This window comes from Papaver somniferum, unplaced genomic scaffold (assembly GCF_003573695.1).
Source record: "Papaver somniferum cultivar HN1 unplaced genomic scaffold, ASM357369v1 unplaced-scaffold_117, whole genome shotgun sequence".
Classification (NCBI taxonomy): Eukaryota; Viridiplantae; Streptophyta; class Magnoliopsida; order Ranunculales; family Papaveraceae; genus Papaver; species Papaver somniferum.
In genome coordinates, this window is record NW_020620714.1 from 6,714,360 (window position 1) to 6,786,448 (window position 72,089).

Here is a 72,089-nt window from a genome sequence, read left to right on the forward strand (position 1 = left end):
TTACTATTATGAATAAGATTTACACGACACTTGTTAGTGTTGTAGAACTATGTTGGACAACACCTAGTTATGTCGTAAAGACATTCTTTCATAACCTTTGGTTTGTGTAGTTGAAAACTTGGAACACAACTCTTATTAGAAGTTGTGTGCATATAACTATTTTGAAAAAAAAAATTATAGCTGAAAACCGAATTGCTGAAAGTATTTCACTTTCACATTAAGCTGCCAGTGTAACAAATTTACATTCATTCAAATTAACCTGTCACTCCAATTTCATTCATTCAAGTTAACCTACCAATCACCTTGTATGAAAGTGTGTTGCGCAACGAAAGAAAAGAAAATGATAGATTTTTTTACATGACCAAAAATATCACATAAATAGTAAAACGCATATGTTGGACTCCCCTGCAAATATGGCAGTAGCATACACATTCCAATATGGTGGTCGGGTTACATTGCTAAATGGAAATGATCCGCTTTTGCTGCGCACTCTCTTCTTGGTAAACCAAACAACGATTATGAGAAACATGGCGGTAGATGATACCATAGAGGCACTGGCTTAGACGTGAAGTGTCATAGACCACTTAACCAAAATCCAATAAGGGAATCGATGGATACCAAGTCATCCACAATTTTCATCATAATTTGCAACTTCTCGATACCATATCCAACTGCGACAAGAAATAGGAGAGAAACATAAGTACATTAAGAGAAAGGTAAGATGTTTTGACAGAATCAGTTATTTGAGAGAAGATACTTGCACATTCCCCATGTGAGGCCTTCCATCTGGATACTCCTCATGGTTTCCTCAAGCTTTGCCATATCTGTCTCGTCATCCCATGGCTGCACATCCAACAAAATTGAAGACTTTCCGGCTGAGAGAAAAAGTTAAAATGACAGTTATATATGGTTCTTAGCAAAACCCACAATACCATACACAGAACTAATCGCATTAGTTTCAAAAGAACAATTTAAGGAGCGCATTCTCACATTCTTTCTTCTTGCAAGAGGCTTTGACAGCTGCTGCACGTTCTTCTGCAGCCTTCTTTTCCTCCTCTGTCTCCTCTCCAAAAAGGTCAACATCAGAATCATCGTCATCATCCTCAGCTGGCTGCAACTCAAAAAAAGAAATTGTGTTATAAAGACTACAATGAACTATCAATAGTTCTTGAGCTCTTAAGTAAGTTCTTGTACTAACTATGATCCAAAAAGTACAAAATCAGGCCTGCATAGCAGCATACACATACTGGTTAGAAAGTGAACGACCTGTAGCAGAAGCCAGAAGCAATAAACAACATACTTCAATGAAGAAACCAATCAAGATAGCTACATAACCAAAATCCAATCCCTACTTGGTCCAAATTTCACAATTACGCTCTGATAACAGAAAGATTAAGAAGCAGGTAATTATTGGATCTTTTTTTGGGATGCTAACGCTCCTTCAAAAGTCGGTTTATTCACTGGGAAGCTTCCGAGAGTAACTTTTCAAAAAAATCATATCAATTGAACAGACAGTCATTGACACTGAAGTCTTTCTATCAACCCCGTCTAATATATCCTAGGCCAGTAAAGAAGTATGCCCTACAATCAACGAAAGCAAGTCATTTATCAATGTCCATTACAATGGTTACTGTAGGATGCCGGACTAGCTATTTTTATTACAGGTCATTAGTTTGTAATGTATTACCAACAAAATGAATGTATGACTTACCATGGGGGGTTTGATCCCAACCCTTTGGAAGAGTTCAGGGTTCATAAGAGGTAGGTCAATACATTCTTTTACTTCTCTAATCTGATCAGATAATCCACCAACAGCCGAGTAGCTCAAGTTTCCAGGATCTTCATGAATCATATTATAAACAACTGGATCAACCTGAGATCAAATCAAATACAATTCATGAAAGATGGCACCAAAGATTGTTATTTTCTTTTTCTGGTACGCTTGAGTACGGGTTTTTGAAACTTTAAAGCCTCTAACAAACCCTTGAAATCAATCGTCTAAGCGCAAGTCCAATTCAACCGACTCTAAAGAAGAAATAGAAACAAAGATGAAGAAAAATCTTACTAGTGTCCATCTCTAAGGCCACCAAACTTCTCTTGACCACCAGTAGTACATAATTGGTCCAACGTTTGTGTGGAAATCCAATGGATAAACTTCAACACCAATTGTAGTTGCAAAATTAACAACAAGAAAAAGATTCTTATCAATAACCAAAATCAAACTATCAATTAACAAAAATCATTATCAACAGCCAAAATCAAACTATAAATTAACAAAAATCACTATCAAAACTACTTCCGTTCGTATTTCTTCTCGAATTCTCAGGTAAGATGTCTTTTAACAAAAGTAGCCTTTCCGGTTCATTCTAAACCAGCTGCATCTAATAAGCAAACCATCCCCATAGCATTTCTGGCTAACAACTGCAACCACCAGCATCAGCTCTGTAATCATTCATACTACCAATACCCAGATGAAAATGATCATTTGTTTCCTTTGTTCGGGTTGGGTGGTTTTGGGCGTGAGCTACTCGCACCGTTTAGACCGTGAGTGTTGCAGACATTTGATGTCCCACCGGCGTGGCCAGACCGCCTCAGCGCCCTTGTTTCCAAGGGGAACACTCTTCGCTCGACCTTTCTCGATGCAGATAGTTCGACTTTCCGTCACGTTTTCAAATCTCCGCACTAATTCACTTTCCCAGTGACACCCCTGCCAAGTACATCCTGCCTTACCGGAGTTGTCCATCCCGGAACATCCGCCCAGGCTTGATCCATCGATCTGCTGATCCGACCCGGCCACCGACGGTATTCGACCAGTCGCTTTCAATTTTTGGGGACTACCTTACCTGCCAGCAAGGGATTGACCGCCCTTGCTTGCAAAATCTATCCCCATACTACCAATACCTATCACCTACAATTATTTCACAGCTGCACTTCCACAACAACATCACCTGCTCAACCACAACGAACCACTTTGCACTTCAACGATTCCATCTCAATTTCTTCTTTTATAGTCCAGCTCAACTCCATCTACCACAATACTACCACAACCAAATCCCTGCAACACCTAAGCCGCTGCACCACCAAACTGCTGCAACAAAACTCTTCCTGTTGAGCTTGGTCTTATTTCATCCCTAACTGAACCCTACATCTTCAACACAAAGCCAAATCCCAAACCCCTTCTACTATGTATTACCACTTCATTGCAGTAGCAACTTCAACAGCATCACTGCAATTCCATCAGCCCTACTATTCCCATTTCAACAGCAAACCCTTGTATTTAACATCAATACCAGCTACAATTTCCTCTTCTTAATCACCATCCACCAGGTTTAACTCCTTTTCCATCTCAACTATTCCTCTTCTATATTTCGAATTCAATTGCATCTCAGTTCTCAATTACCTTCGAGTTAAACCCAATTTCATAAATCGATAATCCCCAAATTTTGCCAAACCCTAGTATTCTCTGTCAGAAATTAGTACTCAATTTTCTCACAAACTCTCAATCTTTTTCTTCTCAGTAAAACCCCTAAGAATTTACAGCAGATAACATCCCTTTTCTCGCTGAAACTCCGTTCAAATCCCACTAGAGACTCAACCAATTCATTCTCGGGTTCATCTTCAACAATTCAACAAAACCCATCAAATATCGAACCATCAACTCCTTTATGTGCACTCAATTTCATCAAAAACCTAACTTATTCTCCTCCAACCCAAACTTGATTTCTAGCAGCAGAAACACAAATTCCACAAATCCAACCCATAATTGCTTATTCTTCCAATTCGTAGAAAACCTTATCTTCGATTCAGTTGTATTCTGCCATCTAAAACAGCAAAATCCCCTTCTTCTTCTTGGTTGCAAGATAGATCCAGATTTAAACCAAAACCCTAATCAACCACCATCAGTGGTTCGAATCAAACTCTCTTTATCTTTTTCTCCCTCGATCTCTTGTTTTCTATCTAGATCTCTTTTTTTTTCTCGAAAAAAAAATATTAAAGCAGCGGTATCTGTGGAGGAGAGGAGAGGAGGGGAGAGGAGAGGAAGAAAGAGAGTTCGAGTGACTAACTGAGAGGGTTCGGTGAATAAACAAATGCTCCGAGAAAAAAAAAAAGTGAATCCTAATGAAAAAGATCGACGGAATATGTTTCGCTTGATCCACTCATACAGATTAAGAAAAGATCTTGACAGTTGAGATTGTATTTTGGATGCTCATACGGATTTAGAACCATGTGTGTTTCTCTTTGTGCTAATACGAACTCATGTATTGGGTTTAATTATGAACTTTTGACACGACAAAAATTCAAAAAATATATTTATAAATTTAGGACATTGTTATCGACATTCTGATATTAAAAAATCCAAAAAATACATAAGAATGAAACGAGAAAATGAAAAATGAATTCGATAATCGGTGAGTTTCTTTGTGCTTTTGTGCTTTCTCTTTATGCTTCTGGTTTGAATTTCGACTAGTTACATAGGTCATGAAGTAATTTCAGGTAGTCATACAGGTCATGAAGTAACTTCAAACTTAGCAGGATACATCATCGAAATCGACAAATATGAAACTCAAGTGTTGATTTGAACTTCGAATGTGGTATAAAGGCATACAAAATATGAACAAAGATGCTCCGGGAGGGCTATGACTTCAAACTTAACATGATACGTCATCGAAATTGATGAATATGAAGCTTAGTGTCGATTCGAACTTCAAATATGGTATAACGACATACAAACTATGAACCAAGAAGCTCTGAGAGGGTTCTAACTTAAAACTTAGCATGATACATCATCAAAATCGATAAATATGAAGCTCAATGTCGATTTGAACTTCAAACTTAGTATAATGGCACATAATCTATGAACCACGAAGCTCTGAGAGGTTTCCGACATCAAACATAGCATGATACATCATCGAAATTGATGAATATGAAGCTTAGTGTCGATTCGAACTTCAAATGTGGTATAACGACATACAACCTATGAACCAAGAAGGTCTGAAAGGGTTTTGACTTCAAACTTAGCATGATACATCATCAAAATCGATAAATATGAAGCTCAATGTTTATTCGAACTTCAAACTTGGTATAATGGCATATAATCTATGAACCGCGAAGCTCTGAGAGGGTTCTGACTTCAAACATAACATGATACATCATCGAAATTGATGAATATGAAGCTTAGTGTCGATTCGAACTTCAAATGTGGTATAACAACATACAAAATATGAACCAAGAATCTCTCAGAGGGTTCTGACTTCAAACTTAGCATGATACATCATCAAAATCGATAAATATGAAGCTCAATATCGATTCGAACTTCAGACTTGGTATAATGGCATATAATCTATGAACCACGAAGCTTGGAGAGGGTTCTGACTTCAAACATAGCATGATACATCATCGAAATTGATGAATATGAAGCTTTGTGTCGATTCGAACTTCAAATGTGTTATAACGACATACAAACTGTGAACCAAGAAGCTCTGAGAGGGTTCTGACTTCGAACTTATCATGATACATCATCACAATCGATAAATATGAAGCTCAATGTCGATTCAAACTTCTAACTTGGTATAATGGCATATAATCTATGAACCAAGAAGCTATGAGAGGATCCTGACTTCAAACATAGCATGATACATCATCAAAATTGATGAATATGAAGCTTAGTATCGATTCGAACTTCAAACGTGGTATAACGACATACAAACTATGAACCAAGAAGCTCTGAGAGGGTTCTAACTTCAAACATAGCATGATACATCATCGAAATCGATAAATATGAAGCTCAGTGTCGATTCAAACTTCAAATGTGGTATAACGACATACAAACTATGAACCAAAAAGCTTTGAGAAGGTTCTGACTTCAAAATTAGAATGATACATCATTGAAATTGATGAATATGAAGCTCACTGTCGATTCAAACTTCAAGTTAGGTATAATGACTTACAAACTATGAACCAAGAAGTCTGAAATTTCACAAAAACGATGAATCCAACCATTTAATGGTAAGATTCCATGGAAATATTTACGAAACCTTAAAAACACATAAAACTTGGTAAGAAAGATGAATCCATCAATTTACAGGTAAGATTCCTTCGGAATATTCTACGAAACCTTAAACAAACCCTATTTTGCATATTGTATGCATACCAGGCTCCGAGATCGAAACCTGGCCGGGAGTGGACTACTACAAGTCAGAAACTTGGTAAGAACGACGAATCCATCCATTTACAGGTAAGATTCCTTCGTAATATTCTATGAAACCTTAAACAACCCTATTTCTGCATATTGTATGCATACCAGGCTCCGAGATCAAAACCTGTCCGCGAGTTGACTACTCTAAATCAGAAACTTGGTAAGAACGATGAATCCATCCATTTAAAGGTAAGGTTCCTTCAAAATATTCTACGAAACCTTAAACAAACCCTATTTCTTCATATAGTACGCAAAACAGGCTCCAAGATCGAAACTTGTCCTCGAGTTGACTACTCTAAGTCGGAAACTTCGTAAGAACGATTAATCCATCTATTTACAGGTCAGATTCATTTGGAGTATTCCCCGAAATCGTAAGAAAACCCTATTATGGCATATTGTATGCATACCCTGGCCCCGAGATCGTAACCTGGACGTGAGTGGACTACTATAATTCGGAAACTTCGTAAGAACGATGAATCCATCCATTTACAGGTAAGATTCATTTGGAGTATTCCCCGAATCCGTAAACAAATCCTATTATGGCATATTGGATGCATACCCTGGCTCTGAGATCGTAACCTGGTCGTGAGGGGACTATTATAAGTCGGAAACTTCGCCAGCCTCTATCAATTGGGACATGGGCACGTAAGAACGATGAATCCATCCATTTATATGTAATATTCCTCCGGAATATTTCCAGAAACCTTAAACAAACCCTATTCTGGCATATTTTATGCATACCCTGGCTCCGAGATCAAAACCTGGCCAGGAGCGGACTACTATATATGTATGACAGTTCGCAAAAACGATGAATCCAACCATTCACGGGAAAGAAAATGCCTCCGAGATCGAAACCTGGTCAGGAGCGGACTACTATAACCCAATCTCAATAGACCTCCGAGATGGAACTTTAGTAAGATTCCATGGGAATATTCTCAATAACTTCGAACTTCCGGGTTCACGATTTTGGTCCTGGAATGTTTTCGGATATTACTACCCAATCTCAATAACCCTAAGTTAGTGATTTAACCCAATATATATATATATATATATATATATATATATATATTGTTGCAGAAGTGAGAAAATTTTTGCAGAACCGGATAACAAAATATTTTTTTGTTGAAGTGAGAAAATTTTGCAGAAATAAGAAAAATTCTGCATAAGTGAGAAAAATTTGTCGTATCCTTACGATGACTTTTATTAAAAGTTGTGGAAGGGGATGTAGAAAAACTTTCATCACAACCATCCATTTCCATCTAAAGTCATCCGTTATTTTATTTTATTTTTCTATTTTCCATATTATTATCGTATCTATTCATTCCTTTTCCATTTCAAACATTTTATTTCCTTCACAGAGCTGCAACTTCATCCCCCTCTGTCGTCTTCACTGAAATCACCACCATCTCCCCCTCCATCGTCTCCAACTCCAACAACTCTGTTAATTAATATCGTCTTCAACTACATCGATCTCGACTTCGTCTTCCATCTAGGAGGATGAGGATCAAATCCCTCATCCTCATTTCTTCCAACGTTCTATAAGTGTTGTTATACATTTTTATTAAAAATAAAATAAAAAGCCAAAACTTGTGAACGGTAAGGATGGTTGATGAGCTAGACTTCCATGCAGTAGATTCATGATCGAATCTCTCCTCTAACCTCATTTTTTCCAACATTCTATATTTTTACTTCAACAACAGTTACAAGTGTTGTTATACGTTTTTATTAAAAAAAGAAAAAAAAAACAAAACTCGTGAACTGTAAGGATGGTTGATGAGCTAGACTTCCATGCAGTAGGTTCATGTTCGAATCTCCCCTCTAACACTATTTTTCATCATCATATTTTGATGTTCTTCAACAACTCTTGTGAAAATTGTGATATGCTTAGTCACTACCTTTATGGAACAGAGTTGTTATAGCTAAATATCGTCACAACTCTTTTGCTTAAGGAGTTGTCGTTTTTTTTCTTAGCGCAACCCCTTGTTTTCTAAGGATTGGCAGTGATGATATACGACAACTCTTTCTTTGAAAACAGTTGTAAAGCATAGGACTTTCTACGATGTTTAGCGAAGAGCTGTAAATCTCCGGTTGTATATGTATATTTTTCCTGTAGGGCTAGGTCTATTTGATTCATTTCCTCAGCTTTTGGGTTGATTTGAAGGAAAAGATGAACATATGTTAAGTCATCTTAAATATATTTGATAAATATTCTTGAATTTTCTTGCATTTAGAGTTCCACCTGGTTCAGACCTTACGGGCCACTCGAAATAATAGATTTGTAAGACAGGAATACTGTTTTGAAGGATTTCAATGATAAGTTTATTAATTTGCATTTGTCATCATGACTTAAAGCTCGCATGGGACTGAGGTGGTGGTGGATATATAATAAACAACTGAAGGATGAGAATCCACAACTGGTATTTCAATTCCTTCTTATTTTATTTAGTCACCAGTAATTACCACATATAGGAGGACATTTCACCTAAATGAGCGTATTCTACTAACTTGAAGCAATAATTTAATGTCGCAGTTCTGCAGTTTCTATGAGCAAATTTTTACTGTAACCCTCATGAATGAGTCATGAAGGAGTGACCGGAGAAGAAGATACAATGAGAGTAATCAAAACTAGCGGTTCCATCAAGAATAAATTAGAAGATTATCTTCTGCAGTTTGATCAAGAACGGGGAAGGCGACTATTCTCTTGAAGAATCTTAATTAGTGACTCTTGAAGAATCTTAATTAGTGATAGTGTCATAGAAGTATTGTTTCACTGGACCTCATAAAAGGATTGCTCCTCGGTTGATTTGCATGTCAAGCGTAAAGCTTAAATCTATTAATTGACCAAAATGATTGCATTGGTTAAATTTATACAATTAAAGCAGTTAATACAGATCGCACATTCGCAATAAGTTGAGTCTTTTGATTTGTAATGTAAACTATACATGAGGTACACGTTATGCTTCCTTTGTTACTTTTTATGGGCATCTAGTAATATCTTTGGTGAGCAAAGAAAGTAGTCCTGTCAGAATCAGAAGTAATAATATATATTAATATGTATTGTCGTCGACAGTTTGGAAATCCATTTAAGATATCGTTGCAATGGCAGAATAGCTTCATCGATCAATTATGTGTCGTTATTAACGGCTTTTCATTACCATTAGTGTCCGAGTAATTACTTATAAGCCGGCTTTTCATTAACGGCTTCATCGATCAATTATGAGTCGTTATTAACGGCTTCTCGACCATTTAATTACGAGAGATACTAATCTTATAAAAACAACCTGGCCTTATTGATAAAACGGAAACAGCATTCCTTGATATCTTGCAAAATTAATGTCATGGCAATCGAGGAAGTGAACTGCTAAAGTGGAAAGGAGCTACAAAATGAGAAACACATGAATGATCGTTTTTGTATAATAAACAGGTTAAGGGGAATGAACACTAATCAATTATTTACTAGGAAATATGCACGTTTATAGGGTGACATCAATGTTGACATTTATGTTACCTACTAGTGATTTTGACTTATAAACACCACTGTATTTTCATATACTTTTCATGTGAGATGCAAAAGAGTGAGTCTACAGATGCTTATGTTTCCATTTTCAGTTTATGGAGAGAAAACAATACTAATAGAATGCATGTTATCCTGTTTACCTCATCACCTGCTCCTTCACGCCCTGTGACTCGAGCTTCCCGTGGCATTGACAAACCAATCCACCGGCTCAATCTCCATCTCCAAACCTTACGACATATCTTCCCAATTCCCCGCTCTCACTTGTATGCTCTTAGGGATATAAGTTCGAATGCCTTCATGAAAGATGAGTACGATCCTATGTTGAAAACTAATACGTGGGAACTTGTACCTCGACCACGTGATGCTCATGTTATTCGTTCCATGTGGCTATTTCGTCACAGATATCATGTCGATGGTTCCTTGCGGCGATACAAGGCTCGTCTTGTTGCTAATGGTAAATCTCAGCAAGTTGGGGTTGATTGTTTTGAAACGTTTAGTCCGGTTGTCAAACCTGCTATTATTCGTACTGTTCTTACTATTGCTACTTCACGTTCTTGGCCAATTCATCAGCTAGATGTTAATAATTATTTTCTCCATGGTGATCTGACCGAGACAGTTTATATGCACCAGCCTCCGGGATTTGTTGATTCTGCTCACCTTGATTACGTACGCCGACTACGTAGATCCCTATATGGTCTCAAGCAGGCTCCTCGGGCGTGGTTTCAGAGGTTTGCCAAGTTTATTACTAATTGTGGTTTTCGTGGTAGTGTGTGTGATCCATCTCTCTTTCTTTATCAATCCGGCTCAGATACGACATATTTACTGTTATATGTTGATGATATTGTTTTGACTGCCTCTAACAATACTCTCCTACACCGCTTCATTGATTTAATGAAACGGAAATTTGCCATGTCTGACCTTGGACCGCTACATCATTTTCTAGGTATTACGGTAACTCGATCATCTTCAGGGTTATATTTATCTCAGTCATTATATGCTCAGGACATCATTGCTCGTGCCTCCATGACACAATGTAACCCAGTGGCTACTCCGGTCGAAACTAACTCCAAACTCAGTGCTACTTCTGGTCCTGCGATTGAGGATCCCACTCCATACAGAAGCTTAGTTGGAGCATTACAGTACCTCACTTTCACCCGGCCAGATATTTCATATGCAGTTCAACAGGTATATTTATTCATGCACGACCCACGAGAGCCTCACATGCAGTCCCTTAAGCGAATCATTCGCTATCTTCAGGGAACAATTCATCACGGTTGGTTTATCTCGGTCTCCACTGCTTCTGGATTAACGGCATACTCTGATGCTGACTGGGCGGGATGTCATGATTCTCGTCGATCGACTTCGGGTTATTGCGTCTTTGTTGGTGACAACCTCATCTCCTGATCATCTAAACGTCAGGCAACAATTTCTCGATCCAGTGCTGAAGCTGAATACCAGGGGGGTAGAAAATGTTGTTGCTGAAACTACATGGCTTCACAACCTCCTTCTAGAGCTTCATCTTTCTATACGACGTGCTACTATCCTATATTGTGATAATGTGAGTGTGATTTATATGTCTGGAGACCCTGTTCAACATCAGCGCACCAAGCATGTGGAAATTGATATACACTTTGTACATGAATGCGTTCGTATTGGTGACATTCATGTTCTACACGTCCCCTCTAAAAACCAGTATGCTGACATCTTCACCAAGGGACTACCTTGTCACCTATTTGTTCGTTTTCGGTCTAGTGTTAGCGTTTGCTCCTCTCCCGCTCATACTAAGGGTGTGTAATAGAATGCATATTATCCTGTTTACCTTATTTAGAATAAAGATAATTATCTCCGACATAACTCTTGTATTCTCCAGAGGTATTTTTGAATTTGAATATAAATCTGATTCCTGGAGAACTTCACTCTCCAAGGAAATTATCCTCAATCCAAGATGGTATCATCCAACCATCGATTCCTCTTCTAAAAACCTTAAACAATAGCATGAGAAAAGAAATCTCATCACCCGACTTTTGTCGTCACAAACATCAAAACCCTAATCCGTGTTATCCTTGATATCAAACAAGATGAATATTCGTCATGGATTTTTCTATTTGAACTTCATCTTCAAGCACATCAATTACTCTTCCTAATTGATGGATCGCAAAAACCTGCTGATGTTGAAGCCGGCACTGAAAAGAAGTTGGATGCTCTCTGCCGTCAATGGATTTTCGTTACCATGACTAAGGATTTAATGCTCACCGTTCTCAAGAAAGGAAAAACTGCAAAGGAGATTTGGGATCATCTTAAAACTGTTCACCCCTGCAGTTCTGAGAAGCTTTTAATCATCTTGTAATTTCTTTTTTGGGCTTCGTGCATCATTAACAGATCACCTATTGCTCTAAACGACCAATTAGATTCATTAGCAACACAAAACACGTTACGAGTTCGCATGAAAATGTTTAAACTAACTTAAAATTTTCACAAAATTGGTTAAATAGATCAAAATCAATAATTTCTGGGTGAAAAAGACATCTAGATTTTAATACTATTTAAATGGACAAAATTGTAAAAATGGCCAGGATATAAACAGTTTCATTCTGCCCATTTTCAAATACTTTTTCTTATTTTTAATTTACATAGGATGCGTCCAGTTTCATCCTCGCTATTTTTTAAGTTTAAGCAAGGATGAGTCTAGTTTCATCCTTGCTATTTTTTTTGTGTCCATTTCACGCATACTAATTTTTACTCGTCCATTAGAACCGTGTTTTAAAAATATTTGGACAAATGACCCATTTTCCGTAAAATTTTCAAGTTTGATACTCTTGAAATTCGTTTAATAGGTTTGTAAAACGAGTTCCGCTGGATGTAGATCTACAATCAAAATTCGTTTCGAATCAATATTTTGAAGAGAGAAATCAGTTGTTGCTCAAGAACAAATAAATGCTTTTATAAAAGTTTGTTGGAAACTATCGGATCTAAATTTTTGAATACAAAATCAGAGAAATATAAAGGGGATTCGTCCTTTTGGGATACGGAAAATGGGTCATTTGTCAAAATATTTTTAAAACATGGTTCAAATGGTCGAGTAAAAATTATTATGGGTGAAATGGACACCAAAACAATAGCAAGGATGAAACTGGATTCATCCTAACTTAAACTTAAAAATAGCAAGGATGAAACTGGATGCATCCTGATGTAAATTAAAAATAAGAAAAAGTATTTGAAAATGGGTAGGATGAAACTGTTTACATTTGGCTACGTTTACATTTTTGTCCATTTAAACAGTATCAAAATCTAAATGTCCTTTTCACCCAGGAATTGTTGATTTTGGTCTTTTTAATCAATTTTGTGTTTGGGATAACTGTTTGAATATATTTGGTTTCATTTTCCGCAATTTTCTTTCTCTCTTCTGCTGGTGTTTGTTGTTGGAGAACATAATTCTTTCGCCTAAACTTCAATATTTGACCTTAAAACTTTTAGATCCAGTGAATCCAACTCTAATAATAGCTAAGTTCTTTGAATCTTCTTCAATCTAACAAGTAGCAGGTCCCTGTTTCTAGCCCCAAAATGTAGTTGCAGGAAATCCCACAACTAACACCCTTAAGAATTTGTAAAAATCTAGACATATTGGACATGAAAATGAAGATTAAAGTGCTAAAAATGTAAAATGGACACAAGGGATTTTTTACATGGTTCGATCAATCTGATCCACATCTATGGTTCTTCACTATGAGTGTTGAAATTATATGAATATTACATTTAGAATCTCCATTAATGAGTATTTGGAGCTCTTGATCTAGTTTTAGTTGATGGAGGAAGAAGATGACTACAAAAGTTAAGGTTGACTCCTCATTTTCTCTTTCCTGCCTTTTTCTTTATATATGTGTTTACATAGTGGATGACAACTAATACAGCCCATATTTTCGGATCTCACGTGCGTCAATATCGCACACTTACAATGGCTCTACTCGTGAGTTGATGACGTCATTGGTCTCGTCATTTGGGATATACTGCATGCGGTCGCATTCGCTCCTATATTAGGATATCATTTCGCATGCTAACGAATTGTGCGATATTTTGCCCCTACAAAAATGTTAAAACTTTTTCATTGATGATTACGTAGCTTTTTCTACTTCTGATTTGATTTGGGATGTATTTCAGTTGTTTGATGTGAAACTATAATGGAAGCACTTAAATATCTAGTACTCCCTCTGTCCTAAATTATTAGTCCGTTTTGACTAAGTCAAAATATTAAGGAAACCGGAGGAGTGTACAAAACTACCCCTATTAAATGATACATTTTTACTAAAATTAATAGGAGTATATGGAGTATGTAAGAAAAATACATTGGTAATTATAATATATATAGAAATATTTAAATAGAAGATTAAAATAAAAATCTTTATGAATTGATTTAATAGATTTGTTTTCTATTGAGAAAGATATCATTTAATATTTAGATTGGTGATATTTAAAATAATTTTATAATTATAAAAGTTTGAAGAATATTTTTCAGAGTTTAACTAAAAAATATGACTATAAACAGATGCTGGACAGTATTTTAGGATAGACGAAAATATAATAGAGGACAGAAATTTTAGGACAGAGAGAATAATTATTTAAATACGGTATCTGAGTAAATAATGGTCAGACATTGTTCCACCGTATAAAGTACGAGATATGCTAATCTTATAAAGACAGCCAGGCCTTGTTGATAAAAAGAAACGACATGATCATTCGACTCATTCCTTGATATTATATAAAAAACAAATATCATGGCAAATCAAGGAAGTGAACAACTAAAGAGGAAATTAAGTAGCTACAAAATGAAAAACATATTTTGTTTAACAGGTCAAGGGGAATGAATTCAAATTTATAGGGTGACATTAAGACCGGAGATCTTATGGATTCTGCAATTTAATGCTCTCTTTTAATTAAAACAAGACACTCCATCTAATCAATTGTATAAATTTTCACAGCATTGTGGGTTGACATCCCCACTCTTGATATTCACTGTATCTCTATTTTTTCTAGTAGAAGACGAAAAGAGAAAGAGAGAAGGTAGTAGAATTGCAAGGATTAATGTTAGAAACACCCAAACTTCCTGAAGGTTTCTTCGAAATCGAAGACAGAGGAAGAAAAGAATTCACAAGGCAATCTCTTTTCATTTTGTTTAAACCTTAATTAAGAATTCTTAACAAATCATGAATTTTTAGTCATGGTTAAGGTCGTAGGGAAAATCTGATTAAATGGCGTAATTGGCCTGAAAGATCAAATACCTTGGAGCCTGCTGAAAACGTACAAGAATTTGTTGATGAATTTGAAGAAAGGTTTCAAACATTCACTCTCCTTGGATTAGATATTGTAGGAATTAATTTGTTATTTTATACATTGGTTTGCTTGTTTGTATTAGTTTGTTCATGTTTGATTGTTTGTTTGTTTTTCGCATTTATAGCTTACGTATGAGAAAGCAAAAGAGGAAGGGGAAGGGTACAGTTCGAGGAGAGTTGCAAGCAAATCATTATCATTTCATGGAGAGACGAATGAATTAGGTGAGGTACCGAATGAGGATGTAACCGAGAGTGACAATGCTTCTTCCGATCCCTGCATGCTCAGAGAGAGAACCTCCAAGAACAACTTAAATTCTGAGAGGGAAACAGAAGATTTCTTTTCATGTTTCTGATATAAGGACTCCTGATCACATGGTCGAAGGAAGTGGTCATATATTTCAGCTTCCAGAAGTAGATTTTGATGAAAGTACACCCAGAGTACTGATCGTTTAACAGGATCTAAGAGGAGAAAATCTGGAAAGGTCAGGAGGTTTCGGAATGAATCAACTGTACTAGAGGATGTTCAAAGTTGAGACAAATTTGAAGCTGACCATGGGGTGGAGAAGGATGGTGAAGGACCTATAGAGGATGCTACAGATGATTAGTTACGGTGGAAGGGTATCGATGTTATATAGTAAATAAAATACTGATCATGAAGTGGAAGTGATTTTAACTCATTCGGACGACTTTGAAGTGATTTCAGCTCATACATCTGAAGATGAAATAATTTCGATGAATTCGGATAGTAGTACTCATAGTGACGGCGAACCTTCCTTGTTTACCCTTGGTGTGTTTGCGTCGAATGAAGATAATCACAATTAGATGGTTGAATCCGGTAAGGATCTCATAATTGAATTCTCAGTTTTTTGCCTTGTTGCATAGATCTGTTTACTCATGGTTTTGATTTGATTACAAATGTATGTAGGTAGGTGCAAGGTGCCTCAAGCATCCCAACTACAGAGTGCATTTTCCAGTAAGTCTAGGCCTAAAAAATCTTGTACTATAGTATTCTAAAGCATGGAGGAAAAAAAAAATTTAGTTATTGTTAATTGTATCCTTCTTAGGACAAATGTTGGCAAGTATATACTTGAAAGAACCTGATTGGAGCTGCACGGAAAATGTTAGATCCATGCAAATAGGAAAACAAACAAACAATTACAAAAACAAGCAAAATACGATAAAAAGAATGAAAAATTAGAAATTACAGGGAAATAGAAGATGATGATTTAAGAAGGATTATCATAGTGATCTTTTGGATAGAAAGTAATCTCAAATAGCAAAGTATGTCCTTTGATGATTGTAATGATACACATTTTCTGACTGTTTATATAGGCAACCTGATCTTGAAGGTCTCTACTCGTTATGAACAGACAAACCCTATCAAATTTCGTAATTGTCGGAAGAGTGTCTCCTTTCTCTCAAAGGATGCAAAGTTGGTTATTTTTTTTCCTTTATTTTGATATAGCACAATTAATTAATGTATAGGTATTTAACATGAATATTTGTACTTATTGTCTTAATTATACTAGCAAATTAATAATTTCCTAAACTCGTTTAAAATTACATGTTTGAAATTACATATATACAACAAAAGAGATGGGGTTATTAAATGGACTTGATATTCTTAATTTCCTGCACAATCAAAATAAAGATCATTAACTAATCAAATGAATTACAACATGTGAATCTCGGTGCATTAAAAAAAGATTCATAGTGCATTAAAGAAATATTTGCATGTTGTAATTAATTTCATTAATTAATAATCTTCATTTTGGTTATGCAAGAAATTAAGCATAGCATTAATTGATGGTCTTCATTTTGATTGTTCGCTTAATTACCCTATCCGTGTAGCTAACCATTAATTTAATAGTATAATTAAGGCAATAAATGCAAAGATTAATGTTGTATATCTACACATTAATTGATCGCCAATCAAAATTAAGGAGAAAAATAACCAAACTTTGCATCATTTGAGAGAGAGGCGCCATTCTTCCAACAATTGTAAAATTTTTGATAGGATTTATCTATTCATGACAAGTGGATACATTCGACATCAGGCTTCCTATATAAAACGTCATAAAATGTGTTTTTTTACTATCATCAAAGGCAATACTTTGCTATTCGAGATCATTTTCTATCCAATAGATCACTATGATAATCCTTCTTATATCATTATTTTCCATTTTCTTGTAATTTGTAATTTCTCATCTTGCTTATCATATTTTGCTTTTTTTCGTTACTGTTTGTTTGATTTCCTATTTGCATGAATCTAACATTTTTCATGCACGTACAAGCAGATTCTTTCAAATAGATACATGCGGAGATTTGCCCTAAAAAAAATACGATTAGCCAGTGGATATCCTTAAATACATAGTGGAAAATAAAATATTCCAAAGCATTAAATAGGACAAATGAATTTCTTTTCTAAAATCAGGCATATATTTTTTTTAGACGGCACTAAATTGGTCATATGGTTGAACAATAGGGTAATCTTAGGTTCTACCCCTCTGGTGTCAATCTATCTCTGTTAGTCGTCTTTTAAGCTTTGGCCTATAACAGAGAATTTTTCTCTAATAGTCCACCGAGCTCATTAGTTTAGTCCACCCAGCATAGCAAATTAGCTAGTCCATCATGTTTCATATCGGTAATTTTCGTTCGCAAAGTAAAAAGAGAAAAAAATGGGAGAGAGACTTTATGAGCTCTTCACACTTCGTAGTTTAGTCCATCAAGCCTCTTTTACATTCATAGATGTACTCCCATAATCGAGTATGTCATAGGTATATCGGTCACATGGCGTATAGTAAACTGTACTGAAACATCTATACTGGCACACGACTATCAAGCGTCACCTTTATATTCCATCTTCAAATGTACAACATAGACGTACATCTACAAAAGGTGGAAGGGTTGTCTTACCCATGTTATATCACCAAGATCGTCAAACCTATTGGTTATAAAGTTTCAATAACAAAACGGTGCACGAGATGTGCGTGTCACCTTTGTGGCAGAAAGGTACGTCAATCATCTTCTTCTTTAAAATTTATTCTGCTACTTTGTTGATTGTTTCTACAAGCATGGAATTCAGCGATTAGTTTAGTAATTTGCACTTGTCATCATGACTTACAGAACTGATGGGATAGAGATGGTGATGGACATTAAACAACTGACGGCTGACTATCCGCACCTGGTACTATTGATTTCCCTCTTAATTTTTGTTTTATTTTCATTAATAGTATAATGAATGAATTTCAACATTTGTTTTTTGATGCTGGATGAATTTCAACATATATGACATTAAAATTAAAGGAGGGAATGCTATTAACTTGAAGCAAGAATTTAATGTCGTGGTTGTGCAGTTTCTATGAGCAAATTCTTTGTTTCAGCCCTCGTGATTTAGACACAAAGGAGTGGTCGTAGAAGCAGATACAATCTAAGTAATCGAAAGTAGGGGGTCAACCAAGAATGAATTCGAAGAGTATCATCAGCAGTTTGACCAAGAACCGGAATGTGACTATTCCAGTGAAGACTCTTAGGTGAGAGTGTCATATAACATACACAATTTTTTCAATGGAATGAACGCCAGAGAAGACCTAATTCCTTGAGCTTATTATTTGAGAGTTTATATGGTTGCTGACCAGAAGAAACTGAAGCACCTTCAATAAGAACATTAATTAATTTTTGTCTCTCTCTTTCTTTCTTTTTTTCCTTTTTTTTTTGTTTGTTTGTCGGATGATCTTTAACTTTTGCGAAAAGAATATACTTGTGAATTCGGAAAAATTGTAGTTTAAAATTGATATCTGTTCTTTTTTGAGAGGTAAGGCATTTCTGGTAAGCAAAAAGACTTGTTCGTACATAAAGTTATCTATAAACAGAGGTGTGTAATTACAAAAGTCCAAAAGCAACCATTGCTCTATTATGCCGTGTTATTTTCCAAATTGACATGGCCTCGTGTATGCTAGAACTTACCACCACACGACTCTGCTCGGAGCTTTCATTGGTAGCCTCACTGCAGCAAAATCCTATTAGGAATAGGATTTTCTTTCCTTTGACTTTATTCGCAAGTAATTAATTAACAGAATCCTATTAACAGTGGTAGGATAAATTATTTGTAATCAGGATAATAATTCGATTTCGTATCTAACTCGGATTTTTATCACTATAGATATACCTCCAAACCCATCATCTGCTGATCATATCATCTTTAGTCGGTTTGAATTTTCTTCTCTTTTATCTTTAGGTATTATTTTGTAATTTAGACGCCTTGAGTTTTCTTGTTTTTGTTTTCATTATTATTCTATAATAATCTCAGATCAAATTCTCTTAAGATAGAAAACATGTCGAAGTCATCATCATCAGAGACTGTGTGTTTTGGTGAGATGTTAATGTTGGGTGCAATAGTCAAAAACAAAGAAAATTCAAATAAGCAAAAGTTATTGATACTTAGCTCCTTTATAATGGAATTGATCGATTGACCAAACGAACGAGCTTCTCATATCTCCACAACAACAACAAGGCAAAACTTTGAAAAAACAGAGTGAGTCACGTGTTCAACACGTTGCCCTTAAGACATTAGCGCCCGGCTACACTCAAGAATGATGCTATAGCCCTCACAGGACGGATGTCTTCAGGATAAAACACCCTACTACACCTACTACGTACTAGCATATGTAGTAGATGCTCAACTTGAGCTTGGCAACTCCGAAAAAACCGTTAAGGAAAATCGCGAACTCTTAAGAAACGCTATAAAATATTTTCCCTTAGGGGTCCCTCTAAAATATAGAGCAACCCCTTTCCCATAGATTTTACAAAAGTAGTGAATTTCTTTATATAATGGAATAAAACAATTTAAGAAGTGGAAACTCCACAATGTGGGACTAATAAGTTTATATAGTTTCTTAAAACTACTAAAAATTGGAAACTCCACAATGTGGGACTAAAAAGTTTCATTCACAAAAGAAAACAATAAATTATAATTTTTTATTAAAACTTTAAAAAAATATTTTTTTATTAATCGTTTTCCAACAATCCCCCACATGAATGAAAACTCAATAAAACATAAACACACAGATAGATCTTGGTAAATCAACATCCCAACCTCACGATCCAAACAGACTGATCGTGCAAGTGTTGAAATCATACTAGTCATTTCTACGTCCTCTCCCTCACACAAAAGTGTGTTGACCCCAGGGTCATACTATGGATTGCATAAATCATAATAGTATGAGAGCTTTCATCTTTAGTTCTCACATGGTGAGACTATAGGTATCTTTCACCAAAGTGAAAAAGCATGAACTAGTAAACCCTTAGTGACCTTTAGGTCCTAAGTTCTAGTAATACCAAAACCATCAAAACGAAAATCACATAAAAAGCGCAGGAATTACCATTTTAGGCAGAGGTGTCCATGAGGTCTTGAACCTTTGCTTAGTGAGATATTACCAGAATTACTTGCTAGAGACAGTGAACTATGTCTTGAACTGCTAGCGTTTGATGTAATTCGGGATAACAACCACGGTTGATATCTCCAAGATTGCTGCCAAGCTCGTGTCGTTTTGTCCAATTTGGCCCTGGACATATCCTGTTTCTCAGAATGCTCTAGAGAATCAAAGCTCATATTCTCATAGGAAGCGGCCCACTTCCTCATTCAGATAGGTGAATTTCCATAAAGAGTGTTACAGCTACACCCCACTTCAATCTTAAATTGAAACTATAGAACTCATTAAGACTTCTTAAAAGTCATCCTTCACATGCAGTCACACTATAACGTCTACACCATAGGGAAGGGACATCGAATAAAATTCTCTGATAGTGTTTACCTTTACCCACCATAAATTAGTTGTCTCATTCGAAACCTTGATCTTGCGATCTCCAGTCAGCAAGGTTCAGTATCCTTCATGGCAAGTTTAATTTATGAGCTTAAGCCCCATCCCCTTCGATGTGTTTCTAACAATTTCTTTGGATGAACCTTTCGTCAAAGGTTGCGCGATATTCTCCTTGGACTTTATCCATTCAATGGAAATAACGTCAATTGAGATTAGTTATTTTTAGCTTTAGCTATTATAGCTTGGTAACACAGTGATGCAGGGCGGAAGCGTTGAATAAAATTAAAATCTAAAACTCATGTTTCCGAAATACCACTCTCAAGGAAAAACACTACTTTTTTTATTAATCAAAATCTTCTCCTCTAATATGAAAACATGGAGCTCTTTATATAGATAACTTCTAGACAAATAATCAAAATACTTATTCCTTAAAATACGAGATTTCTAAACTAATATATAAAATCCTAAATAAATAATTATATTTCTAAAATATTATTAATAAATGAAAACATCTTAATTAATTACAATATATCTTTCTAGATAATTAAAATATATTAAATAATAAAATATCCAAGCATATTTTCATCCCATGAATACTCCACCATTCTCCCCTTCTCAGAAAAAATTCGCCCTCGAATTTTGCCAGTATTAGTTCTTGTATAAATAATTCGTCGATGAAAATATTTATAATCCGTCGACTTAAATAATCTTGGCATAATTGCTATTGGACGCAAAAATATTTGCGCTTTGAAAATGTGAAGTTGATGTCGTTGATCCACCTGACTACATAAAGCTTTTAGAGAGTATGAATCAACATAACTAGAACATAATATGATCTCATCATCAGGATAAATATCATAAATTGGTGGTAGATTCCAATCCACGACAACATTATTTTTCTCAACCACAGAAAAAGAAAAAATGCCACCAAACCTTGGGATTTCAAGCTTTAATCCGGACTCCAACGAATCTCGTGGATCATGTGCAACTCCTTGAAATCCTTCTTCCTTGTCGCCAAGGAAGTTTTTTTGTTCATCACCGGTCACTTCCTCCACTCGCTGTAGGCTAGGACCATGATGGGGCTCTTGATGATGATGCATTTCAGCCAATTGGAGGGTGAGCGCCTTAACCTTCCGTTCTAGATCATCTATTACCGCTTGCTCTTTCTCATCGCTGAGAGCGGCTCTTCGAACAACATCATAATTTCTTCCTCGAAACATGATGCAGGAGTGTTGCCTGTCTCTGAACCAACTGATGCAGGGCGGAAGCGTTGAATAAAATTAAAATCTAAAACTCATGTTTCCGAGATACCACTCTCAAGGAAAAACACTACTTTTTTATTAATCAAAATCTTCTCCTCTAATATGAAAACATGGAGCTCTTTATATAGATAACTTCTAGACAAATAATCAAAATACTTATTCCTTAAAATACGAGATTTCGAAACTAATATATAAAATCCCTAAATAAACAATTGTATTTCTAAAATATTATTAATAAATGAAAACATCTTAATTAATTACAATATATCTTTCTAGATAATTAAAATATATTAAATAATAATGAAAATATCCAAGCATATTTTCATCCCATGAATACTCCACCACACAATATATAGATATAGCTGGCACAAGCCTATGCCAGAGAGGAATGTCTTCTAAAAAGCATCTTAGGCACTCAGCCCCCTCTCGTGCTTTATCTATCGCAATACTCTCAGATTCCATAATGAATTGAGCAATATATGTATGTTTGGAAATCTTCCAAAACAAACCTTCCTGCTAGAGTGAAAACATATCCACTCGTAGACTTAAGACTCCTCTGAGTCAACTATCCAGTTTGCATCACAAAGTATCTCAAGGACAGCAAGATACCTTTCATAAACTAAACAAAAGGTAATAGAGTATTTTAGGTACCGTAATACTCTACTAAGTGCATCTCAATGCTCTTGCTCTGGACAACAAGTATATCTACTTAACTTACTCACACTATAGGCAATGTCTGGACACTTACAGTTCATTAAATACATCAGACATCATATAACTCTTGAGTATTCAAGTTAAGATACTCCACTATCCTTAATTTTCTTGAGTCTACAAGAATAATCGTACGGAGTACAAGCAGGCTTACAATCACACTGATTGTATCTCTTAAGCACAAAATTCAACATAATGAGAATGACTAAGACTACATATGTTAGATTATTTTCTAATCCTCATCCCTAAGATTACATCAACAGGGCCTAAGTCTTTCAAGTCAACGTTCTCATTCAGCGCATGTTTTTAGTGGAATTAATCACATCTATGTTTGTATCAAGTATAAGCATATCATCAACATACACACATACAATCACACAGGCATCCTTAACAAGTTACTTGTAAATATACTTGTCAGATTCATTAACTTAAATCCGCTACACATTATCACATGATCAAATTTTTCATGTCACTGTTTACGTGCTTATTTTATAAACCGTACAAAATTTTGTTCAACTTACAAACTTTGCCATCATAACCTTTCACTACAAAGTCCTCAGGTTGGTCTATGTAAATTTCTTTATCTAATTCACGATTTTAGAAAAGCTGTCTTAACATCCATCTGATGTATCTCTAATTTGTTTATGACAGCAATAACAATTAGCATCTCAACGTAAGTAAATCTCGTCACATGTGAATAAGAATCAAGGAAATATACACCTTCTTTTAGTTTATAGCCTTTAGCTACCAACTTAGCCTAATATTTTTCTACGGTTCCATATACCTAATGTTTCCTCTTAAAGACTCATTTACATCTCATGGTCTTACTCTCTAGAGGTAAACTATAAACCTCCCAAGTCAGGTTCCGACGGACTGAGTCCATTTCACTAAATGAAGCTTCTTACCAGAATGGGGTTTCAGTAGATATCAAGGCTTCTTTACAAGTCCAGGGCTTAGACTACGCTAGGCATGTTATGAAGTCGGCTTCATAAGAAATCTCAAGTCTAATTGTTTTACTTCTCTTAGGCTCAACCTTAACTTCATCTTCCTTTAAGATAAGTTCTGACTATTTGAAAATAAATCTAGGGGATCAACAACACATCTCTAATGAGGTACAGGTTTAAGAATAAACATGTTCAAAGAACTCAGCATCCCTAGATTATGTAATAATATTCACACCAATGTCAGAAAAAATCAGAACACACAACCAAAAATCTATTTGTAGAAGTATACTCAATATACCCTATACGAAAACACAATCAACATTTTTGGTTTCAATCTAGTTCTTTTAGGAAGAGAAATTACAATCTTAGTCAAACGCCCCCACACTTTGACACATTCATAAGAAGGTCATCTACCGTTCCATAAACCATATGGAGTTTCATCTGATTCTTAAAAGGGTACTTTATTCAGGATATACTAGTTAAGAGGACTGCCTCCCCCCACAAGGCCGCAAGTAATCCTGAACTAATCAACATGGAAATTATCATCTCCTTAAGGATACGGTTGTTATGTTCAAGGCTTCTAATTGGTTTCCAACTTCAAGTTTATACATATTAAGGCTTCCAAAGCGTCATCCTTATCCTAAGCAAGTATACAAGATAATACCTCATACAATCATCTACGGAAGTTATAACCATCTTTTACCACAGTGGTTTTGGGTTGAACTCATGTCAACTAGGCCTAACTGAATTAATTCTAAAGGCTTAGAATTACTCTGAACATTTGTGCTAAAAGATTTTATAGCATATTTTGATTCTTCATAGATTTCACTTTTGTGTTCAAAATCCAAACTAAATTTGGGTACGAAGCCTATGCTAGCCAGTTAAGCATTGACTTATAAGTTTACGGTTCCAAGTCTACCACGTAAAACAATCAATCACACAAAGATATCACAAGAATCAACTACGTTCACATCATCAGTTTTTCCGTTAATCTTATATAGACCCAAAGTCCTATAACTCTTGCTTTAAAAAATCACTGCCTAGTTACAACAAGTTTTCCAGATTCAATTAAGATCTTAAATATTTTTCCATCTACAACAGAACAAGATACAAGATTTTCTCATATGCTCGGAACATGAAAACTTCATTCAATGTGAGAATATTACAGATATGAGCTTCTGCTCGACCTTTTCCTTTTATGCAACCTCTATTGCATATGAGTTACTCAATAAGAGTTTCTCGACATCCCCTATCCTATGATAGGAGGTGAACAGGTCTCTGTTTCAACAAACATTCTTGGTGGCTCCAGAGTCCACCTACTGGTCTCTCGCATTGGTTATTAAAAGAACTTCCGACATCATGCCACCAAACTCGTTCTAGTTTGTTTCAACTAAATTAGCATTAACTTTCTACTTATTAAGGTTTTTATGTTGTCTACAATTTACTGCCGCGTGGCCAGGAATTTTACAAACATAACACTCACCCATAACTAAAGTAATTTCGGATTCAGGTTTGCGAAATATACCTTTATCATGAAGACCATGCTTAGAGTTGCGTTCGATGTTCTCACCTTTTCCATCTTTGGAAGATTTGTTTCCAACCACATGCGGCTATTAGCCATGTCCCTCGGAGATGACACCTTTATTCACAAATCACAATTCCAAATCAGAAAGTAAAATATGAGTTTTGAAGATAACATCTATATATACAAACTTCGTTTGAATCGGCGTTTCAAAAAACTCATGGTTACCCCACAAAAATTAATTTAGGTAACAACAATTTTCTGCTCGTCAGAATTTTTCAGAAACGTTTTTCTGTTTTGTAAAATATAAAAAAAATACTTTTACAACTCCAACAATTCTGAAATTGTACGCGGGTAACTATCAGGATGTCTACTACGTTGTGTCAAAAGGGTTCATCGAAATTCCTTCTAGATTAAAAGATAAAATTGAAACTCTACAGCTGACCAGAAATTCGTTTTTTGTTTTTCACTCCACAATTAACATCCATGATTCACAAACCAATCAATCGTTTTCGATTATTACAAATACTAATGTCTTAAGATTGCTGGGTGCAATAATCAAAAATAAAGAAAATTCAAATAACCAAAAGTTATTGATACTTACCTCCTTTATAATGGAATTGATCGATTGACGAAACGAACGAGCTTCTCATATCTCCACAACAGCAACAAGGCAAAACTTTGGAAAAACAGAGTGAGTCACGTGTTCAACACGTTTCCCTTAAGACATTAACGCCCGGCTACACTCAAGAGTGATGCTATAGCCCTCACAGGACGATATCTCCAGGATAAAACACCCTACTACACCTACTACTAGCATATGTAGTAGATGCTCAACTTGAGCTTGGCAACTCCGAAAAAACCGTTAAGGAAAATCGCGAAACGCTATAAAATATTTTCCCTTAGGGGTCCCTCTAAAATATAGAGCAACCCCTTTCCCATAGATTTTACAAAAGTAGTGAATTTCTTTATATAATGGAATAAAACAATTTAAAAAATGGAAACTCCACAATGTGGGACTAAAAAGTTTCATTCACAAAAGAAAATAATAAATTATAATTTTTTATTAAAACTTTAAAAAAGATATTTTTTTATTAATCGTTTTCCAACATTTAATTGATTTCGTGCCAAACGAATCCGGTGTATCACTAGCTGAATCAGCTGGTTTTCTCAAAGCTCCTGGTGGTGCTCCTGCCAATGTCGCTTGCCGTATCGCTAAGCTTGGTGGTTCTTCTGCTTTCATCGGAAAGTTCGGAGAAGATGAATTTGGACATATGTTGGTTGATGTATTGAAAGAGAATGGAGTGAACAGTGAAGGTGTTTGCTTTGATAAGTATGCAAGAACAGCACTTGCTTTTGTTACATTGAAGAAAGATGGCGAAAGGGAGTTTATGTTCTACAGAAACCCGAGCGCTGACATGATGTTGAAAGAATCTGATCTTAACATGGGTTTGATCAAACAAGCGAAAATCTTTCATTATGGTTCTATTAGCTTGATCACTGAACCTTGTCGTTCGGCTCATATGGCTGCCATGAAAGCTGCTAGGGAGGCTGGTGCTTTACTTTCTTATGATCCTAATGTAAGGGAACCACTCTGGCCTTCTGCGGAAGCTTGTCGTAAAGGTATTAAGAGTATCTGGACTTGCGCTGATATTATCAAGGTTAGCGACGATGAGGTAGAATTCTTGACCCAAGCAGATGCTGCGGATGAGAAGAACGTTTTGTCACTCTGGTACGACGGTTTGAAGTTGTTGTTGGTAACTGATGGTGAGAAGGGGTGCAGATACTTCACCAAGAACTTCAGAGGAGCTGTGAAGGGGTTCCCAGTGAACGCGGTGGATACTACAAGCGCTGGTGATGCTTTTGTTGGTTCATTACTTTGCTGTGCTGCCAAAGATTCGTCAATTCTAGAGGACGAAAACAAACTGAGAGAAGCTCTAAGGATGGCTAATGCTTGCGGCGCAATCTGTACAACTAGGAAAGGAGCCATTCCAGCACTCCCGGACAATGTTGCTGCACAAAAGCTCATCTTCAATTCCCTTTAGACGATGAATTGGCTTTTGTTTTCTTTGTAGTTCTTTTTAGCACTCAGAAGTACTATTTAATTTTGGATTACGTCTACAAAATGAAACCTTTTTGTTTTATACCCTTTTTTACGGGGCTTAATTGGGGTCATGAAAAATAATTGGGGCCAGGACACAATTTATACCCACACAATGTATTTTAGGGGGTTCCAAGATGTAGTAAAAATATTATTTTTCCCTTCAATAATTTTATCCTTAACCCTAAGCCTCCATTTCGTTTTCATCTTTTAACAAAAAAAAAATTGGAGTCTCTTCTTCTCCCCTCTCCCTCTCTCTATACTTTCTTCTCTTCCATTAACGACACGAAGAAAAAAAAAATCAGTTGCGGTTGAAGGGTCGTCAACCCGAAAATCCTAAAGCCTAACAATTTTTCATATGGATGTAGAGATTTTGAAAAATCGTTAGGGTATATGAATAAGGAGATAACGACCCAAACTATGGTTTTTCATTTTTTTTACTTCGGATTAGAGTCATTACCTTTGCGAACGACCACTAACGAATCTAGATGAAAAATAAACAACTTCTCTGTCCCAAAAATGAAAGGGGTCGTCAACTTACTAATGAAGTATTTCTAAAAAAAAGTTTCAATAACTGAAAGGGGTCGTCAACTAGGCCTGTCAATATTGGTCCGATATCCGGTACCCGTTTCCGAGTATTCGAGATCCTATAGGATTTTATCCATTTTATCGGATATCAGATCAGATATTTTATCGGATATTTCTTCCTTAACATATCGGAAACGGATTAGACCCCATCGGAAATGTTAATATCCGATAGTATAGGAACTTATTTGTAATTTATCCTAATTTCGAGTCTAGTATCGGATATTATCGGATATTGTCGATAAATATCCGATAAGTGTCAATTATGAAAATATTTTACAAGGATTTTTAAGCTTTTTTGTTATAACCGGATATTATCGGATATTTATCGGATGTACAACAACTTAGCCTATCGGAATCGATATCTGATTTTGATATCCTATAGGATATTATTGGATATCGAATATCCGGTATTGCTTAACGTGTCGGATATCGAATTTCTAAATATCCGACGAATATTTTTCCATTGACAGGCGTATCATCAACTTTCTAAAATTCGAAGGAGTCGTCAACTTACTCTCTTCCACCCACCACCCATACATGGCTTATAGTTACTTGAGTGAACAAGCAAATAAGGATTTCCAGAGAAATTAAAAGAGAGAGTTCCATTTAAGTAGTTTGAATGAACTTTGAATGATCATTCATAGTTCAGACTAGAGTCGTTATGTTAAAAAATGAAAGTTACTCTACGGGGTTGTCAATTTTCTAAAACTGAAAATGAAAGGAGTCGTCATTTGGAATTTGAGGTCGTTTGTGTATTGACGACCCTTGTTAGAATCGTCAGGAGATATCGTACGTATTACCATGATGATTTTTCATAATCTGAACAACTTGCAGGTTTGAGTCGTCAGTGATGGTATCAATTAATTGATGACATCTCTAAAATCTTATTTTAATCTAACCACACTGATTAAATTAATTTAACTAAACTGATTAACATTTAATTAACTTAATTATCACTAATGATCTGGGAGTATTTTAGCCATTTAAAAAAAATTGGGATCGGGGATGACCACCAATTACTATTTCATGACCTCTTTTTGTCCTGTAGCTAGGAACCCCTAATAATTACCCCGACCCACCAATTAAGCCCTATTTTTTATTATAATGCACAATTGTTGCTTTCTCGATTTTTGATAAGCGATTGTTCAATGAAACATTAGTACACTGGAATAGTCACTTATAGTTCTCATAAGTTAATACTACTTTTGATTTATTATATAATACCAACCTTCTATGGAGATGTTCGGACAGAGTCTGCAGTCTGCACGATTGCCAGTGGCCTTACTTGATCGAAATTAAGAATGTCAACTTCTCTTATAAAGGTCGGTTGAGGAGCTAAGGTTGTGCCTGCATGTGTATGTCATGATATGAGCAATGTAGTCAATTTTGGCCATCTCGTCCGGAATTCCGCCGGAAATTCCGTTTCCGGACCAACGTAACACGAAATGTAACTTTCCGCCAAAACGGAAAATGCCCGGGATGTAACCGAAATTCCGGCCGAGATTGGACATAATAAACCGGAATTCCGGGCGAGAAAATACACAGAAAGAAAACAAAGTTGTTCGAAAAATTGGTTCGAGTTAATAACTTAACATCACTTTCTCTGACCGTCAGAGAAAGAAAAAAAACCAGAAAGAGAACGAGAGAATAAAAAAGAGAGGGAGTGAGATCGAGAGAGCAAGATTTCCAGCGAGAGAAGTAGATATAGTTCGATATAGAGACTAGAGATTTTGGTGACTTGGTCGGGTGCTAGAGACAAAGAATTTCAGGAAGATTAGGTTTTCAATCAGAGAAGATTACGTTTTCAATCAGAAAACAAGTAAGTAATCCAAACCCTTTCTTTATTTTTATTAAAATAGACTGTTGCATGATGTTTTTATTGATTATAATCGAAGTTGAGATGATTGATGTTCTTAAATTTAGGGTTTATGTAATTAGGATTTATCTGAAATTGGGAATTGTTGTTCAGAATTAGGATGTTGTTGTTATCTGGATTTCATCATGTAAGTCAGAGACAAGATGTTGTTATATCTGATTGTGTTTAGAAAAATCAATTTAGTCCAAGATGCTTAATATATGATAGTATGATACCAATTTTTGTTTCTGATTGTGTTTAGAAAAATCATTGTACTTGTTATATTTCCAATATTTTCATTCAAACTTCAAATAAATAGATAGAGATACTGAATTTGACATTATCAGTAGTTGGAAGAGGAATCCACCAAGATACAGATTAATCATTATCAGTAGTTGGTAGATGATTGTGAGTCTTGTGACGCCAATGCGGAAGGAGTTGGACAAGGTGGTGGTTATGGATTCTTCCAATGCATCCAATTTGAACACCTCAAACACTTCATGTGGATCAATGATGCCGCAGTCCTCTACTCAGACTCAAAATAAATATCCAGCATGGAAATGGGCTAAATTGAAAGACCCTGCATTTCCGAAGAAACTAAGTTGTGTACTTTGTAACAAAGAAATGCGTGGTGCTGGAATTACTAGGCTTAAGGAGCATATCACACAAATCAGGGGGGATGTTTCTTCATGTTTGAAAGCATCGGCTGAAGTTATAAATGAAATTAGACTAGATGACAATATAAATAAGTTAAAGAAATCTCACAGGGATGATGTTGATGCTATGTATCGGCGTACAAAATCTGATGAGAAGTCTGATGCTGATACTGATGATGAGGACCTTGATGTGCAAGAAGTTGAAAAGGTTTCCAATGTGGGCAGTGCTAGTGGTAGTCAAGAAGTTGTTCAGAGTCAGGGGAAGAGAAAATTCAAGAGACAGAGTAATTATAGGGGTCCAATAGATTCACTCATGCAGACAGACCACCGTAAAACTCAACAAGCCACTCTTGAAAGAAACAGTTCAGCGAAAAAGAAGTTACTGAAAGATGCATGGAAAAGCATTTCAGCTTGGATGACTGAGAATTCCATATCTTTTAATACTGTTCATTGTCCAAGTTTCCAAGAAATGATATATGCAATTAGTGAATATGGGAAAGGTATATAGTGCTCTCAGTAATCTTTTATTACTTTTGATATAATTGTTTTGTTACTTATGCCTTTTTTGTTTCTTCTTTTGATGTTAGCTATGCCCGCGCCATCTTACCATCAGATTCGTACAAATATTTTCAAGGAGCATTTAGAAGAAATGAAGAAGTTTGTTGATACATTTAGGGTACATTGGAAGAGGTATGGATGTTCTATTATGTCCGATGGTTGGACAGATGGGAAAAAGCGACATCTTATCAACTTCTTGGTGAATTGTCCGAAAGGGTCAGTTTTCTTGAAGTCTGTGGACGCGTCAGATAAAACCAATGATGCTGATTTTATACGTGAGCTTGTAAAGGAGGTAATTAATGATGGTGGGAAAGAAAATGTGGTTCAGTTCATTACCGATAATAGTTCAAACTTTAAAAAGGTTGGGAAGGATTTAATGCTTGAATACCCAAATCTATTTTGGACTCCTTGTGGTGTTCATTGTGTCCAGTTGATGCTAGAAGAACTTGGTGACAAGCTTACACGAATCAAGACAGCCGTCATTCTAGGTAAAAGACTTGTTACATACATTTATGCTCATTTTCAAGTATTGTGCTTGATGAGGAAGATGACAGGCGGAGACTTACATAGGTCTACAAAGAATAGATTTGCAACTCAGTATTACACACTAGAAAGTCTTCAAAAGTATAAAAATCCTTTAAAAATGATGTTTGTGAATGATAGGTGGGCAAAAAGTAAATTTGCAAAAGAAAATGTTGGAATTAATGCACTTAAAATTGTTACAAGTAGTACATTTTGGGAAGATGTTGATTACTCTTGTAGTGTGTTGAAGCCTTTAGTTAAGGTTGTAAGACTAGTGGATATCGAGCGCAAACCTACGATGCCTTGTTTTTATGATGCAATGAGAATAGCAAGGGATCAATTAGAGAAGAATTTCAGCGAAGATTATGATACTTGGGTTTTAATTAATGCTTGCTTTGAGAAAAGATGGAAGAAAAACTTCAATCATGCTCTACATTGTGTTGCATATTATTTGAATCCATCCATATTCTACAATATTGAAACTTATGAAATGGATAGTAATGAAAAGTACAAAGAAATCAAAAGGGGACTTCATACTGCAATGGAAAGGCTTATACCCAATGAAGATGAGCTTGATCAAGCTACAAGTGAATTGAGAAAGTATGCTGATGCTGTTGGGATCTTGGGAAGTCCATCTTGCAAAAGAAGAAGAACCAAGGATCAACCTCGTAAGCTTATTTGTTCTGTGAGTTTAAAGTTAAATTACATTTCTGTTACATATCTTTTATAACTATTTTCTTTGTATTTATAAAAGATGATTGGTGGATTACATTAGGAGGAATCGATGTGCCTAACCTGCAAAAATTTGCAATCAGAGTATTGAGTCTTACTTGTTCTGCTTTTCCTTGTGAGCGAAACTGGAGCACATTTCAAAATGTAAGTATTCTAATCTTTTGCAATGATTTGTAATATTCTGAATATGCATAACAACTGGAGATATGATTGAACTAGAAAACATAACATGCTTGCAGACCCCTATGTTCTCATGACAACTATCTTTTGTATTTCAGTTGCACTCGAACAAATGAAATCGCATAAAACAACAGAAGTTGAATGATAGTGTCTTTATCCAATATAATAATAAATTGCAGCGTCGTTACATAGAAATCCAAAAATATACCGACGATGATAAAGCAAATGATCCTATTTTCCTGGAGGAGCGTGATGACAATGATGAATGGTTGGATTTACGAAATTTGAATGACTTGGATGTGCTAGGTGATAATGTAAGTTTCAATGATTTGCAAGAGACAGTGGGTGAAGAACGTGAGACAGTTGGTAGTGGAGGTGCTTCTAGTTCTCGAAGCAAGTCTATTTTTCCAACCGACTCGGAGTATGATGGATATGATACCGATGAATTGATGTTGGACACTGAAAAAGGGCTACTCGTTGTTGCTGAGAATGACGGAGTTACTCAAGATGATGATATCTATGATTATTCAAACTATGTTGATTATCACTGTAATGTTGTTGTTTAAGTAACATTTTAGACCATGAAATGAAGTTGTACTAATTTCTCTTTTAAGTAACATTTTAGATATGTTCTGGATTAATTAGTTAAGTTTGAAGTGTTTCCATTTTTGTGTTTTTTTTTTTGTTCATTTTTTGTTGGATTGATCGTATTTCATTATATCATAACATATGTAGAAATTATATATATAAAAGTTGGAACCAAGATTACACCGAGATTTGGAAACCGAATCTCCCGGAGACAACGTTGTACCAGTGTATCCCTCGGGACCGAGACAAACCGGAATCCGAGATCGACTACATTGGATATGAGTTATGGCTCTGTAGTGAAAGCTTATATTGTCTATGTCTCTATGACTGAAACCCTAATGTTCTGTTAAATTGAAGGAAGACATAAACATGATGAGCTAGTTTAAATATATTTGAGAAATGGTCTTGATTTTTCTTTGGTTTTGAGTTCCATGTGATAATAGTGTAGATACCAAATAACGCAGGCCACGTGTTTACACAAGAAGATATGAAGCACGCCTGGAAAATATTACCAAAATATTTTAGATCGTTCCCCAAAATCTCGTCATGATAAGTCAAATTAAGAGTCAGGATCGTCATTATTACTGGTTGGAGACACGAAGTAAGAAAATCCCCATGCGAAGAAATTCGCAAATATGGCCAGAAGGACGAAAGAATAACTAGAGTATCCCACAAGGTACTGATAGCGAAGTTAGGAAAACGAAGTAAGTTTACTTGGATGGAAAGTTAATCTGCAAAGTCAATAAATTATTGAGCATAAAAAGAGACAGCTGTCCCGACAAATTTCAAGAGTTATCAGCGAAAGGAGGGGAAAAACTTTATTAAAAATAAGCGGGCGGAGTATAAAGTAAGTCCACGAAGAACATGTGACCCTGGGCGATGTAAAATGAATTGTTTCCCACTGTGATAGGTTGGCCTATAAATAGAGGCCCTTGAGCAGTGAAGAAGGGGTCGGAAGTTTTGAAGGAGGAGTAGCCTAGCTTAGTGAGTGAGATTAGGGTTTCCTTGTACTCTAGAACTTGTATTTTCACTACCTTGAGTGGTTTATCAATAAAGATTTTCTTATCCAAAATTTTGTATGTCTTAGATCTCGTTTATTTCTTATTTGGGTGTACTATTGGATTTCCCGCGAGATAGACAAGAGGCAAACAAGATTAAAAGCAAAGATGCGAATTATTAGGTACGAGGAGGGATATTGTACAGAAGATCGTATTTGGGCCCTTTTGTGAGATGTTTGTCACAGAAGGAGGGGATAGAGATTATGAAATCAATTCATTATGGAGACGCTGGCAATCATCGCGGGACCAGATCCTTAGCTCACAAGATTAGGACAAGGTTATTTTTGGCTACACATGCATAAAGACGCGAAAGACATTTCCACAATATGCAAGGCATGCCAGAGGTTTGGTAAAAAGGTACATGCTTCATCCACAATTTTAAACTCTGTATTAAGAGTTTGGCCCTTCGCCATGTGGAGAATAGATATCGTGGGACCGTTTGTAATTGGAACTAAACTGAGAGATATCTGACAGTAGAAACGGACTATTTCACAAAATGGGTTGAAGCTAAAGCCTTGAAACACACAAGAGACGGAGATGTATATGATTTCATCCTTGAGCATATTATATGTAGGTTTGGGATACCGTCCTGATCGTTTCGGACAATAGAAAGCAATTCGATGGGGAGAAGGTGAAAATGCTATTCAACGCATTTAAAATTCAATCCGGGAAGTCGACTCTGCCATACCCGCAGAGCAACGGGCAGGCGGAGGCCACAAACAAGACGTTAGCGTCCACATTAAATAATAAGTTGGAAGGCCACCATGAGGAATGGTGTGAACAGATCCCAAACGTACTATGGTCGTACAGAACCTGCTGATGTTGAAGTCGACACTGAAAAGCAGTTGGATGCTCTCTTCCGTCAATGGATTTTCGCTACCATGACTAAGGATTTAATGCTCACCGTTCTCAAGAAAGGAAAAACTGCAAAGGAGATTTGGGATCATCTTAAAACTATTCACCCCTGCAGTTCTGAGAAGCCTTTAATCATCTTGTAATTTCTTTTTTGGGCTTCGTGCATCATTAACAGATCACCTATTGCTCTAAACGACCAATTAGATTCATTAGCAACACAAAACACGTAACGAGTTCGCATGAAAATGTTTAAACTAACTTAAAACTTTCACAAAATTGGTTAAAAAGATCAAAATCAATAATTTCTGGGTGAAAAAGACATCTAGATTTTAATACTGTTTAAATGGACAAAAATGTAAAAATGGCCAGGATATAAACAGTTTCATTCTGCCCATTTTCAAATACTTTTTCTTATTTTTAATTTTCATCCTTGCTATTTATTAAGTTTAAGTTAGGATGAATCCAGTTTAAGTTTAATAACAAGCAATTACAATAACAAGCAAAATACGATAAGAAGAATGAAAAATTAGAAATTACAGGGAAATAAAAGATGATGATATAAGAAGGATTATCATAGTGATCTTTTGGATAGAAAGTAATCTCAAATAGCAAAGTATGTCCTTTGATGATTGTAATGATACACATTTTCTGACTGTTTATATAGGCAACCTGATCTTGAAGGTCTCTATTCGTTATGAACAGACAAATCCTATCAAATTTCGTAATAGTTGGAAGAATGTCGCCTTTCTCTCAAACATTGCAAAGTTGGTTATTTTTTTTCCTTTATTTTTATATAGGACAATTAATTAATGCATAGATATATAACATGAATCTTTGTACTTAATTACTTAATTATACTAGCAAATTAATAGTTTCCAAAACTCGTTTAAAATTACATGTTTGAAATTACATATACAATAAAAAAGATGGGGTTATTAAATGGACTTGATATTCTTAATTTCTCGCACAATCAAAATAAAGATCATTAACTAATCAAATGAATTACAACATGTGAATCTAGGTTCATTAAAATCGATAAATATGAATCTCAATGTTGATTCGAACTTCTAACTTGGTATAATGGCATATAATCTACGAACCAAGAAGCTCTGAGAGGGTTCTGACTTCAAACATAGAATGATACATCATCTTGATGAATATGAAGCTTAGTGTCGATTCGAACTTCAAACGTGGTATAACGACATACAAACTATGAACCAAGAAGCTCTGAGAGAGTTCTGACTTCAAACTTAGTATGATACATCATCAAAATCGATAAATATGAAGCTCAATTTCGATTCGAACTTCAAATTTGGTATAATGACATATAATCTATGAACCACGAAGCTCTGAGAGGGTTCTGACTTCAAACATAACATGATACATCATCGAATTGATGAATATAAATCTTAGTGTCGATTCGAACTTCAAATGTGGTATAACGATATACAAACTATGAACCAAGAAGCTCTGAGAGGGTTCTAACTTCAAACATAGCATGATACATCATCGAAATCGATAAATATGAAGCTCAGTGTTGATTCAAACTTCAAATGTGGTATAACGACATACAAACTATGAACCAAAAAGCTCTGAGAGGGTTCTGACTTCAAAATTAGCATGATACATCATTGAAATTGATGAATATGAAGCTCAGTGACGATTCAAACTTCAAGTTCGGTATAATGACTTACAAACTTTGAACCAAGAAGTCTGAAATTTCACAAAAACAATGAATCCAACCATTTAATGGTAAGATTCCATGGAAATATTTACGAAACCTTAAACACACATAAAACTTGGTAAGAACGATGAATCCATCCATTTACAGGTAAGATTCCTTCGGAATATTCTACGAAACCTTAAACAAACCCTATTTTGCATATTGTATGCATACCAGGCTCCGAGATCGAAACCTGGACGAGAGTGGACTACTATAAGTCAGAAACTTGGTAATAACGAAGAATGCATCCATTTACAGGTAAGATTCCTTCCGAATATTCTATGAAACCTTAAACAACCCTATTTCTGCATATTGTATGCATACCAGGCTCCGAGATCGAAACCTGTCCGCGAGTTGACTACTCTAAATCAGAAACTTGGTAAGAACGATGAATCCATCCATTTAAAGGTAAGATTCCTTCGGAAGATTCTACGAAACCTTAAGCAAACCCTATTTCGTACGCAAACCAGGCTCCAAGATCGAAACTCGGCCTCGAGTTGACTACTCTAAGTCGAAAACTTCGTAAGAACGATTAATCCATCCATTTGCAGGTCATATTCATTTGGAGTATTCCCCGAAATCGTAAGCAAACCCTATTCTGGCATATTGTATGCATACCCTGGCCCCGAGATCGTAACCTGGAGTGGACTACTATAATTCGGAAACTTCATAAGAACGATGAATCCATCCATTTACATGTAAGATTCATTTGGAGTATTCCCCGAAACCGTAAACAAATCCTATTATGGCATATTGGATGCATAACCTGGCTCTGAGATCGTAACCTGGCCGTGAGGGGACTATTATAAGTCGGAAACTTCTCCAGCCTCTATAAATTGGGACATGGGCACGTAAGAACGATGAATCCATCCATTTATAGGTAAGATTCCTCCGGAATATTTCGAGAAACCTTAAGCAAACCCTATTCTGGCATATTTTATGCATACCCTAGCTCCAAGATCAAAACCTGGCCAGGAGCGGACTACTATATAAGTATGACAATTCGCAAAAACGATGAATCCAACATTTCACGGGAGAGAAAATGCCTCCGAGATCAAAACCTGGTCAGGAGCGGACTACTATAACCCAGTCTCAATAGACCTCCGAGATGGAAAATTAGTAAGATTCCATGGGAATATTCTCAATAACTTCGAACTTCCGGGTTCACGATTTTGGTCCTGGAAAGTTTTCGGATATTTATACCCAATCTCAATAACCCTAAGTTAGTGATTTAACCCAATATTATTTTTTATTTTATTTTATTTTTTTTTGCAGAAGTGAGAAAATTTTTGCAGAACCGGATAACAAAATATTATTTTGCTGAAGAGAGAAAATTTTTGCAGAAATAAGAAAAATTCTGCAGAAGTGAGAAAAATTTGACGTATCCTTACGACGACTTTTCTTAAGAGTTGTGGAAGGGGATGTAGAAAAACTTTCATCACAACCATCCATTTCCATCTAAAGCCATCCGTTATTTTATTTTTCTTCTATTTTTCATATTACTATCGTATCTATTCATTCCTTTTCCATTTCAAACATTTTTTTTCCTTCACAGAGCTGCAACTTCATCTCCCCCTTTGTCGTCTTCACTGAAATCACCACCATCTCCCCCTCCATCGTCTCCAACTCCAACAACTCTGTTAATTAATATCGTCTTCAACTACATCGATCTCGACTTCGTCTTCCATGCAGGAGGCCGAGGATCAAATCCCCCATCCTCATTTCTTCCAACGTTCTATAAGTGTTGTTATACATTTTTATTAAAAATAAAATAAAAAGCAAAACTTGTGAACGGATGGTTGATGATCTAGACTTCCATGCAGTAGATTCATGTTCGAATCTCTCCTCTAACCTCATTTTTTCCAACATTACAAGTGTTGTTATACGTTTTTATTAAAAAAAGATAAAAAAAACAAAACTTGTGAACTGTAAGATGGTTGATGAGCTAGACTTCCATGCAGTAGGTTCATGTTCGAATCTCCCCTCTAACACTATTTTTCATCATCATATTTTGGTGTTCTTCAACAACTCTTGTGAAAATTGTGATATGCTTAGTCACTACCATGCAGTAGGTTCATGTTCGAATCTCCCCTCTAACACTATTTTTCATCATCATATTTTGGTGTTCTTCAACAACTCTTGTGAAAATTGTGATATGCTTAGTCACTACCTTTATGGAACGGAGTTGTTATAGGTAAATATCGTCACAACTCTTTTGCTTAAGGAGTTGCCGTTTGTTTTCTTTGCGCGACCCCTTGTTTCCTAAGGGTTGGCAGTGATGATATACGACAACTCTTCCTTTGAAACCAGTTGTAAAGCATAGGACTTTCTACGATGTTTAGCGAAGAGTTGTAAATCTCCGGTTATAGATGTATATTTTTGTCTTAGTGCTAGGTCTCTTTGATTCATTTCCTCAGCTTTTGTGTTGATTTGAAGGAAAAGATGAACATATGTTAAGTCATCTTAAATAGATTTGATAAATATTCTTGAATTTTCCTGCATTTAGAGTTCCACCTGGTTCAGACCTTACAGGCCACTCGAAATAATAGATTTGTAAAACAGGAATACTGTTTTGAAGGTTTTCAATGATCAGTTTATTAATTTGCATTTGTCATCATGACTTAAAGCTCGCATGGGACTGAGGTGGTGGTGGATATATAATAAACAACTGAAGGATGAGAATCCACAACTGGTATTTCAATTCCTTCTTATTTTATTTAGTCACCAGTAATTACCACATATAGGAGGACATTTCACCTAAATGAGCGTATTCTACTAACTTGAAGCAATAATTTAATGTCGCAGTTCTGCAGTTTCTATGAGCAAATTTTTACTGTAACCCTCATGAATGAGACATGAAGGAGTGATCGGAGAAGAAGATACAATGAGAGTAATCAAAACTAGCGGTTCCATCAAGAATAAATTAGAAGATTATCTTCTGCAGTTTGATCAAGAACGGGGAAGGCGACTATTCTCTTGAAGAATCTTAATTAGTGACTCTTGAAGAATCTTAATTAGTGATAGTGTCATAAAAGTATTGTTTCACTGGACCTCATAAAAGGATTGCTCCTCGGTTGATTTGCATGTCAAGCGTAAAGCTTAAATCTATTAATCGACCAAAATGATTGCATTGGTTAAATTTATACAATTAAAGCAGTTAATACAGATCGCACATTCGCAATAAGTTGTCTTTTGATTTGTAATGTAAACTATACATGAGGTACACGTTATGCTTCCTTTGTTACTTTTTATGGGCATCTAGTAATATCTTTGGTGAGCAAAGAAGGTAGTTCTGTCAGAATCAGAAGTAATAATATATATTAATATGTATTGTCGTCGACAGTTTGGAAATCCATTTAAGATACCGCTGCAATGGCAGAATAGCTTCATCGATCAATTATGTGTCGTTATTAACGGCTTTTCATTACCATTAGTGTCCGAATAATTACTTATAAGCCGGCTTTTCATTAACGGCTTCATCGATCAATTATGAGTCGTTATTTGGTGTAGGATATTAGTAATAGAAATGAAAGAAATCACACATAGATAAAACTTCTCAATGGAAGAGTATGTTTATTCAAAGTCTGCCTTTTCCCTTACAGACGAGGCTATATATAGGCCTTATGACATAATTAATATTAATGCAAATATCTCTTAAGATTAATGCAAATAAAGAGGAAATCTTAACCAAATATGATATCATGCCAATTCTGCAAGATATCTCTTATTTCCTAACAAAAATAACAAACAGGAAAATATTCCTGCATGGCTAATGGATATTCTTTCGTCGATCTCTTTCTTCTAAGTAGTATTCTGCCATATCTTGCACTACATCATTCTCCCCGGGAAAGAGGAAATTCGCCCTCAAATTAGGCAGGTTACGAAGATCATCATCGGACAAGTCGCCTTGGTAAGGAATTAGATGACGCACATTGAACACATCAGCCGTATGAATATGACTGGGAAGCTTCAGACGGTAAGCATTGGGGTTGATTTTCTCAATAATCTCAAAAGGACCAATCTTGCGAGGGCCCAATTTGTTGTATGTACCAGTGGAGAAACGTTCCTTAATAAGCACAGCCCAAACGAAATCACCTACCTCAAATTCCACGTGACGACGATGTTTATCAGCGGCCATTTTATACTTAGTGGATGACGCCAGCAGATTTTGTGCAGCAGCGTCATGGAGTTGCTGTAAGTGACGCACCAACTCATCAGCAGTGGCATGCATGCGTTGAAGATCTGGTTACGAAAATTGCATAGAGGTGCCACTTTTTGCTTGCGGTAATTCAGGTTTTATCAAATATATGCTTCTCATTGCTCTGTTATTAATTAATGAACATTAATGTCTAAGAATAATTTTATGAGTTTGTCATTGTTTGATATTTTAAGAGTAATTAACTTAATTGATGACCTCCTCATAGGATTCCTTGGCAAATGTTGAGGATTAACCATTGAGTTGTTTCCATTAATTAGTTCCCTGAATTAGCTTTCCTAGGCTTACTTTATTGTTTTTTTTAACATTGGGCATTAGATTGCTTCAACTGATTGTGTTTGCATTTAATTACAAGATCACTGGTGGTTTTCACTTCCAAATGGGGTTGCACAAAGGCAGGGATTCATATTTGGCCTTTTGAGCATAGAGATACAAAGATTGAAGCCTGTGTATGGAATCTTAAAAACGCAGAACTCTCTGTAAGAAGTTATCTCTGTAGCTGGTGCGTAATCTAAGAAGGTAGATTTTCATTCTATTCATCAATATGATTCGTTCCCTTCATATTATACCTTTTGTTAGCAACTACAAATTTCTATTGACTCACCTTTTGGATTAATTGGAACTTTTTAGACTTAGAGCTGTTTGTGGCACATGATGCTTTGGATAGCCCCGATGGGACTGCAAATGCTATGGGTCTAGAGGTGTAACCGCTTAAGTCCTTATTTGAAACAAATTTGCATGGAGATAGATTAAAGTGCTTGGAACATGCATGATTGTACTGTACATTTTCCAGTCACGTTTGAGTGTAAAAACTTATAGTTTGATGTTTCAAATTTATAATAACTCAATTTCGTTCTGATTCTGGAGATGCTAATGCATTTCGGCGCCCTTGATGGTTTGGGATCTCAAACGGTACATCTCCCTCTGCTCAAGGAAGTCGTACTGCATATGGCCTGATAGGTCTGTAATTGATGTAGGCAGTCGTACATCTATCTACCTCAACCAAATGCTAAATGATTCCAATGGAATAGATTCTTGGATTTGAATCCAATTCCATGGAATTCAATTCCAGGAATTGGATTACCCTATAATTGAACTCCTAGGAATTCAATTCCTAGACAAAAAAAACTTCTACGGGGAGCGGTGAAGAAACCCTCACTTCTTATGAAATAAAGATTTTTTTGAGTTTTGTGAAACAAAAGAGTTTGTGAGGGAGGACACTTCGCAGCATACTTAAAAATTACAAACCGAAAAATTGACTTACCGTGTTTGGAATTTGGAATTTTATGAAAGTTCTAATTCAATTTGGATCAATTTTACTCTCTTTTCCAATAATCAAAAACCCACATATTTCACACATAATTGGAATAAATAAAATCCTTTTTTTCCCTATGTTTTCTCCGCTATTCCACCTGTCACTCCAAACCAAAAATGCATCTCCACGGGATGGTACGAAACCCCTATACGCCAAATAAAACTCATCGCCACGTAGCGGGATGAAGCCCCATGCACACCAAGTTGAAAGAAAAAATTTGTTCGGCTCAAAATACGGGCACAAATCTATTGATAAGGTAACAACCCAATGCTACTAAGCATCTTATCATGGTTTTCCCTAGAGCATTGTAGGTTTAGTTTTTTTGTATTTTTATGTTCTTTCCCACTATAATTTCCTGGGTCAGTTCATTTGGTGGTAACTAAATCGAAGTAAAAGAAGTTCATTATGCCCGGGTGCGAAGCACGGGCACAAATCTAGTTTACTGAAATAACACAATGGAAATAAGACACCAGAATTTTACTGGCCTACGGAGTGAAATTTTGTTGTAAGAATGACACAACTGTTCCAGAACTTATCTGCCCATGGATGAAGATGAGCCAAAGCAGGAATATTAGAATCTTCAACGATCTTGATGGTCTTATCCCAGCAATCCTTTGTATTTTGAACGATTTCCCGGCAACAACCATAATCTTTCATGTGTGGTAACTCCTTTGCAACTAAAATTTGAGCCAAATTATTTGCACACGTTTCAGAAATCTCATTGTGCTGGTAATGAGGGTGCTTGCATAGGTGAATTGTCTGACAACATCGGTGCTTGTGCAGGAGATTCTGTAAGACTAACACATTTGTCCCAAGCATTTTCTGCCCATGGATGAAGGTTAGTAAAAACAGGAATATTTGGATCTTCGATAAGGTTCATTACCGTTTCCCAGCAATACTTGGTAGTTTGTACAATTTCTTTGCAACATACATCTTTTTTGCTTGGTATGGCCTTGGTCACTATAAGTTGTGCCAAAGATTCTGCGCAGGGACCTGAAATCCTACAATTTCGTAGCAATGGATCTACATATGGTGCTTCCGCAGAAGAAATTTCATTGTTACCGATGTCCCTTGCACCTCCTTCGGTAAATACCGATGCACAAACAACAAACAAGGCCAAAACCAATGAAACATTAACCAACTTTGCCATTAATAATCACTTAGCCTTTTGGCCCTTTTGTATTTCTGATTTGATTCGTGATGAGTTTTAATTGGTTGATGTAAAACTAGAATCAAAATACTTCTTTACATTAAAATTGGCTAAGAGAAGCCAAGCTGTTTCAGTTTATTTTCTTAATTAGTCATTAAGTTGCTTGTATTTTAACGTTTTGGATGTGCATGTGTGTGATCTTCGTTCTTCGGTTTGTTTAAAACATTTAAAGAGAGGTATTAAGCTATTTTCCTACATCGGTTTCAGCCGACTGAAGGTTTAGCGCAAACAACCTTGCAAGCACCTAGAGTGACCATTACCCTGGATATGGCATAATTTGTGGAGCGATTAACTTTGCAAACTTTCTTTTGAAGCTATTAATGAATCTTTGGAGTTTTTTAAACCTCTATATCTATTCATATATTAGGTCTTCAAACAACTTAGAAAGAGAAAAAAATCTATATATCTGAACTTATTGAGGGAACAATTTGGAGTTGCATGCAACTATTTTAACCTTGCCGACATCCACTTGGCCTTCCTTGGTCTTTAACACCGCATCTTTCAAGATAAATTTCCATACATCGGAGTTCGAGTTGTATCTCTACACATATCCTTTGATTGTGACTTTGCTCTTAACTTGATTTCTCAAAGCTTCGTTCATCGATTCATCAAATTGAGTAAGAACTTCCACAGCAAGTTCTAGAGTAAGAGTTCCATTAGAAATCATCTCATCAAGAGTTTCCATCAAACACTTCCCAATTGTAGACCCTCTATATATTTCAAGACTCGCCATATTCAACTACAAAAACAAGAAAAGCAATCGATGTTTCGAGAGTTCTTTGCTCTTATAAGGTCTCAAAACAAACTGAATTCTCTATCAGAGGAATTTCTCGTTATTAGAAGGAGAAAGTTTAGCAGAGAGGACTATATATAGGGAGCGAAAAGAAGAGTTAGTACAGGAATAGGAAAGCTGTGGTGTTTCTATATTTAAGCTCGTATATATACCGCATATGCGAAAAGAAGAGTTAGTACAGGAATAGGAAAGCTGTGGTGTTTCTATATTTAAGCTCGTATATATACCGCATATGCAAGTCTAAAAGAAAAACACGGTCCTGTATCTTAATAAGTCGGTCGCAAAACAGATTTGAAGGCTTGAGATGCTCTTCCCGTATATATAGCTAATGAGCCAGATATCAGTGTGAACTTATGTGTGGTTTTGTTCAGAGATCTATCAGTGTAATGAGCCCGTTAGGAGGCTAATGGGACTGTAGGCTCATCCTTAACCAGATCTGTGCATCAGGTACGGTGCACTTAGAATAACAAGATGCGCAGAATATATATATGACGGAATGACTCAAAACCCTAGCTAATGAGCCAGATAGAGATGGAGATGGAGGTGGAGATGGAGATGGAGGAAAATCTTCTAAACAGCCTCCCCTATGATGTTAAGTCCAGCATATTTTCTAAGTTACCAGTTATCAGAAGTAAATTGTATGCAAAGCTTGGAATAATGCTTTCCTAGATTTTACAAAATTATACATATTTTGCGTACTTGAATCTTCGATGTAATGGTGGTGGGTTGCTGGAGCATCACCACCATAGATCCTTAGGTACTGAATCTGAGATGCTTAATTTCGTTTTTATATAAGCGTCACAGTCGCTATAATGCAGAAAACCACGAGCTTGGATCATGACGAAAAACTGCAGTACCAGTTCTTCCACACATAGGTTCGGGCAACGGATCGATTCGTTTATCATCTGATTCAGCTTTAAAGACTGATGAACCTTCTTGTATATGTAACCCGATCACCCGTGAATTTGTGTACCTTCCACCAACGAAGAGAAGAAAAAAGTATATGATGGGATTTACTTTGTGGGTGGATTTTGTTACCATTATTTAACTAACAAATACAAGGTTGCTAGAATCGTTTACAGGAATAAGCTCCTTGTCTTATGAACAATCACGGAGAAGTTGCTTCAAAAAAAAAAATCACGGAGAAGTGGAGTGATGTACAGACGTATATACATCCACTTCAGAAAAGATTTTGGAGATGTATACATAGGGGATAAAAATAAATACCATTACCAACAGCTTCGTGAGTTCGTGTCAATGCAGGCGCTAAGAGAAGAAAATATAAAGATATATTTATAGAATCATCAGATGATGATGAGATAGATAATATAACCATTGTGGCCGGAGGAGAACAGTACTTTTTGGCGTGAAACAGTGTAGGTGATGGTTGTCAGTTGGCCCTTCTCCTAGTTACATTCTACAGTTCCATTTCTTGACCTGTGCCAAGCAACGCAGGTCACAGAACAAAGAACACCGAGAAATAGTGTATCAACCATTTTCGGGTTGAGAGAAGAGCCAACCTGAATGGTTGATTTAAAATTTGTCGGTTTGCCTGCGTAGCTTGGTGCAGGTCAGGAAGTGGAATCATAGAAGGGCCACTAGGTGAAGTGCCAACATGACTACCATCACCTCGACATTACTGATATTTATAGCTGCACCTTAAGGGTCATTCAAGTGGTCATGAATTAAATTTATTTTCACGTTTTTGGATATGCTTGTGTGATCTTCATTTTCTTAATTCTTCAGTTATTTTTTGAAACCCCTAAACAGAGGTATTAAGCTATTTTCTACATCGGTTTCAGCCAACCAAAAAGTGGTTAAGCACAAACAACTTTCCAAGCACGTAGAGATGACCCCTGGGTATGGTAGAATTTGTGGAGTTATCACCTTGACTCTTTTGTGGCGGAGACTAGGTTTCTTTGCTTTTTTAATAGTCTGGACTTGCAACCAAACTTTCTTTTGGTATTTTATGTCGACAACTAGTGTTCAGACTTCTTATGAAAATTGCCTTAAATCAAATAGATACTAGCATCACTTGAAAGTTGAAACAAAAGATAACTGCACGTAAAGGTCAATTTTTAATCACAGAAAGAAATCGTGTATATCTAGGCTGTATAAAGTTTCTTGATCAGCATTTTTAATAAAAAAGGAGCATTTTATATTTATCATATGTTTATTACATCGAAGGATGCACTAGGGAGGTACATGATTTTCTCCTGGTTATTACTATAGTAAGACACCAGAATTTTAGTGGCCTATAGGGGGTAAATTGGCGATAAGAGCGACACAATCGTCCCAAAACTTATATGCCCATGGCTGAAGATTAGCCAGAGCAGGAACCTTAGGATCTTCTCTATGGTCTTAAACCAACAATAACCATAACTAGTCTCAACGACTTCCCCGCAACAATCATAATCTTCTAGTTGTGGCGACCCCTTTGCAACTATTTTTTGAGCCAAATTATGTTTACACGTTTCAGAAATCCTACATTGTTCTGGAAATCTATGTGCTTGTGTAGGTGACATCATTGGTGCTTGTGCCGAAGATTCAGTAATACTAACACATTTGTTCCAAACATTTTCTGCCCATGAACGAACAAGATTTGGATCTACAAGAGGATAACCAGCGATCTACAAGAGGATAACCAGCAAGGATGTTATTTACTCGCTCTTCCCAGCAGTACTTTGTATTCTGTACAAGTTCTTGGCAATATACAACATCCTTTTTGCTTGGCATGGCGTTGGAAAATGCAATTGTTGAAAAAATTCTTCAAAAGGTTTTGAACTCCTGCAAGTTTTGGGGGATGTTTCTACATGTGCTTCTTCTGTATTGTTATCAATGTCCCTTGCACTTTTTACTTCCGAAGCATAAAAAACAGACAAGGCCAGAACGAATGAAACATTAACCAACTTACCCATTAGTAATTACTTAGCCTTTTCTACTTCTGATTTGATATTGGATATATTTCAATTGTTTGATGTGAAACTAGAACCAAGATCCTTCTTTATATATATAAAGAAATTTGTAAACAGATGTATTCGCCCAACTGTTTCAGTTTTATGCTTTACTTGGTCACTAAGTTAATTTTATTGTTAACGTTTTGGATGTGCATGTATGATCTTTATTCTTCAGTTTGTGATAAAAAAAAATTAAAGAGAGGTATTAGGCTATTTTACTATATCTGTTTCTGCTGATTGAAGAGCGGTTAAGCGCATACAAATTTGCAAGCACCATTACTGAGTATGGCTTTCTAAACTTCCCAAGTATATCGTACACCTGGAATTGCAGTTGTTGCCTCCTAATACACAAGTTACTCGAAAAAGAGTTTGAAAGTGATGACAGAATCAGTTTGAGCAGGCTAATTCAACCTGTGAACCTGTTGTTACCTGTTCATCAATCAGATCAGTAGACATTGCAGAAGGTATTCTATGACGCTTTAATATTCGCGAAGTGGCCACTTTAGCCGACTCATAGTTCAGTACAACTACCCTCTCATCGTCCAAATCAAATCTCAAGCTCTCTTCTTTGCATTCTTCCACTAAGCAGCATAAATGTTTAAGATTTTCAACCTCAACTCCGTTAACTTTCTTCACCTGCAAACAGACCCAAGAGTTCAGAACCAACAAGTTAATTTATTTAAATGTAAAAACCATCAGCTGGTGGCCATGAGGTTGCGTTTGAGAGTAAAGTGTAGGTACAAGATTTTTAATAACTTTTTTGCAGTCAAACCGAACATGTTTAGAGGAAGAAAAAAAAGAAGAAGAAAGGGTTCACTGTTTATTTGTACCTGTAATTCTGCCAAACGCTCATACCCAGCATTGATATCATCCATAAGCACCTGAAAAGATTTCAGAAGCCAACAATCAACACAACAATGAAAAATAAGTTATATCGAGGCTCCACCGGGACTCTGGTGATAGCTTCCCTATCTGACAATCAACTGTAAGTACATATCCGCTACGGATTTCTGTGAGGAATTATTCTCTGTCTGAATTGTAAGTGACAATTAATTTACATACAACTTAGAGAATTCATTGACGTAGCCATGGTTAGGAAACTAGTAAAACGTTCAGCATAAGTGTTTCAATTAGATTGGAGTTGGAGATGTTTATAAGACAAACTAGGACGGAGGTTTTAATGACTAACATCCTTAGCCCTACATTAGTAGGGGTATATGAAGAGTGAAGACCAACTTCCAAACCCTGAGATGTTTCGGCTCATGAAGCTTGTTCTGTAGTTATGAAAAAAAAGGGATGAAGAGGAGAAGAGAAAAACCACTCAAATACCTGAGCAAGAATGACAAGTTGTTCTCCGGCTTTATTAGGCAGTTCACGCAATGCATGTTCACACAAACGACGAGGTGAAGTATTGTACCAGTCTTCTCCGTACTCATGTAGGTATGGCTGGGTTAGAGGAATAAACACCAAACCAGCAAAAATGAAGTAACTAGGCAATTTATCGAACTGATGGACAGGGACCAATGGTTGTAACTGCACCAACATCAAATCCAAATGTTAGCTAAAATAGCACTATAAAACTCTAATTTAGTTAAAAACACTCTTTTTGTTTATGCTTGTTCAAGAAACTCAATTAAATGAAATCCATACCGCTTCACAAAGAGATAAGATTTATCACACGGAGAAAAAATTTACTCACAGGCTGAAGGGTGACACTAATATCTTGCTCTACACCATCTCTTAATACTCTAACTATCGCTGTTTCATTTGGTTTCTTCATGGAGACTAGATGATCAAATGTTATCCGCTCTCTATTTCGGAATGCAACTGCAAACAGCAAAAAACAAGATAAGATAAAGAAAAAAGAGATGAAACCTACAATATGATGGATAGCCGGGTTATGAAAACTATATTCTGATTATTTTGTTAGAGCACACCAACTCTTACCTGTTCCGTCATTGGCTATAGGCACACCATCAAATGCTAAGACAATGTCATCTTTCTTAAGCATCTTATAGGCATCAGAAAGAGGATTAATTTTGCTCACAAGAACTCCTGTCATTTCTGGGCGCATCCGGAAGTGCTCTCTTAGTTGTGCATTTTCAGTGGGCTGGCAAGACAAACCCAGAGAACAGAAACCAGCATATTTTCCATATTCCTCCACCCCAGCTATAAAATGCTTTATCACGGGAACTGGAATTATATACCTTCAATAATGTGGAGATGCAGGATCAAGATTAGACAGTGCATAAAACTGTAGTAACTACCAAAACATGAATCTCTATTTTCTAGGATTCAAACAACTTCAGGTATCTTACTACAACTCACCCAATATTTTCCGCACCTGAAAGATTTTGAAAAGCTACTCCAGCTACCTTGTCTCCCATGATTGCAGGGCCTCCACTGTTTCCGGGATTAATAGCTGCATCAATCTGTATCGCCATGAGCTGTGTTGCACCATGGACATATTGTGTTGGCTCAACTCTTGAAACAACTCCTTTAGTAACAGATATGTTGTCCCCTCCTGCAACAAGAAAACATATGTCATATATGGTGCCGCAAAACATAATAGTTTTTAAATGGAAACAACATCTTCGGCTACAGGTATGTTGTCCAAACCTTGAGGGTATCCAACAACGGCAACAGCTTCCTGCAAGAACGGAATGTCACCAAGCTCCAAGAAGTTCATACTCTCCCAAAACTCTTCACTTTCAACAGTGAGAATAGCCAAATCACATTCATGCCCAATGGCCCGAACTTCTGCTCTGTATTTGTTTGGAGAACCATGCCTTCTCACAAGAACAAATGTATTATCAGCAACTACGTGAGCATTGGTTATAATTCTTCGCCCCTCAATGACAAATCCTACAATTTCATAACAGAACATTGAAAGTTAATCCACCAACAAGTTTAGACTTAAGATAAATTTCACAATTAGATCCAAAAAATATTAGAATTGTTTGGTTCATCAACTTTCCTACATAAACAAAACCTGCGAAGTTTCTTAAACTTAAGAACTGAAAACACACATCATGTTTACTCCTATTGATAGCCGTCTTTCAGTCTTGGGTCTCACCATCCCCGTACTTATTGCCCTATCCTACACATGCGAGAAATGCAATCAACGAAAACCTTCAGGACTGAGTTATGCGTAAAGGGCAAGGCCACCTATATTATACATTTTCCCTACTTCAGTCACCACACAGTGTGTTCTTTCTAGAACCAATAATCAAATTCAAGCTGTAACTTCCCGCCGCCACAACAACATCCTCTAAGCTCCTCAAATAAACTGACTTTACTAATTTAATTTCACAACCATACATTTGAGGCTAATCAAGTCACAATTTTTAGGTCAAAAATCCAATTAATCAAACAAAAACCATCTGTGTCAAAAATCCCCAAATCCAAACCATACCCAAACCCAAAAATACCATAAAGATTGAAACTCTAAGCAAATTAACTCAATGGGAAGCACTAATTTTCCAATCAAACAATCAAATTGAAATAAAAATTTAAAATGTTGGGGTTATTAAATTGACTTACCAGAACCCATAGTTTCTCTCTGAGATTTGTTCTGCCATGGTAAGAAATAACTAGGACTACTTGCAACTGTAAATATCTTGACAACAGAATCAAGAGCAAGGTTAATTGCTTCATATGCATCTGTTTGTCTTGGATGTATCAATCCTGTATCATCATCATCATCATCATTAATCTTAGTTTCAGAAAGTATTGGGTTTTGATTGATTTTGGAATTAATGAAGTTTTGAGTTGTAGAAGTACAATAAGAATTTGAAAAAATGGGAGTAATGGATCTAATTGAATTTGAAAACAGAGGTAGGGAGAACAAAGGAGATGAAGGGGGGCGAATAAGAGTATGATTATAACGAGATAGAGAATGGGAAGGACAAGCAGAAGAAGAAGAGAGAGTTGCAGAGAATCTGCGAAGAGTTCTAAGATAAGAGTACCGCATGATTTTGCCTGTGCTAGGTTTTTGTTTTCGGAGTTACGGAGAGTTTGGGTTTAGGGGTGTTTCTGAGCTTTTAGTTTGGGAATTTTGATCAAGTACCCGTTTTTTGATATCCATAAAATAAATGCCCCCGTTTTTTACAATTTATTAAAGTGCCTTTACGTTAGTTTTCCATCCATTGTTAGTTAAGTCTAATTTACTTTACATATTTGCCATTTATTTATTCCCACATTGATTTTATACATCATTTTTCAGGTTTTTCGAGTCCGGTTCAGGATCGTTACACCGCTTTCAGATTCGTTACCTCATTCCCCAAAAAGGGTTCATCATCTCAAGTGGTTTGGGGTTTTTGGTTGGAAGAAATCGACCGTCTACGACATATTTTTAGGTTCGTCGAGCCCGGTTCAGGAACGTGACAACGATTTCAGGTTCGTCGAGCCCCGTTCAGGATCGTTACACAGTTTTCAGGATCGTCGGAACATTTACCTTCCCCTCCAAGGAGATGTAGTTCAGGGGTAAATAGGACTTTCAATCGGAAAGATAACTGTCACCTAGCACTTAATTAGATGGAATTTGGCTTTTGAATATAAAAGGGTACTTTAACAATTTCAAAAAAACGGGGGCATTTCTTAGTGTAATGTGAAAAGTAGGGTACTCTATCAAAAAGCCCTTTTAGTTTTAGAGCATCTTCAATGTTTGGGGTCAAGGTCATCCTATGTGGAGGTCTTATTAAGACTTTTTAGTTGTGGGTCATTCACTACATGACAAAAAATAATAAAGCTAAGGTTTTCTACCTAAGTTCCATCTCCAATCCCCAAGGTCATATCCAACACTTCTTGTCTGAATTTAGAGACAAAAGATGATGTGGATTTAAGACCCAGGGTCATAAAGACTTTCTCCTTTACCCCCACTTAGTCCCCACATGCACATGTCATCTTCTTTTATGACCTCTACCCTAGTGTCGGAGGTGAAAAATTGGTAGAAAAATTCTTAAATTCTATGTGTCGTATCAATTTAAGACCTTGACCCATAACATTGGAGATGCTCTTAGAACTACAATGAATGGGGTGGGGTAGGGGGCAGTCGACCTCCTTTTTGTTTTGTTAAAAAGTAGAATTTTATTTGGTTGGTCCACGAGGGAGGCCTAGTTAGCAATTCGCCATGCGACAAAAATTCGGACCCGCAAAAATGCCCACATAAACCGGCAAAGCAAAATGCAAATTCGGTAAACAATACAGTCAAACATGCGGGATACTATAAAAATGCTGGAATTCGTTAATTCGTGTATCATATATTTTAATGCTGCACTAAATATTCATCGTACATTAGTTGTTATAAATAACAGTATTTATGGTTTAAACGGAATATATAGTTAATACATGCGTTCTTAGCATCAGAAAACGGAATGGCACAGTGTTGTGAAGTGCCTGAAGTGTGATAAAGGGGTCATGGGATCAAACTCTGGTGCATGAACTTCTTTTTGAAAATTAAAAACAATGAGTCAGCGTTAAGTGGTTGCCGAATTAAACTGGAGAATTATTCGGGACCCCAACAAAAGCGCGAATTAATCAGCTCTTCCTAAAAAAACCCGAACTATGTTCGGGATTGAGTTTGTGCGCAGTTTTGGGCGAGAATAATAATTCGCCGAATCCCTAACTAGGGAGGGAGGCAACATGACCATACTTCCTTTGAGATTTTTACCATATTCTATTTTGCACTTTTGTGACCAACTTAAAAGACCGCTTCACTGAAAAGGTTTATTTTCTTTATCACACTAAGATGGAGTATGTAGGGGAAAAATATCGCATGAAGCTAGAATGACAACCTCGCCCTAATTAAGATTATCATTAAGACGAAGAAGAGAAGAACTAAGTGAAGGGTAATCATGCGATAAGGAGAAAAAAAGCACGAGGAACAACCATGCGACAAACATAGCACGACACCTATCAAGAAGAGCATGAAAGAGCCACACGAAAGACATCGACATCTCCCCATAGCCTGGAGAATAAGACAGATTGGATAGAGATCAGCAAGCAGAGATCATGCACGTGAACCCAGTTGTCTTCCACCCAGATATTTTCCTATATAAGGATCCAAATAATAAAGAGAGAGGAGGGGACTCAGTGAGCAAGTAAGTAAACCACCAAGAGAGAAACAAGTTTGTAAACTACTTTCATCTTGTATCTCTCCATTGTTGTATGAAAACTCACCTTGAATATCTTGTAAGAACATCATATATTCAATAGAAAATGTTTGTGAAGATCATATTAGTGTCAAAGTAGTGTATAATATCATTAATGTTTAGGTTTATCTCCATGACTTAGACTTGGTGTTCTTATCACCTCATTGGGTGTAATTGTGGGATTTTCCACAACTACATTTTGGCGCTAGAAACAGGAAGGATTATCCTCACCTGCTTTTTAGTAGCTAAAAAACTCTCATCTCTGAGAACAACTTATCATTCTTGGTTGAAATATCACTTTGAAATACCCTTGTCATAATGAAGATCCAGTGAATACATCGTCGCCTAGTTTGAAAAAGTGAAAACTTGAGAATCATTGAGGCCCTTTGAAAGAAAGATCTGACAAATTAACCCTACCAAAACGGGCTGAAACAAAAATCAAACCCCTATCAAGTTTCTAAAAATGTCATGTCCACCAGCATCTCTGATTAACAAGATGGTACAAATCGCCTCAAGAGCAGCTCGTGTCATCGCTATTCGAAGAAACAGCAGAGTGGCAGACAGAAGAAGAGCTAGAGGCGAAGATGAAACTTCAGGTTTATTGCTACACTCTCGTTACACTAGTTCAATTTTATGGGGCAAAACTTTTATCTGGTTTCCCCCTCAGGTAGGCATATTGGTCTTGCAAAGACCCAAAATGGCTGGGAGACGGTTGCCCACGTTTTCTCACTACACAACATGACCAAATACTTCCCTACAGATTTTCAAGGATGCTAATGGGGGTATCATTTTGCTTGGGGGTGTACCAAACTACCAATACACGTATAAGACTAAAAAGCAATTGCTTTTGGGTTGGTACACGGTACCCCAATTAGCAACCTCTATTTTGTACTTTTATGACCAATTAAAAAGAAGGCACAATTAGGGGATACTTTCACAAATTGGAGAATACTCAAAAAAAAAATAAAAAATAAACATTATGAAATAATTCAAAAATCCCTTATCCAAATAATTTTTGTAATAGCTAAATTATCCTCAAGTATCTCCCTTATGAACTAATACTCTAGTGGAAGTGTTATCCGACAATACCAACTAATATAGTCGGTATTGGTTTCGTTCCAAAACAATACCGACTATTCCGGTCGTTATAGCCTTCAAAGGCAAAACCAATACCGACTCCATGGGTTTTCGTTAAATCAATGTTGACTCTGCATATATTGAAATGGGTGTTCATTAAATCACCACAATTACTATGAAACTAAAATCAGATTACACACTGTTTGTGTTTCATCCATAGGATGAAGAAAAATAAATTAGGAACACTTCCAAATCCAATGTAGAACTGCTACCATTACCAATAACAAAAGATAAATGACAATAAATCAAAGTAATATTATTAAGAAACTGTAGCATAAATTCGACAGATGTAAAAACAGTGAATCTGTCACTTATAATTGATTTCTATGCTCAAACATGGAATCATACATATGGGTATAGACACCTATTTATTTTTATTTGAAATTGAAATCATGTTTAAACTTGAGATTGGCGTGGTGGATAAAAATACACGAACTCCATTGTCGGTTGCCCTTGGAGTTTCTGAACAGATGAATGACGACACACCTGATGATTTACCCAACAAACAGTCTATAAGAACTATGAAGAAGAGATAGCAAATTCATCTATATTCTTCAGTGGTAGACCATCGAAACCCTAATAAATCATAGATTTAAGACAACTTAATCTCCATCCGGTGTAATTTTTTCTTTCTTTTCTAAGTATTTAATTAATAAGATATAATTGGGGCATACCAAATTAAAAATACCCCCTTAGCTAAAATCCAGTCGCATTTGTCCATGAATATCCCCAATTTGTGAGTATCCTTCAATTTAGCCTTCATTAAAAAGAAGACTTCACCAAAAAGATTTATTTTCTTTATCACAAATAGAAAATAAAGAACCATTAAATAGAAAATAACGACACAATTGAGTATGATTCGGTGATCTCTAGAGAACCATTAAATATAAAATTCGTTATGCTTTCATTCTATAACCTTCTGGTTATTCTATTTTGTCTACTTTCATTTTTTAATTTCTTTTTCAATTTTTTCTAGTTCATTTTTCTAATCTGGTTTTTCCTTTGCATATCTGAATTTTATGTTCAAAATATACCCATTATTTGTCAGTTTGGTTTCAAACTAGATAATGAATACTTAATTCTTCTTGCAGTACCTCATCATATTCATCATGGAGAGCATCCATTATTCGACCTAGTATATTCTTCTCTTTTCACAGACATTATTGTCCCAATCAAAAGCAATATGCACATCGTCTTCTTCAGTAATTTTGCAGACCGTCATTCTCATGATGGATTCATACAGTATGTACCAGTATTTTGCAGGAAATCATTTATATGATTTATTTAGTTCAACTGATCTTTGCAAGAACCAAGTTGTTAACTCAGTTCTACTGATTCGAGTCAATTTTCCCATCACTTTCGAGCCAATAACTCTTCAAAATTTGAAAACCCTTGATTGGCGGCACTACAGCTGCTGTGCGATTATTACGCAGGAAAAATTATACCAATTCAATGCAAATTTTGACCTTCACCAACTTACCAAAGCGTATCTCAAGCTCTCTGAGTCAACCTTGTACCCCTTTAATACCAAATATTCGATTATTTTCTTTGCAGTTATAGACTATCCAAAAGTAGAAGATCTCCCTTATCTTCATGGTTTTTCTGCCGCTACTATAACTCTTTATAACCAAGAAAAATGGAAAATTAGTTTTCATCTTTTTATGAAAAATATTTTGCATAATACTCAAGTATCAACAATAGATTATTCTTCTAAAAACCCTGTTTCTTCTATCACCAACCAGCTCCAGCATGCTAACATCCGCGACATCTCTGCTATGAAAATAAGGCGTGCGATTGGTTCAGTGAAAGCTCTATCTTTAGATAAAGAGGAAAGAGGTCACATTTTGATAGGAAAACTTTTTGCTGAGGATCTAATGGAAACAGATCTGGTGAGGCAAGAATTAAAAAGTCTTTGGAAGCCATACAAATTCATAGAAATCCTTGCACTAGATAAAAACATTTTTCTCTTGAAATTACCCACTAAAGAATTGATTCAAGATGTTCTCAAGAGAAGTCCTTGAAATGTTTGTAAGTCTCATCTTAATCTCTTAATTTATGATGATACCATCCCTTTAAAAGACTGGAAATTTTCTCACCAAGAATGGACAACCCAATTTAAAGAATTACTGCTTGAACACCATTCTGTTCAAGTAATCAATGAAGTTCTGGTCAAACTGCGTCCAAAAATACGGACCAAACCTGAAAATTGCAGACCTACTTATAGCAGCATGATCTCAGCAAGGGTAAAAATAGACTTAAGCAAACCTTTTTTCAGGGGTGGTTGGTGGAATACAAGTGCAGGTGGTGTTACATGGGTGAGATATCATTGGGAGCGCCATCCATATAACAATTGTCCCCACTGTTGGACAATAGATCATAACAAAAAGGAATGTGCTAATGTAGTTCATGATCTGAAAATAAGAAGATATACAAATGATCAGTGTATTGCATATCTTCATGAGATGGATGCAACTTACGGGGTTGAAATCTGTGAAGACTTGGATTTGTAAGTTCAGAAAATTTGTGAAGCTAGTAAAAACCAATTGGCAGAACAAGGAGATGATCCAGGGGACACCAGAAGGCCCGAAAGATCAAGAAGCTCTGAAGAAGAAGAACCTGACTCTATAGATGAAAACAGTGAGTTTCTGAATGAGCAAAATACTGGTAGGAATCCATATGTAAGAAACCACAAGCTCGTCAATCCTATTAGACCAGTCAAGTGTCGAATTAGCCGATAATAACTCGATTAGTTTAACACGAACGATAATTAATATGAACTAATCTAACAACGATCTAGATACGAAACTAGTACCGTTAGATAGAACTCGAGAAGTTATGCGAAATGGGGTACTTGAACGTGTCATCTGGACACTGGACGAAGAAGATATCACCGGATGAGTATAAAGGGAAGATGAATCATTTTATAGTCAAACCAACTTGGCATCCCTTATCAGATCGTGGGTGTCTCTGCTCGGCCTTATCAATTAAATAGAGAGGATAAACTCTTATTTTGTTGTAAATCGGTAATATTTTATGGATGCCCGCCATCACATGGGACCCACCATTTCTCATATGGCAGCGTGCATGAACTTAACGTTTGCAGCATGACAAGTACTACAATACGTGTTACTTGTTTGAACAAATAGAAGTTTGGGGGATTATGCTTATCCTGTTGTGTAACTAGTATAAATAGCCATTTAAGGCTTGTACTTCAAAGAATGAAAAATGAAACAGAAACAGTTCCACTTCTATCACTTATTTACTTTGTATTAAGCCGTACATAATTAGAATATACTTAGTTGGTATATAACGACAGTACCACCCTTGGTATACCGGTGTACTTGATATATATATATTCTCTTATATGGAATCGGTAATTATATAAAACGTTATCAGCACGAATAGCTCGATGTCGCCAATTGATAAACCAGTGTTCGACGATGTTTATGCCGAGCTGACGGGATGATACCCACAAATCCATATAATCAACTTCACAATTTATATTTGTGTTTTGAGTTAAATTTGTGTTTTTGATTATATATGTGAATAGTAGTACTGAATCTGTTGCTTTTATTGAATCGGGTAGTAACACTATTAATGAAGGCAAGTTATTCTACAAGTATTGAAAACTTGTACGAATGTTTTTGGTAAGTGTGGGAAGGTGAGAACCGCGACTCCGTAAACTTTAATAATTTTCCGCTATATTATTTTTGTTATGGTACTTGCGGTTTTAATATAGGCGAAGCGAGAAATTGTTGTATAGTATAACATAAGTTTAATTTCTCTTTCTCTAAATAATCTCCAGAGATTTTGAAACAATTCCACCAGAATTTGGAATTTCTTCTAGCATAGTATGGATGCAAAAGGCATGGTCCGCTAGACGTTCGGTCCCAGAAGTGACCCGTTATAAAAGTGCTAGTCGTTCCTATTTGCGGTCCCTGAAGTGACCAAGTAGGAAACTTTTCCATAAAAGAGTGTATCCATTTGTACACTTGTAAATTAATATTTCGTTGACTCTGAAGGTGACGAAGTTGGAGATTTATTGTTATTGTATTAGTACCATATGTGTTTTGATGTTTATCCTTTGTTTTAAGTTTTGTTTGTTTTCTTTGCTTATTTTTTTGTAAGTAATGGATTCCATAAGCAATCCATGAGATGTTTCCGACTCCAGAAGCAGTCCAACATGTAATTTGTGGTTTCCTGTAAAAATCATATTAGACTCCAGAAGTGGTCTTTGGATTCCCGAAGTAGCCCATGGTTACTTAATGATATTGTTAATGACTAATTAATGTATGTCTCTCGTCCAACTGTGACATCGGATATGGATTTCTGAAATAATCTATCCATTTTAAATAAACGATAGAGATATTTGTCTCTAAACAAGGGAACAACAAACACAATTTTTTTTCGAACCATTTCTGTAACCTTGTAAAGGTTTTGGGAAATGTGAAATGACATTTTCGGGTTCGAATAATATGATAGACGGCTCCGGAAGAGCGTGTATCATTTTGGTCGTATACAATTCATCTTTATTAACGCCTTATAATATTCCGGATCCCTGGAGAACCTATTGAGTTTTTGAGAATATTTGGCGTTACCACCTTGAAACGACAAACGAGCATTTTTATGGAGTATTTTTTTTACTTCATTTGTTTTTGTGCCAGAAGCACGAGGCTCTCTATTATGGGGTGTGCCATAGGAGAATTCGAACAGTCGAATTCCACGTTGTCATTAGCCAGAAGTTTAATGACCCTTGAATTATTCGTGCTCAGGCATGATCAGTATGGACACCAAAGTTCTACCAAGATGAGTAGACGATTCAAAATGCTCATGGACATCCTTTACAGAACCTGAAGCTTCTATTAGATAAGGATGTAAATTGTGTTATTGGTCCCTGAGACAATTAGTTGTTAAATTGCATTAACATTAACATTATGGTAACCCGTTGCTGGAACACCAACATTAACTCCTAGAAAGGATTCAAGGTGTAAATTGCAGGACTTATTTACCCTGCGATATGGACAATTATTTCAATACTTTAATGTATTGATAGACACATCTACTAGATGGTCTCTTATTATATTAACACGTAATGTTAGATTTCGCCGAACTGTTTGTGCAAATCTTGTGGTTGCTTATCTATTTTTGGACTTTCCAGTTAAGTTCATTTATCTTGATAGTAAATTTACGGGCTTCTGATGCTTTCCCTTCAGTTGGTATTATATCGAGCATATAGTTAGAACATGTGCGCACTCGACATGATCTAGTTGAGTTCTTTGCTTAAGCATCTTTAGTTCATTACTCGACCAACTATTTATCATCAATTATATCTTGGGAAGCAACCTTACAACTTACGTGTTTGTTCCATAACGTCACCTAGCTATATATGTTGGTTTCGATTCATAAGACATTTAAAACCATGTGCTGGTAATGTCTTATTGAAGATGAGACTGTATTCCCGCCGTTAGGGGGAGGAAGTAAGCCTTCGAAAAGAAACGGCGTGAGATGTCTCAGCTCTTGTCGAACCTGCAGCTGTTTTTTGGGTACTTTTTTTTAATTAAATTAAAACCCAAAAACTATCATGAGTAGAATTGCCTTTGAAAATCAGGCAATTATGGAACTAGAAGTTTCCAGAAATGAGATAGTAATGTTTCCGCCCTGATCAGGAAAACTAAAATGCCACCAGAAGTTGGCATGACAACCCGCCACTAGAAGTTTGGCAAGATTAGGGTTGATAACCTTAAAGGTTCTCCCACTTTAGTCAGGGGGAGAAACGTCACCATAAAAGGATGGTGCAAATTATGATAACCTAAAAGGTTTTCCCGCCTTAACCAGGGGGAGAAAGAATTCCACCTGAAGATGGCACGTATTACGTCGACAAAAATTTAAGTACTTTTCCCTTGAAGTCATAGAGATGACAGACACCACCTAAAGGTTGTAGTAAGCAATGTCGACAATTCAACAGGTTATCTGATTAAGTATTTTTCCTGATCAAACAAAGTTTGGCTGCCGCTATATATTGGCGTGAAACTATCTCACTTTGTTTTCTCACACCAAGATATTAGATGTAATTGAGGTGTTGGATATTACTCATGATTAAAACTAATAACTGCAGTAGCTCTAGGAAAATATTGCTCGTCACTTGCTTGAGGATGCAGACACAAGAAGTTGTCTCAGCAGGTTAAATCATGCATCTCGCAGTGACGAAGTCGTGTGTTAAAACACGCTTGAGGCCTGAATAATTGCCTCATATATGCCCCTTAAAAGAAATTCCAATCACTTTTCTAATATGCAGTGCTCTTGAAGAGAGACACAGATATTGCTCTTGGAGACTATCAAAATATGATCCACATTCTCTAAGTTTGAAACTCCTTATTGAAGATGAGGATATGATAAAGCCCCTGAAGTGGCGCTGGTACCAGTTTGTAAAATTTTCTTGAATGTGCATGCACCAAAGAATGTGCTAAATCATATATGATTGTCGATTACTATTTACAATAATGGTTTTGTACCCCTCTGCAGAGGAACATCGACATTGTGATTGGTAGGCATATGACATGTTACCTCAAACTAAGGTAGAAGATGGAATCTCTCGAAAAAGCGCAATGTTCGGATCCGACTCACACCGTAAAATTGTGAGGCCTGAAAATTACAGGTTGGTGTTTGAGATTAAGCGCAAAGAGAATAGTATTATCGTTTTAAGTGCGATTGAGGGTTTCCTGCTGAATCCCAAGATTGGTTCTGTAAAACGAAAAATATTCTCCTAATATAGATACAATTCAGCGTGGTAGTCACTGAAGGACTCATATTGCATCTTGTAATGACTAGTAATTGTGATGAATCCCTGAAGGATTCGAGGTTCTCTGACTCAGGCATCCAGCCACCCGACGTTGTGAATTATGTCAGGCTTGAAATTTAGTCATAATCACCATTTTGAATAGGAGAATCTTATGAACAATCCTTTGTGTATTTTATGTTCTTGGTATAAGGTTAAAATACGGATGAAATGATGATATCATTTTTGACTTCTGAAAGAACCCTTCGTAGCGCTAAAATCCACGCTTGAACTAGATTTTTGAGATTTCGCTGAATAGAGAGGATAAAACCAACTTGGCAGCCCTTATCAGATCGTGGGTGATATCTTTTTTGACTTCTTCTTTCTCTTTCATTCTTCTTTATTCTCCTCTTTCATCTTTCTTCGTCTCCTGCTCTTATTTCTCCGGCGAATTTGAGAGAATTAAATGGAATTTCTAGGTTCGGCAGAAGGAGGAGAAGATCTTTTAGCAGTCGGTGGTGTCGGTGATGGTGTGGCCGTTGATTCAAATATGAATATGAGATAAATTGAATTTAGGGTTCTCTGTAAATCGGTGAAGATGAAGATGGTAAGAAGATTAAGATCAATAGATGAATAATAGAACTGTAGGGATATCTGAAGAAGCGAGGGTTGAGGTTTAATTTCAGTTTTGAAGTGGTTATGGAGAAGAATCAGTAAGTTAAGGTTTTGCTCAAAGTTCAGAGAACCATTGAAATATGAAATTGGTGAGCAGGGATGACGATTAGACATGGGTTTTGTTGATATAAAGATTTATGATGTTGTTTGTGTTCGAATTAGAGAAGTTCCAGTTTGGGAATTATTTTAGGATTCTTATGAGCATAAGGATTTGAGATGAAGATTATGAGATAAACGCTATGGCTCACTTGTGTTATAAGAAGATGGTGGAGCTATTGTTGGTGTTGATTCAAGATGGAGAAGATGATGATTGAAGCTGAGTTTTAGCTGGGATGAACAAAAAGGAAGTGTTGATGTTTTTAAAACAAATGGATGAATCAATTCAGAGGTAATTATTGTTATTCAATTTCTTAGATTGGGTTTTTGTGATTTTGAATAGAATTGAAGTGGTAATGATAGTTACAACAACCTATAATTTCTTTCTTTTCAGATACCAATGGATAAGAAATGTCAACAAGCTTGTTACACAATGTTGATGAATACAGCAGCGAATCGTAATCAAGATAACATATCTTTCCATCAAAGTCAATTAGGATACCATCAGCACGATTCTTCATAGAGTAATCAAGTTGAAGTTTAGCGAAACTAGGGGTATTGAAAATATTGTTCCATGTCTTGCATACACACCTGAATCTTATAAACTTTGCTGGTAAGTGGTAACCTTGTTAGGATGTCAATGATGATGTCTTCTTGGTGTGGACAACTTCCTCTGGCAGCCGTTTCACCAAATCTATACAAGTTATCAAGACACAAAAATGTTACAATAGCAGGCATGATATCGATGGAAGGGAGTTGGAAGTTTGAATTCAGGCGTGTTCTCTCAAACCAAGAGGTTCAAGAATATGCTGCCTTACTCACTATTATTGGTGATAATCGTCCTGTTCGAGATGGACTTCTATACATGAGAAGGTGGAAGCTTCACAACTCAGGTGTTTTCACAATCAAGCCGCTCTATGCAAAGATGGTTGATGATTTTGGTGTTGATAGCTTCCCGTATCAATTTATTTGGAGACCTGCAATACCTCCAAAAATCAACATCTTAATGTGGTCCCTACGACCTGGAAAGTTGAATACCATTGATGTATGGATCTATATAACTCTTGCGCGTTGTGTGGAACTGATGTTGAGTCGCATGATCATTTATTTCTCCACTGTAAAATCGCCTACAAGATTTGGTCCGATCTCCTCCCAAATACAGGATGGTTTTGGGTTGTGCCTTGTACAATGAAGATATTGGCAGATATGTGGCATGACAAACACTTCTCAAGTTCTGGTAACTATATATGGGGCTTAATCCCCTGCAATTGTTAATACAATTTGGAGGGAAAGGAATTGCAGACGATTTGAAGCTGATTACATGTATAAAACTGATGATGACCTAATTCAAGAAGCTAAGTCATCGGTCTTGGCTTGGGCAGAAGCTGCAGGTCACCATGTCCACTTGAACTTCTCAATTTCAATGCTTTCTACATGGGATTCTATTTTTATGTAATCATTACAGTCCGTGTTTATTTTCTTTTGTTTGCTTTCATCTACTTCTGGTAGAATTGATGTACATTCTTAATCTTCTTAATATAACTTCTCTTTTGATCAAAAAAAAAATAACTTGAAATATCAAGTAGGCTCACATTACTCTGCATAATCACCATAACTGAAATCACAATTTGATCGTGTGGTATTACGTGTCTTATATAGCTTGACTCAAGGGTTTGAAAACCTTAACACAACTAGACTTTAGGAACAATACTCGTAGTTCTATATATATATATAGTAGTTTACTTACCGGCAATAACATGCGTTTCCATAACACGACATTTTATATATAATTTGAGTGGAAATTGCTGGCCTCACATTGAAAGTTAGACCAAAAGCTCGAATTCTAGAGCTCCTGGGCCACGACCAATAAGAATTAAGGATTGACGTAGCAAATTATAATGGATAGGTAAATGAGCGCCGAATCATGCTCTTCCTGGGCCACGACCAATAAGAATCAAGGATTGACGTAGCAAAATAGAATGGATAGGAAAATGAGCCCCGAATCATGTTCTTGGCCCTCGACCAATAAGAATCAAGGATTGACGTAGCACAGTAGAATGGGTGGGTAAATGAGCGTCGAATCATGCTCTTCATGGGCCACGACCAATAAGAATCAAGGATTGACGTAGCAAAATAGAATGGATAGGTAAATGATCGCCGAATCATGCTCTTGGCCCCTGACCAATAAGAATCAAGGATTGACGTAGCACAATAGAACGGGTGGGTAAATGAGCGTCGAATCATGCTCTTGGCCCCCGACCAATAAGAATCGTGGGATTGACGTAGCAAAATAGAATGAGTAGGTAAATGAGCGCCGAATCACTTTAATATACATAACCTAACTTTTACATAAAAACCTATACGCTACATGGATTAATTACCTTTGGGACAACCAATTTGAACCCGTGCAACGGACGGGCGCTTATATATAAAATATTTATCGACCATAGCAATGGTAAAAATGAAGGTGATGAGAGTGATGAGGATTTAACTATTTTATAATTTTTATGATAGCAACTTTTAATTTGTTACTGTTGCATTTTTTCCTTGGATTAGAACTCGATAGAAACATTAATTAGATTCCAAACTGATAATCTCTCCGAACCAAGATGAATCTGTAAAAAAAAGTAATAATTTTCTTTTTTTTACGAAAATCTAATCATATCTTGATGAAACTGATAGAAGAGAAAATATTTGTCAATTGGTAACTGAAGATGATTAGTACAATTTCAGAACTGGGAAAAAATTACAAAATTTAAGCAAAATCTCCGAATATAAAAACATTGAATTACTTAACTTATGCATTTATATAATAGTAACAAATTCGGTATGACAGACTTAAACCCGTGCAACGCACGGGCTCAACACTAGTATTAGTTAATACGCGGCACTTATATATAGCAATCAGCTGATATTACCGAACGTAAGCGTAAAGCGTGAGTTGATATGATTTAAAAGAGTGTGGATGAAATTTGAATGCACTATTTTGGGATTGAATTACTTCGTTAAGCATGTTTTAGTTCAGAGGCTACTAATCAACTTTTGTAGCGGTACAAACACGAAAAAGATTTTCTTTGGGGTTATGCACGTAGTTAGTGTATCTGGCGACCTATGATCAGTTACTTCCAAAAATTGTACCTAATTACACAAACCGACACCATGCTTTTCGAAAATCATTTTAGAAAAACCGTATACCCAAAAAATCAGTGGTGAACTTTTTTGGGAGAACGGTGTCTCAACTGAATACGGTTCTGGGGGTGTTCCAAACGGTTTGTTTACACTTTTTGCGACAAAATTCCAATGTCCAAGCATAGAATGGCATTTCTTTACCAACTCCATTCCAGGGGTGCACAAATTTGGACGCGATTATTATTTTATTATTGTGCTTATTTGTAAAAATAAGATCCGTCGGGTCATTCGTCCAATGGGCCGGATTGAATCGGAAGATTTGGTCCCAAATTCAAACCCCTAACAATCAAGTCCAATGGCTCAACATGGCTATTATATCGGTCCGACGGTCTCCCCTATTATGCCACTTAATTGACCTTTCATTCAATGGCATAGTTTTGAGTAATTTACACTGAATTTTTTTATACCTAATGTAGTAGTAGTACAATTCTTATCGTACTATAAAGTGAAAAGGAAAGAAAAAGGAAGAAACATTCATTCACCCAATGCAAAAACAGTCTGCTCCTCTCATCTGACATCACAGCTAGCTTGCATACAATAGGCAAATCACGAAATTTAAGATCTTATTACAAATGTCCTGAAGCAGAAACACAATAATAAAAAAATGCTTAAGACTCGTTGCAACGATATTTAAGTTAACTAAAACTCCATAAATATAGATGACTACTGAAGGTTTTATGTGGTGAGTCTCTGATTAGATAAAGCAAAAGAAACGTAAAAATTAAACTTCTTGTATCCTACTGCTTTCCCAATCAAGCATTCAAATTAGGATAAACTAAGCTCCCAACCAAATCCCATGTTTGGGACCCTGGCATAGTAATTTCTCTATTTATTTCTGTTAAGAGTAATATTTGTAGTGACTGATGTCACACGTATTTGGGATAGGTTCTCCTATCAGTTAGGAATCAGTTATAAGAAACGGTTATTGTCAGTTATGTATTGCCTATTTAAGAGGCTTGTTTAGACGATCAATGAAATAGAGTTTGTGTGTATTTCTTCTTTCTCTCTTCTCTGTTCTTATAATCCAACAATTTCTTGGTTGAGGTCATATAAATAAGTTGAGTATTCATCATGATGTACCAAAATCTCATGATTCTTGAAAGATTGTTTCATGTCCAAATGCTGAAGCCCTAAAATCTTACATTTGTCAATGGTGAACATTTTAGTCAAATACTCTGCTACACCGTAATCCTTCATCGTCCATACTTCGCTAATGTTATTTTTATCGTCACTACCAATTACACAAAAGCAACCTCCCAAAAAACACGCTTGTGGTTCTTTAAACTTGTCATGAAAATTTCGGGGTAGCGGAATATATTTCACCGTCTCATTGGCAATATCAAAACAACTCACCTGGTCTGGAAAGTACTGATCATCCTGATCCACCCAATGGAAAAATCCTCTGAAAAACACTAGGTTTGAGAAGGAAAATTCACAAGGGATGTTAGAGATTGTTATCCATGAATTTAATTTTAATGAATAGACATGGATACAAGCACCTACAATCGAAGAAGGCCGCGCCGTTTCATAACAATACATCGCGACTCGATAATCGTCAGCTTTTGAATCATAACCGAACCCATACCAGGGTAGATCGGCTGGTTCTGGTACTTAAGGTATTTTCTTGTAATATTTAGTTAAAGGATTCCAAATGATAATGTCTTCCTTAGATGATACATAGCAAACCAACCCGTTACAAGAACCTATAATATGCTTATTTTCATATTCCAACTGATAAGCAATAGGAGCAATCTTGTTATATAATGTTGATAAATCTTGCAAGAATAATGAATCGTAATCAAGATAACTTATATTTTCCGCAGATTCAAATAGGGCATCGTTATTACGGTTCTTCAAAGAGTAATCAAGCTGGAGTTTAGCGAAATTAGTGGTTTTGGAAAGCCTGTACCAAGCAATGTTCTGGAAACGGCCCGGGCATCGACTCGGAAAAGTTACCGGGTCAGGGTCAAATGGTTCAACCAGTGAATCAACCCGGGTTAACAGGGTCACATATATTATACGCTTAAGAAGTAAGAACCTGTTGTATTCCTGAAAGGATGTAATTATGCAAGTCATGTAACATGACTAACATCTCTATACCAATCATCTGTGATCTTCATCATCAACAGTTGTTGCATATTGAACTTAAAATCTTAAAGTTCAACTATAAAAATGGCTATCCAAAGTATAAATTATAAAAATCAAACAATAAAATAAGTTAAATAACTGGATATCCAAAATTTAGATAGCAATCTAAGTTCTACTAGTGAGTTTTAACTTCTAAAAAACGAGGAAGATCAACGAGGAGGATCGTTTAAATTGAAATGGTTATCTTCAAAACCGACATCTTGATAACTGACATCAATCAGATCGTGGAGTTCAAACATCCTATCATTTCCCAACTCCATATCATCATTACCATCAAGCTCATTCCACGCGCCAGCAGCAGTTCCATTATCCTCATCTGTCAAACAACACAACTATTTAGCAAAATGGACCGAAGTTAAGCCCAATAGTCATATAATACTAATGTTTCAACCAAGTACCTGCTCTTGCTTGTGGAAAATCATGGTTTCTCCGACTTCAATTTTCAAATATTGGAATTGTTACATCAGAAGCTATAGCTTCAAGCTCATCAACATTAATCTGGTCAGGGTCATCGTCTACTACCAAATCCTCCGTCAAATCGATTACATCAAAATCTATAGGATCATAGAATGTTTTTTTGGTCATATTCCTGGAAGCAAAAGTATATTTAGCTTAATGTGTGAAGCATGTAAAGTACCTAAGGCTAAGATGACAATCACACTAGTACAATAATGTAAAGTACGTAAAGTACCTAACTGACAATCACACTAGTACTTAGTGTAAAGTATGTGAAGTATTTTGCAGAAATACCTCGTCTTTAAACGGAGATTATAATGAACATATACCAAATCATTTAGCCTTTGATGCTCTAGTATGTTTCTTTTCTTGGAATGTATGTGTTCAAATACACCACAGTTCCTCTCACATCCCGACGAACTGCAAGTTTGACTGAGAATTCTAATTGCCAATTTCTGAAGATTTGGAGTAGCACAAACGAAGTTTCTCCACCATTCAACTAAATAAATAACATGCATATATGTAATTATGATTGAATCTACATGATAATAGAACAAAATGATCATATTAAGATTCATGTGTTATGAAATTTACTTGGAGTCATTGTTTTCCGTTTGTTGATTGCAATATCCCGACCAAAGTCACCCAGCGCTTCCTGAAAAGTTTGTTTCTCTTTCATGAACTTGTCCTGCAATGTTTGATTATATCCTGCAACATTTTCAATAATGTCTAAGACACAAGAATGGATTCTAGGATCCTTAGACATGTCTTCACTATACTGTATGGCAGGATTCAACCAATATCCCATGATATGAATGTTTTTCTTGAAGTGCTTATCCAACCTACTGTTGATAATTTTCATGTAAGGTTCATAGTCTCTTTTCCTTCTGTTGAAGACATTCGACACAGCATCCTTTACCTTAATAATGCTATCATGCAGGAAACCCATTGCAGGCGTATCTTCTGAATCCACCATCCTTAACACACGAACAAATGGCTCACTAATCTTCACAACCTTCGAGCAAGTCTTCCAAAATTCAATATTCATTACTATGTTACAAAATTCATGTCCCTTATCTTCTTTGTAGCACGAAGACTCAACAAATTCAGGACAGGTAACTAGTCCTTGCAAGTAATGCTTATGAGAAATAATGCTTTGTAATGCAATAAAATTTGTTGCAAACGGGTAGCAGCTGGGCGAATAATTTCAGTCCATCCAGGTCGTTTACGCAATAAAGCTAAAACACTTAAATAATTGTAAATGTATCATGTTACCTTCGCTGCTTTGCTGACGACATTTTTAATATCACCCAGTTCTCCAAAATCCTTCACAAAATAAACCATTTTTTTTTTGTTGATTTTACTGGATCACTGTTGATGCAGCCCGGAAATGTGACTGGGTCACGGGCTAACTGGGCCAACTGGCCGTGCCGGCTGGGCCGGTTTCCATAACATTGGTACCAAGACTTGCATACACACCTAAGCTTTAAGAGACACTTAACTGGTAACCTTGTTAAGATGTCAATGATAATGTCTTCTGGAAGACGAGCACCATTCGATATGACAAGTCGGCTTACTTTATTCTGCATATTCACCATAAACGCACATTACAAAGCAATAATCATAACTTGCAATAAAATTCATAGTATATAGTATATGTTACGTATAGATTGTGATGAATGGATGATCCACCGGCTTAACATCTTTATGCAGGACCCACGAATTACCAAGTGAAAGACACTTATACATGTGAAGTGTCTTATGTACATGGATAATTATACATGATGAGAAAATAGGAGACCCTTTTCTCTCTCTACTTTCTCTCTGGGGAAAAAGAAACGAAAACCCTAAATTACTAACGGCCGCACTGCTCGGATCGGCTCTTTTGGAGTCGATCTGAGCAGAAAATTCTTCTCTTAATCCTTGTTATTGTATTATCCTTGATCTATATATTTCTAGCTAGCTTTCAGTTTCGTTTTTTTTTTCGTTTTTTTTTTGGCCTTCCTTGTTTATTCTGCTAGTTAATCTTTTGGTATAGGTCAGTAGTAGATCTTTAGTGAAGATAGAATTTCTTTTCTTTGGGTTATGTTCTCATCCTTTTTCCTTGTTTCGATCTAATTTTTCTTTTTATTTGTAATTTTCATCACTTTTTTTTGTGATTCCTGCTTGGGTTTTAATTTTACTGTTATCCTTTTAAATCTTGTTAGAGTTGTTGTTGGAAGTGATTTCTAGTTAAGGGTTGTGATTATTCATCAATTTCTGTCAAAGATCTTGTTGATTTTCCATCTAGCAGATCTGGGTATTTACATCAAAGAAGTACACTTCAGCCGCAGGTCCTCAACAAATTTCGGGTAGCCAACAATAATGATTATCTCAACAGCAATTTATCCGGGCTTTGCAACTCCTACACAGATGCACATCCCAGCAGGTACAGATACAAGTTTTCCAAAGACAGGAATACAAGATTCTACAAAGACTCCTAAGACACCAAGACCGATTTTATCACCGAACCATTTCAATCCAGACCGATTCAGCCAAATTATAACTGATTTAAGTTATAATTGTTACTTTTGTTACTGCTACTTTACAAAAATCATTGACGGATGGTTGGATCTATGGATCCTTTTATACCTACATCACCTGTTTTACTATGATTTTGAAAAAAACCTTGAAAATGGTTGGATTTGCGGATCTTAACAATTATATTAATTTTAGATCTGTTAAATGGTTTGAAAGTGCTACTTTTTTTCAAACCAAAACCGTTTAAATTTGTCTTATTATCTCTGAATCAGTTAGGAATTGAAGAGTATTGTTGTGAAATTGGGTCATGGGACTATGGCGTTAACTTGTTTGTAAATCTTTTTATTCTGTTTGAAACTGTTGTAACTGTGGGATCCTTTGGAGTCAGTCCTGTAACTACTCTTGACCTTGAGTCAGAGTTTTATGATGAATATATATGAGGCTCGCCTCTTTTTCGGAAAGAAAAAAAATATTAATTACTTTTGTCTTTTTACTTCACCTATATATATAGGAACTCGGATGTACAAGAGAAGCAGAAGAAATGAAATAGAAAACTAGGTTCTCATATTCTCCTCACATTTTCTTCTTGTCTCTTCTTTAGTTAATGTCATTTACTAATAAAGAGCTTGCTATATGATAATATGAATGATACATTAAGGAATAAAATTCCACTCTTCCTTTTCTCTTATGAATAATGCTTTCTTTAGTTTCATGTTCAACATTAACATGATTAGTACTCATTAAACATGGAGTACACTTTTGGAACAACTTATTCATTTGGTGATCGATTCGTTAATTGTATAAAACATTATCAACACGAATTTCTCTACGGCAACCGGCAAGGGATGACGATACAGAAAAGGATAATTCTCTTCAATCCTTACTTATTAAATTCAACTATTGCGGAGAAACCTTCGTATTAGCGACGGCTCATATTTGTGATGGTATTCGATTTTCGAATTTTGCCAAATATTTGAGTTTTGTAACATTTTGCTATTTTCCTCTTTAGCCAACCAAGGGAAGGTTTCTCCGCGTCCTTTTGGATAGCGTAGAGAATAAAATTACCTTTGTTGGTACACAAATGATTTTTTTGGCGTTAACGGTTTTAATATCGGTAAAGCAAGGAAGTTTTGCATCCTTTGCTATAGTAATCTCCAGAATTCAAAGTCGTTCCACCTAAAGGGTCGGAATGCGATGAAAAATGGACACCGGGTTAACATGGTTAGCCAGTCTCTATCGACGGTCCCTGAAACGACCTACAATTGATATCGAGACAGATTCTTTTAAGGTATAAAGAATGTGTTCATATTTCAACTTTGATAAATTAATGTTTCGTCGACCTTAATAGACAAAATTGGAGATTTGCTGGTATTATGCTGGAACCGTGTATATTTCATTTTGAATATTTTCTTACTTGTTTCACCATTGATTTTTGTGAAAATAGTTCGGCTTCATTTTTAGAGAAGATATATGCACCGTATATAATATTGCGGGAGCAATAAGGAGAGTCGCACATTTTGCGCCCTTATGTGTCCATGCTAGCTTTGCGTCGTGCATAATATGCACCTATTATATGCATCGACGAGCTTTAAAAAGGTAGTGCTTAATTTGCATTTTGTATATGTTGTTACGGCAACAACGAGATGCATATTTTAAATTGCGTTTCGTAGATATACAAAAGTCGACCTATAATGAGTGTCGCATTTCTTTAAATGATATTTAGAGTTAATATGATGTCT

The 72,089-nt window shown here is 36.1% G+C and overlaps 4 protein-coding genes, 1 long non-coding RNA gene and 1 pseudogene across 6 annotated transcripts; 2 read left to right on the forward strand and 4 right to left on the reverse strand.

Moving 5' to 3' along the window:
* Positions 1-223: 223 nt before the first annotated feature.
* On the reverse strand, positions 224-4,030 carry LOC113330169 (elongation factor 1-delta 1-like). 2 transcript variants are annotated; one of them, XR_003350097.1, is made up of 6 exons: positions 2,066-4,030; positions 1,712-1,873; positions 1,248-1,581; positions 991-1,111; positions 758-875; positions 224-671 (listed from the first exon to the last, which is right to left on the reverse strand). XR_003350097.1 is itself a non-coding variant. In XM_026577015.1 (5 exons), the coding sequence occupies exons 2-5, from the start codon at positions 1,850-1,852 to the stop codon at positions 623-625; spliced, it is 429 nt and encodes a 142-aa protein (XP_026432800.1). In that variant the 5' UTR covers positions 1,853-1,873; positions 2,066-4,030; the 3' UTR covers positions 224-622. The 2 variants fall into 2 exon arrangements, 1 of the variants encoding a protein (XP_026432800.1); XM_026577015.1 differs by lacking the exon at positions 1,248-1,581.
* Positions 4,031-19,371: 15,341 nt separating this feature from the next.
* On the forward strand, positions 19,372-33,053 carry LOC113329732 (probable fructokinase-5). The gene is made up of 3 exons (XM_026576569.1): positions 19,372-19,416; positions 26,408-27,324; positions 32,867-33,053. Exons 1-3 carry the CDS (start codon positions 19,372-19,374, stop codon positions 33,051-33,053), a joined length of 1,149 nt encoding a protein of 382 aa, XP_026432354.1.
* Positions 33,054-43,864: 10,811 nt separating this feature from the next.
* On the reverse strand, positions 43,865-44,185 carry LOC113329524 (annotated as a pseudogene).
* A 3,172-nt stretch (positions 44,186-47,357) lies between these two features.
* Positions 47,358-51,248, reverse strand: LOC113329411 (protease Do-like 10, mitochondrial). The gene is made up of 8 exons (XM_026576287.1): positions 50,746-51,248; positions 49,822-50,067; positions 49,531-49,726; positions 49,150-49,409; positions 48,902-49,029; positions 48,532-48,735; positions 48,033-48,083; positions 47,358-47,838 (listed from the first exon to the last, which is right to left on the reverse strand). The coding sequence occupies exons 1-8, from the start codon at positions 51,173-51,175 to the stop codon at positions 47,590-47,592; spliced, it is 1,764 nt and encodes a 587-aa protein (XP_026432072.1). The 5' UTR covers positions 51,176-51,248; the 3' UTR covers positions 47,358-47,589.
* Positions 51,249-61,638: 10,390 nt separating this feature from the next.
* LOC113329507 lies at positions 61,639-63,512 on the forward strand. The gene is made up of 2 exons (XR_003349916.1): positions 61,639-62,329; positions 62,432-63,512. It is a non-coding gene; the product is annotated as an uncharacterized LOC113329507 (long non-coding RNA).
* A 4,011-nt stretch (positions 63,513-67,523) lies between these two features.
* Positions 67,524-68,878, reverse strand: LOC113329733. The gene is made up of 4 exons (XM_026576570.1): positions 68,476-68,878; positions 68,125-68,368; positions 67,837-67,963; positions 67,524-67,706 (listed from the first exon to the last, which is right to left on the reverse strand). Exons 1-4 carry the CDS (start codon positions 68,876-68,878, stop codon positions 67,524-67,526), a joined length of 957 nt encoding a protein of 318 aa, XP_026432355.1.
* Between the last annotated feature and the right edge of the window lie 3,211 nt (positions 68,879-72,089).

Excerpts from the sequence above, each read along its gene's own strand:
- LOC113330169 (XM_026577015.1), bottom strand. The coding sequence starts at position 1,852 with ATGATTCATGAAGATCCTGGAAACTTGAGCTACTCGGCTGTTGGTGGA. Across the intron at positions 1,112-1,711 it reads TTGGGATCAAACCCCCCATG|CCAGCTGAGGATGATGACGA; the intron begins GTAAGTCATACA and ends TTTGAGTTGCAG. Across the intron at positions 672-757 it reads CTCACATGGGGAATGTGCAA|TTGGATATGGTATCGAGAAG; the intron begins GTATCTTCTCTC and ends TTCTTGTCGCAG.
- LOC113329732 (XM_026576569.1), top strand. The coding sequence starts at position 19,372 with ATGTCGAAGTCATCATCATCAGAGACTGTGTGTTTTGGTGAGATG. Across the intron at positions 19,417-26,407 it reads CTGTGTGTTTTGGTGAGATG|TTAATTGATTTCGTGCCAAA; the intron begins TTAATGTTGGGT and ends GTTTTCCAACAT. Across the intron at positions 27,325-32,866 it reads GTTGCTGCACAAAAGCTCAT|TTCTAGTTCTCGAAGCAAGT; the intron begins CTTCAATTCCCT and ends TAGTGGAGGTGC.
- LOC113329411 (XM_026576287.1), bottom strand. The coding sequence starts at position 51,175 with ATGCGGTACTCTTATCTTAGAACTCTTCGCAGATTCTCTGCAACTCTC. Across the intron at positions 49,727-49,821 it reads CGTTGTTGGATACCCTCAAG|GAGGGGACAACATATCTGTT; the intron begins GTTTGGACAACA and ends TTCTTGTTGCAG. Across the intron at positions 47,839-48,032 it reads AGCGTTTGGCAGAATTACAG|GTGAAGAAAGTTAACGGAGT; the intron begins GTACAAATAAAC and ends GTCTGTTTGCAG.
- LOC113329733 (XM_026576570.1), bottom strand. The coding sequence starts at position 68,878 with ATGAATATTGAATTTTGGAAGACTTGCTCGAAGGTTGTGAAGATTAGT. Across the intron at positions 68,369-68,475 it reads AACTTTTCAGGAAGCGCTGG|ATTCAATCATAATTACATAT; the intron begins GTGACTTTGGTC and ends ATTATCATGTAG. Across the intron at positions 67,964-68,124 it reads AATCTCCGTTTAAAGACGAG|GAATATGACCAAAAAAACAT; the intron begins GTATTTCTGCAA and ends TTTTGCTTCCAG.